Source organism: Cynocephalus volans, chromosome 12, assembly GCF_027409185.1.
Source record: "Cynocephalus volans isolate mCynVol1 chromosome 12, mCynVol1.pri, whole genome shotgun sequence".
In the NCBI taxonomy this organism is placed as follows: domain Eukaryota; kingdom Metazoa; phylum Chordata; class Mammalia; order Dermoptera; family Cynocephalidae; genus Cynocephalus; species Cynocephalus volans.
In genome coordinates, this window is record NC_084471.1 from 69740930 (window position 1) to 69801518 (window position 60589).

Sequence of the window (60589 nt, forward strand, 5' to 3'; positions counted from 1 at the left end):
CCTGGAGACGAAAACTCCCCCAGATGGGTTGAACCCGGGGTCAGGAGCTCCTCTCCTGGTCAAGGGTATCCCAGGATTGGGTTCTCACCCCAGGAGCTAAACCTGGGCCAGGAACCCCCCCAGGGAGGTGGTTACATCTGGGGAGGGGCCCAGCCTGTGTCCTCACATGCGGGTGTCTCCAGTTCTCACATAAGCGCAGGCTGTGTGTATGTTTGGGGTGGGGTGGGGGTGGGGGTGACGGGCTCCCCGAGATGGGTGTATGGGGGGGCGCGGTTCCCTACGACAGAGAGCTGTCCCCGCCCCGGACGTACCCCCCCCACCCAGTCCAGCTTCTCTTCGCAGTCAGATCCCCTGCTCGGCCCCCGCCCCCCTCCCCAGCCACCGAGCCGCCCCAGCAGCTGGGGAAAGCCAGAGGGGAGGAGAGTCCCGGCTTTGGGCGCTGGGGAGCCCCGCGGCCAAAGGCGGGGGGGATAGGAAACCCACCTGAGGGGGCTTCAGGAAGCCGGCAGCGGGCGGCGGGTCCTGGGGCGCGGGGCCGGTCGCGGGCTCAGCGCCGAGCCGCGGAGGGGCTCATGGCCCGGAGCCGGAGCCGGCGGCCGCCGCGGCACGCCGCGCAGAGCCCTGCAGGGAGCGGCCCGCCCGGCCCGGCTCGGCTCAGAGCTGTCCGCCCGCCCGCGCGCGCTCGCTCGCTGGCTCGCTCGCCTCGGCTCGGTCCGCCCGGGCTCGGCGCGGTGCGCGGTGCTCTCAGCCCCGGGATCTGCAGGGATCCATCGTCCGGCCGGGAGGCGGCGGGAGGGGCGGGGGAGGGGAGAGGGTGCGCGTGCGCGCCTACGAGTGTCTGCGAGGGTGTCTCTGGGCCGGTGTGCGCGCGGGGCCCCCGGACCGGGGAGCGGGACCCGGGCTCCCCCCGCTGGCTCGCCCCCTCCTCCCGGCCGCGCTCGGTCCCGGGCCGCGTGCTGTGTCTCTGCCTGTGAGGCCCTAGGGCTTGTGTGTGTGACTGTGTGTGGTGTGTGAGTGTGCGCGCGTGTGTGTGCGCGCAGGAGGGAGGGTGTCTGCCCTCAGCGTCCCCCTCCCCGCGCTGTCTCCTTCGGATCGATGCTCCTGCCTCTTGCTGCTGCTTCCTCTGGTGGCACACACGCGCGTATACACACACATACAAGCTCCGAGTCGCACTTGACTGATTCAAGCACTTGCCCGTGTGGAGACACGGGCACACATACAGCCAGAGTCACACCACGCCACTCACAGCCACAGACCACCCCCCCCCCCCGCAACACATACACAGGTGCCCGCACATCCCAGAGGCCTGACCCACATGGCAAGCACTCATGGGCTTACCCGTGTACAATCACCTGTTCTTATCCCCGCTCCCCACTTACATGTGGCACATACACACATGAACATATGTAAACAAACACACAGCCTTGGTCACCCAGACTCCATCCTTGTAGTCTTGGGCTTGCTGGGGGCGGGGGGCAAAATTCTTGCTGCCAAGTCTCTAGAAAAGGAGCAGAGAGAAGGAAGGAGAAATAGCCAGAGGTCAAGAGAATTTGGACAGAAGTAAGAAAGGGGAGAAAGGGAGGAATGGGGCAGGATGAGGAAGGGTTGGAAGGCGGAGCTGTGCTCAGGGATGGAGCAGAAGTCCGGGCACTGAACCCAGGCATGTGGGCTGCTCCTGTGGCTCTCCCCTCTCTCCTTCCCTCCCTCCCTCCTCCTCTCTGAGAGGCCTTGGGGGGCCCTCCCTATCCAATTAACAGAGAAGGAGCAATCAAGGGGAAGTTGTTAATTTGCTGATGCTCATTAGGGGCTCTTAGCAAGGAGGCTGTTGAGGTCTGATGGTGTCAGATGATGAGAAGGGGGGTGCGGGGGACCAGAATTCTATGTCTAGCAGCTCTTTCACTCCACTTGCAGGCGGGTGCAGCTCTGGGAGAAGAAAGGTAAGAGGTGTGTTCCCAGGACATGGTGCCAGGCTTTAGGTTAGAAAAAAGAACCTGGGATGAGAAGGGGATGGCACAGAGATAAGAAGTTGGATAAGTTGTGAGTGGCTGGGAATAGGGGCCACATGGGAAGCCAGCGAAGGGATCTGGAGATCCCTAGATTTAGTGTGAGCTTAGGACGGTGGAGGAGGGAGGTTGGGATCCATTTACTAGAGGCCTGGGTATGGAGTTGCCGAAAGGGAGAATCTTCCATTCGGGTCTTGGGTAGGGGAGCTGTCCAGCAGCACCAGATGGTGCGGAGGGGTTGCCATGTCCCTGGGCAGCCACTGAGTGGCAGCACTGTCCCAGATTCTTAGAATCAACTCAAGGGGGCATTTGGGGGTGGGAATTAGCCTGAGAGGGTCCCAAACAGGGACCTGAAGCAGCAGTGGGCAGAGTCTGGCTCCTGAGCCCCAAATGTCCTCTGGGGGAGAGAAGGGCCATCTGTAATGCCCCCACCTCCCCACCCCTGAAGACTGAGTGACACACGGAGCCTCTTCAAATGGCTGCAGATTGCTTCAGTCACCTGGGATGTTACTGAGTGAGCAGCGGGGGTGGAGGGAAGGTGATGAGGTGAGGCGGAGGCAGGCAAGGACTGATCGAGGCCAATGAGAAGCCTCAGGAGGAGTCTGGGGGAAGATAGGAGGCGTGAATCAGGAGATCTCCGTTCCAGACCTAGCCCTGCCATTCATTAGGATGGGTAAGTCCCTTGACCTCAGTGAGCCTCAGTTTCCTCATTTGTAAGAGGGGGTAATACTTATTTCACAGGATTTTTTGAGGATCACATGAGCTAATGCATGAAAAGTGCTTAGTACATTGGCACATACTTAGTAAATCCATAATAAGTAAATTATTATTATTAGCATTAGCGTTTGGATCCAGTGGTAAAACCACCAGCACAGCCAAATCAGGACAGACTGTAAGACAGTGGTTCTCAACCCAGGCTGCACATTTGAATTACCTGGGGAGCTCTGAAAAATGCTGATGCTATGGCCTCACCTAGGACCAATTAAATCAGAATGTCTGGGGGTGGGGCCTAGATCTCTCAACTTTTTAAGACCTCTAATAGGCAGCAAATCTTGAGAAACCTTGTTCTTCAGAATCTATGGGTCTGAATTTGATTTGGCTTTATGGTATCACAGGCCCCAGCCTCAGGAAGTTTTTCTTATACAAAACCTAAATCCCCTACGCTTCCACCATCTTGCTACGTGAGACCACTGGGTCACTGTTGCCACGACCAGATGGACTTTGGACTTCCCAGCCTCAGAAACTGAGTTCCAGCATGCACGCAAATCTTCAAGATGACCTCTACAATGATCCTCCTGAGGTGACGATAATGAACACCACCACCATCTTGAACCTACTGACGAGGTGCAAGGACAAAAGCCCTAACTGACCAGGTGCCCATAACGCAATCAGGAAGAACCAAATGGACCACCTCCAGTGATGCTGGCCTGCACCCCTTAACCCCTTTCCCTCTAAAGGACCCTGAACAGCTCACCTTGGGGGCTAGCTTTCCTGTAGATACCCTCCTTACACACAAATCTATCTCCTCCTTTAATAAAATGTTGCTTGCTTTAAAAAAAACAAAAACAAAAACCTAAATCCCTCCTGCTATTGTTTCTTCATCTGGGAAGAAGAAACAACATCCCTCATCCCTACCCTGTACATCACAGCAAACTTCTACTGAGGCTTTTCCTGTGTCAAGCCTCAAGACTGGCTCTGGGGACATGGTGAGGGGTGGCGTAGTCCCTGTCCTCAAAATCTCCTAGTATCAAAAGAGAGATAAACATGTTGACAGTGACTCTAGTGCCCAGACCAAGAGTGAAATAGAGGGATGGGCCAGGGCTGCCAGCATAGAGTGGCAGAGGGGCAGTCATTCTGAGAGGGGTTTATGGGGCAGGGTTGAAGAAGAAAGGAAGTTGGTGTTATCAGGGCCTCGGTAAGATGACACTTGAGGGATCCAAGGACTGTGATTAGTGTCCCACTGCTCCTTTCTGCTTTTCTGGGCCCACCCACCTCTTGTCCAAACCCTGACAGATCCTGGCTCCCTCAGCATTCTCTGAGCTTCCTGCTCACACTTCATATTTCTGGCCCCTCAGTACCCTTTCTCCCCTAAGGACTGACAGGGAAATAGGCCTGGAGATATTCCTCCCTTCAGCTGGTAACAGGCATCTAGCCAGGACCCACCCGGTACTTTGGTATTGAACCTGGATTCAAATCCCAGCTCTATCACACCAGTGCTGTGTGGTCTTGTGCAAGTAACTTAGCCTATCTGAGTCACACTTTTCTCCACAAACCATAAAATCCAGCTAATATTCATGCTGGTGACACAATGTGTGCCTAGCAAACAGTAAGTGTTCCATCAACAGTGGTGTGGCGAGCATTATGATCATCCCTGAAAGGCTGATGAGGGCAAATTCCCCATGGATGCTTCCCTTGCAGATGGCCCTATCTGTTTTAGATGCAAAAGAGTCCTCCAGCCTCTCAGAGATGGGTGGGGGGAAGGCCAAAGGGGGGACAAGGCCCCCTGGGACTCTCAGGCAGCTCTTCCCTGCTCCCCCGTGCGTAAAATCGCGGGCGCCCAATCTGTCTGCATCTACTTCATCTGCCAGCTCAGCAAATGCAGAGACAATTAAGGAGTTAATTAGCAGGCAATTGGGAAGGGGTTGGGGACTGAAGGCTGATGGGACCCATCAACGCACCCCTCCACCACCCCTCCACGCTCCACATTGCCCCTCGCCCATGTTCCCCACGCACCACCCCTGCTTTCTCTCTCTTTCTGGTCCAAATGCTCCTCTTACTCCCCTCCCACACGTCTCTGCTAACCCATGCCCTTTCTCGCCCTACCCTGTACTGTCCTCTGTCCTTTCTTCCCCATTCCTCTCCCAATCTCTCTCCTCCTCCACTCAGCTTTCCCACACTTTCCCCCCCAAGTCACTGCCTTCTCCATCCTCCAGGGGCTCCCCACTTCCTGCTCACGTCCTAGCCCTCCTCACCTTCCCCCTTCTCTCTCCCCTCATCACACTTCCCTCTCTGACATGAATTTGTCTCAGTAAATGTGCCTTGTTCATGAGTGTGGGGCTCCGTTTCTGCCACAGGAGTCCAAGGGTTCAAGGTTGCCTACCAGCCTGGGTAGTGGCCTCTGCATTACTGAAGGAGTTTCCTCTGGTCCTAAAGGGCTCCCAGCGCCTCCCACTGCTGGCTTTCTGGGTGTCTCGGGGTCCTTTCTTGTGCCAGTGCATCTCTGGGGGTTCTCTCCCCATACTGCTGCCTCTGTCTTGGTCTCGGCAGTTTGCCTGCACATCCAAGACCTTGCTGGACCCTTCTTTTTCCTTCTCCCATGGTGCCAGCAGATGGCCACCTTTCTTCTATCACACATCCTGATTTGTGTCTAAACATGTCATTTGGGAGGTCATGGCTTCGGAAGGGAGAGATCATTAAAGAGACAACATATAGAGACAGAGACAGAGAGAGGTGGAGAAATCGGGGCCAAGGTAGAGATTAAAAGGGCAGATGGATGCACAATACAGAGGGAGGGAGGAAAGGAGATATAGAGAGACTGAGACAGAGAGAGAAGGGGTAAGTAAGGAGAGATGGAGAAATAGAGGCATCGAGGTAGGGAAGAGACAGCAAAGGTCTTTCCCTGCTTTAAAATTTTGGGTCTTTGAGAAGGAGCCAAACAAAAGGCTCACAGAGTGCCTGGGGCTTTCCTCTTCCAGGAAAATCCCTAGGCTAATCCCCCTACCTTAGCACTGATCCCCAGTTCCCTCCTCCACCACCTGCCTTGGTTTCTCTGTTCTGTGGGCTCTGGCTATCCTGGAAGCTGGTCTGTCCTTTGCCGTCCTCTTCTGGTGTGCTCCCCCAGAGTGAACAGAGGCTGTCTTGACTCCCAGAGGAGGGGAAGAGGGAAGGATTGTGGCCTCGCAAGTGGACTGTGCTCAGGCCCACACGCAGCGCCCTGCATCCAGTAGGTGCATTGTATAGAGGGCACCCTCGGGCAGGAACTGGATCTCTGGCTCTAGGATGCCAAGACCTGGTCTGAGCCTGGCAATTGCAGCTGCCCAATAGTGATTAATGAGTTTCATAAACGAGGAGCAACCCTTTGGGGCTAGGGCTGGGGCTCTCCCAGGCCTGGGGACACCTTTCTTCCCCCACCTCAGTTGGCCATGTGGGGCAATTGCGTCTTTGAGCTATTCCCAGCTAAGCATGGTCCTCCACTCCCCCCACAACAGGAGGACCCCTCTACAGCCTGCTGCCCTTCCCCATGGACCCTCTCCCATCCTACCAGGCCCCTCTGGAAGGCTCAATCTCAGCGCCTAGGGCAGCCACCAAGCGGGAGGAGGCAGTGCCGGTGAATAATTCATTGGGCTGGGAGGCCCTTATCTCCCCGGCCGGCCCCACCCGGGGCCCCTGTGCTCGGCCGCCGTCCCGCAGCTCCTTGCTTTATCTCAACGCCCAGCTTGTAATGCAGCCCGCCATATCACAGGCAGAAGGGGAGATTAATTTTCTGGTTTTGCATGGGCGGGAAGAGGAGGGGGCGTGGGGAGGTGCTGGGGAGCAGAAGCTGGGATCTTTCCGATTTCAGACTCCAGCGGCTTAATCCTCTCGCAGGCCTGCAGGAAGGGGAGGAAGAGGGTGCTGCAAGCCAAATTTCATCACCAGCGGCAGCCCCAACAGAGGGAGGAGGAGGTGCCGGGCAGACAGACGGGAGAGGCAGGGCGCTGGCGCAGAAAGGGGAGTTGTTTAGAATCAGGGTAAAAGGCTGTCCTCTCAGCCTGGCTCCCAGACTCTGAGCTTGTCAGGAGCTGGAACTCCGGCCAGGCCATGTGAGGCGCACATGTGTGCACATGTATGTGCACACAAAGGAGCTCCAGGCACATGGGCATGTCTCCTCGGGAACTGACATTGGCTTGGTCTCTTCTGCACCTCACACAGCGCCTGGCACAGAAGAGTCTAAAAAAATGTTGACCGGCTGAGGGGCTGAATGTCTGGGGGAATGTTGAGTTGAGAAGACACAGCTCCACATGCTCCTGGAATCTGGCTCTGCCATCTTCTTGCTGTCTGCCCAGTGGGCCCTGGCATGTGCAGACTGCTGGCTTCCTTGGTTTCTTGTGCCCCGGTGGTCTACTTAAGTCAGGGAGGGTGATCTGGGGAACCCGCAGGTCCCTGCTGCTTCTGCTTAGATGACACGCCTATCCAGAGCTAGAGGACTCCACCAGCTGTTAGCTGAGCACCTACTACACACCAGACCCCGGGCAGGGCAGCCCTATGTTTCACAAGAGCAATCAGAAGTGGGTCCTGCCTTCAAGGAGCTTATTGCCCAACAGGGATGACCAGACATGTAGGTAATTGAGTCTGATGCAAGAAAGAATGTGATGCTTGCCAAGAAAGAGGTACTAATAAAGTGCCCAAAGGAGGGAGAGAGTTGGGGATGACCAGGAAAGCGTCTTGGAGGATGTGGCCTTTGAGATGGGTTTTGAAGATGGGTAGGAGTTTGACTTGGCCATAATGGCATGGTAGGGAGGCAAGGCATTTCAGAGGGAGGAACGGTATAAAAAAATTGATGATGGGGAAATAGGATGAAGCAAGAGATAGTAATTTCATCTGTCTAGTGGGTGAGGGGATTAGTGAGGGCCTAGGCTGGGAATCAGGCAGAGATGAAGAAGTGAAGATTCTTGACATCATGTGGAGGAGCTTGGATTTGTCCTGGGGTCACTGGGGAGCATTTGAAGGGTTTTGGGCAGTAGGTTGCATGATCATAGTGGTATTGGGGGAAGATAAAGACAGCCAGCATTTATCAAACACTTTTGTGCCGTGCATTGTACTAAGTGCTATGGAAGGAATTATCTATCTCAGTATATCCTCACAACCACCCTCTTAGATAATAATATCATCCCATTGCATGAATGAGGAAATAGAATCACAGAGGTGTGTGCATTAGAATGAGAACCAACTGAAGACAGAGAAATCAGAGATGGGAAGTTCAGGATGATAAATTCTTTAACATCTCAGGAACTGCTGGGTATACAGAGGTATACTCATTATTTTTTGTACTTTGATGTCCAATTTATTAATCTTTATTCAGTTATTAACATTCCTCTAAATATTCTCATAATGCTTATATGACCAATAAATCCAAACTTATGAATTTAGCAAATTATATTTCCCCAAATATTTAAACACTGATTGCAAATGAAATCAAACTCTTCATAAATTTATCAATTTTTATTAAAAGCTTTATTTAAAAGCAGACTATGCACATGATCTTATAATGATTACAAAAAACACCCACCCATTACAAAATCAATATCATGAATTAAAATTTCTTTGTTCAATATTTCTAATATTATTTTCTTTATTCTTCTTTTTTCTTCCCAGGGCTAGGATTTTCCTGACTTAAACTAGAGAGTGGAGGTTTTCCTTCTCCAGCAGGCTGAGGCTGCAGATTGGGTTGACTAGAGAGGATTGGGACTGGCACGCACACAAATCCTGGTGGGGTGGGGCTTCCGAGGAGCTTCTCCTGGAGTTCATTATGCAGCCCTTCACCTATTCCATCAGCAATTGTCCTCCTTACACTCAGACCAATCATAGGTTCTAATTCTCTATGTGTGACCCTAATCTTTTCCTTTGAATTACTCTAGTCCTGAGTGCCTTATCTTTACAGTACAGCCCACCATATAACCACTGTTCTGAGTGGGACCTGGTCTGGTTCAGTTAAGTCCAAAGCCCTTGGTCAATTGGTTAACTGGAACTATGTCCTTTCCTTCTCATCAACCGCTAAGACCTACAATATTGTCAGCTAGGGCACTGACGCAAGGGTCTAAGACGAGGCATTAAGGGCTTGAATTAGGACAGTGGCAATGGAAATAAGAAGGAAATGACAGTTTTCAGAGACTCCGTGAAGGCAAAATTGACTTCTATTAAATGGGGGATGATAGCTTACTTCATAAAATCAAATGAAAGCACATGTGAAGTCTTTTGTACTTTATAAGAACCATTAAATCCTAGGTGTTTTTGCTTTTGTTATTGTTACCATTATGAGAAGGCCAAGTACAAAACCTTAGAGGGTTCACCCAAATTTAAAGGGTGAACAGAAGGAAAGGAGGCAGGTATGGAGGCTGAAAGACAAAGGGAACTCAGAAAGATTGGCTAAAGAGATGGGAGAAGAACCAGGAGGGAGAGATGTCACATAGACCAAGGCGGTAGGAGGCAAGAGAACAGTTAGGTATGTGTTAAAGGGGCCCAGGAGAGAAGTGGTGAAGGTCTGAACTAACTGGGGACAGTACAAGTGTGTCAGGAGACAGAAAAAAAAAAAAAAAAAAAGAGGCAAGTGACATTTCGGAGAGAATTGGCAGATGATGACTGACTGGGTGTTCTGATGAGAGGCCAGAGGGGAGGCTGGTGATTCTAAGGTCCTGCACCTGAGACCTGGGCAGATGCAGGAAAGGAAGTTTGGGGTGGCCCCGGGTTCCTACAATGCACAGAATGAAAGCTCCCCACTGTGATCAGGTTTGACTCTTCCTTTCCAAACAGAAACTATTATCTCAGCCATATGGTCCTCAGCCTTCTAGAGTAGCTATCACCTCCCCCTCAACCTCCACCCTTCCCATGGGAAGCAGAATCACAGAAGTTTAGAACTGGCAGGATCTTTAGAGATCATCTAATCCATCGTCCACCTTCACCATTTAATAGATGAACATACTGAGGCGAGACAGCAGACGTGGCATGATTAGTGAATGACAAAGCTGGGGTTAAAATCCTGGTCTCCTGACTTGTAATCTAATATCTTTTACCCCTGTCAAGCAACCTGGTGCTCCTATTGCAAGAAGACTTGGTCCCCATGGCACCCAATACCACCGGGCTGCCTGAAGAGACTTTCCCACAGAATTAGGCTTTGTTTTGGCTTCCCAGGCTTAAAAGCCCTGGCATTGTGGTAGGATTAGGGGGCCTGGAGGTGGTCACTGCAGGGTTGAGCCTTGAGAAAAGATAAACCCTTTCTGTGTGTATCAAAGAACAGGGGTGATGTTGGGAGAATGTCAAGAAATAGGAGGTAGTCAGAAGTGGGGAGAGATTAGAGGCAGGAGACAGAGGCAGAGGGATTCTAGAGAGGATGAGCTCCCTTGGGTTCTGGCAAACTCTGACCTAAAGCCTATGCAAAGAATGAGAGAGGGAAGATAGCGTGATGGGGAGGGGGTGCTGTGTCTACAGGGGTGTGGCAGCTCATGTCCTGGAGACCCAGGACATGAGGATTCAGCACAGGGTCGGGTAGATGGCTTTATTTAACTTGAGAGAACGACAGCCCAGCCCCCAAACTGGCAGGACCTGTCTGTCTCCCCTGTGCCTCTGACCACTCTCTCATCCTCCTCCCTTTGACTGCTAGTGGTAATTTCTCTCCATTTGGTGGTTACTTAGCTAATTAACTGCCTAAAGGAGAGCAGCAGCCCAGGGTGGGGTGATTGGCAGGGAAAGTAATGAGTAGAAGGACTCTAGGGAAGTGGATATGGACCCGGACCTGAAGGCCGACCAGTTAGCTCAGTTGATTAGAGCACAGCCTTACAACACCAAGGTCATGGGTTTGGATACTCTTACCAGCCAGTGACCAAAAAAAAAAGTTTGGACCTGGAATGGGGCTGAGTGTGGTGGGGGAGGGTGGGTCTTATAGAACTGGCTCCAGCCAACTGGATTCCTTTGCCCAGATCCAGTATGGAGAAACCACTTTTCAACTCTGATGTGGACACCAATACTTCCACTCTCAAATACCTACACCATCCCTGATCTCACTACTACCATTCTCCAACTTTCCTCCTTCGCCATTGTGGTTGGCAGCCTCTCAGGTGGCTCCCAGTCACCCTCTGTCCTGGTATTCATGACCCTGTATAATCCTATCCCTCTGAGTGTGGGTTGTATTTAATGACTCACTTCTAGTGAACAGAATTTTGCAGAGGTAATGGAATGCTACTTCAAGAATAGACTACGAAAAGGCTGTGGCTTCCATGTTGGGTACTCTCTCACTTGCACTGAGGAAGTATTTTGTCAGCTACCCCATGAAGAAGCCCACATAGCAAGGAACTGAGGGAGGGCTCAGGCCAACACCAAGCAAAGGATTGATGAATCCCACCAACAATCATTTGAATGAACTCGGAAGCAGATTGTCCTTCAGTCAAGATAACAGATGAGTCTACAGCCCCTGCTGACACCTTGGTGGCAGCCTTGTCATAGACCTTGAGCCAGAGGCATCCAGCTAAGCCATGCCCAGATTTCTGACCCACAGAAACCATAAGATGATAAGTGTGTGTTGTTTTGAGCCACTAAGTTTTGGAGAATAATTTGTCATGCAGCAAAAGAGAACTAATTCTTGTACAGTCACCGTCACCACTACCACCATCACCATCATGACCACCATCATTGCCACCATCTTCAGACTTATGTCATCATATCACCATCACCACTACCAATATCACCGTGCTCTCAAGCTCATCACCATAACTGCCATCACAGCCATCACCACTGTCACCATCATCAGCACTAGTTTAAACTCAGATATGGATTCTATCATGAGCACCATCACCACCAGCTGCAAAAATCTTTCTAGTACCTAATATGTGCCAGACCCTATGCAGGCCCCAGGATTATAAAAAGGTAAAAGACATAGTCCACACCTGCAGAGAATCAGCTGGGGACTCTAGCTGAGGAATTCAGGGCACATTCATAAAAAGTAAACAGTAAGTCATGGAAGTCTATGCTTATTTGCACTGTGGGTCAGGGTGGTAGGAAAGCCTTCATGGAAGAGAGGTTCCCAATCTAGGGCTTGAAGGATCAGTGAGATCTGGATAGGCATGGGGGTAAGGAGAAGACATGAATCAGCTTGATGCTTCAGGCAGAAAACGAAGTGAGGAGATCTAGCCAGTGGGGAAGGCCATCCAGAGCAGTGGGAAGTGAGGTTGGAACCAGAAAAGAAGGAACAGATGAAATGACTATGGTTTAGAGGGATTTAAAGATCTGCCCAGTTTTCCAGCTCAGTTATCTAGAGATACGCCTGGGACTGAGGCCTCAAACCTCCACTCCAGTGGGAGGCACTGTGGAGTGATGGGATCTAGCCAACATTCCAGCTGGTAAAAATGGGCATGTTATCTAACCTCCGTGTCAATTATACCTACCTCTCAGGCTGTTGTATAGACCAGATACCATGTGAAGAATGCTGCATGGTGCTTGGCACATGGCAGCCTAGTAAAAAATGTTAATTCTGTCCCCTAGCCTCCCTCCACAATCTCCTCCCCAGCACATTGTCCGTTCACTGGAGGCTGGGCAGAAGGTGTCTCGCTCTGTAACCAGGCATGCTTGCCACACTGCACAACTCCAGGGGGCACCATTCACATGTGGATGTGAATGTGGAAGGAGTTAGGAAGGAGACACTATTGACCAGCTGCTTCCAGAATCTTCCCCTCCAGAATGTCTTTCAGGATCGGTCCCAGAAGATTTGGCAGCTACTCCTCTCAATGCAAGACTGTTTGACCAAGAAAACCCCTTATCCCCTTTCCCAGAGAGACTATGTCTTCCCCCAACTCTAGGAGGGCAGGGTCCAGAACCAGGATCCTAGGACTGGAAGGAACCCTCTGGAGCCTTGTGAGGCCTGGGACCAGCCTTCAGCCAGGGAACATGCAACGAATCCCATAGTCTGTCACAAGATAGGCTATCCTCATAATTGTTTACAACTTTCATATCCATGGCTTTGTTGATACTCATGGATGCATAAACGGAAGCTCAGGGAGGTTAAGTGATGTTACCTAAGATCACTGCAGTGGTGAGTGGCTGAGCTGACCCTAGTTCTCAGATTGCCAAATGCCATATTCTCTCTGCTGCCTACACTACCCTAAGGCTTAGAGAGACTCAATGACTTGCATGAAGTCCGTGGGCTTGGAAGCAGTAGTGGGGTTAGAACCCAGGCCTCCTCTCCAGCCCCTAGAGCAGTGTTCTTTTTGCTCCATCACCCTGCATTGGGTAGAAAAATGGCTGCGGGGAAACAAGTTTGGCAGTGGAGAGGGAGAAATGATGGGAGGGGAAGAGGAGCCTGAACCCCACTGGTGACTGTGGAGGATGGGGTCGATATGGAGATGGGAGGGTTGGGACAACCGGGTCCCCAGTTGGCTGAGCTGGGACCAGCCCTCCCTGCTCCATCAGGCCTGGGGCTGCAGGCTGCCAGTGCTCCTCCATCAAGACCCCTGGAGAGCCCGAAATCAAATATTCCTCCTTCCCTGCTCAGGCAGCCTTATTGCCATTGACAGCAAATGTATTGCTCTAATCTTCTCTCGTTTTGCCAGGATGGGCTCCATTCTGACCTCCCTCCCAGCGTTGAAGCTTCACGGAGGAGGGAGGGAGGTACGGGGGGTGGAGCAGAAGGAACGAGGTAGGAGGGATGTGCAGGGCTTGGGCTGTAAATGGGGCAGCCGCAGTGATCCCGCATTTGATATGGCCTTGTCTCCGGAAGCTGAAAGATGCTGAGAATTTGGAGGTCCCTGGGGGAAGTCAGCCCCTCTACAGTCCCATGACTGAGGGTTCCCCCATGAAAGCAGATGGGAGAGGCTTTGTAGGCAGTAAGGAAGCAGTCCCTGGAGTCCCAGGAGAACAGGCCTCTGGAGATAGACAGGCCTGATGTGTGTGCGTGTGTGTGCGCTCGCACATGCATGTTAGAGCCAAAATTCCAAGCTTGGGAGATCATCCTATTGAGAAGGGGGAAGGCAGGGTGTGTGTGCCCTTGCCAGAGTGGCTGTCCTGCCCACCTCTCTTGTTGTTCTCTGCTGTCCAGAGAGGCATCACCAATATGAGTGTGCCTGCTCCTTTGAATGTCTCTCCTTCTGGTCTTCTCTGCTAAGGAGCAGTCACTTGGCAAACCTCAGAGAAGCATTGTGGAATGGCCAGAGGTGTGGGAGGGTGGAACAGGCTTGAATGGCATTTAGTCTGGGGGACAGGGATGATGCCCAGAGCCCAGGCAAAGGGAAGAGGGGCAGGATAGGGCAGAGTGATTGTAGGAAGGAATTTGCAGCTTAGGGCCAGCTGGGGCCCATGAGAAAGGACAAGCAGGTGAGTGGGGCTTGGCCAGGGAGTGGAAGGGGGGCACATCTAGAGCAGGAGTGAGGCAGGCCAAGTCCAGTGCTCTGGCCTGAGAAGCTGGGGGCTGCAGGCCCTGGGCCATTCTTCATTTGTTCTGCTAAAATCAACCCTGAGCTTGCATGTGTGTGTGTTTGTGCCTATCTGTCCCGGGATAGGGTAGAGTACCTGTGTCCCATCTGTCTTTCTGGGTATACCTTTGGGTTGGGTTGGGTTGGGCTGGAAAGTTTTTTTTTTTTCGTGGCTTCAATTTTTTAATTTTTAATTTTGTTTTGTTTTGTCATTACACAATGTAAACATTTTGGGGGAGCCCTTTACCAATTTCTCCCTAACCCTCTTCTCTGGAAAGTTTTCTGAATCCTGACAGTTTATGAGTGGGAGAGGGCCTCAGCCTGTGTGTGTGTGTGTGTGTGTGTGTGGAGGGGCTGAGCTGGGTCAGAGCTCAGAGGGGGGAAGGGATTGGAAGGAGGGTGCTGGCCTCTCCTGTCCTCCCCTCTGGCCCTGAGCTGCTGCCTCCTATTACTGGGCAAGATGGGCCCCACCTGTTAGCAAAGGTGTCCTCATAATTATTCCCTCTTTAGACGGATCCTCCTGCCTGGCGTGACCTTCCTTCTCCTCTCTGATTGTCCCTAACTCCACCTTCAGAAGCGCTTCTCTGACTCAATAGGCCTCCAGCCATTCCCTGCACTCCTGAGGTTCAAGTGAAGGCCGCTCTCTTGGAATGGCCATTTCTGCCTGGTTACCTTTTCTTCTCTCAGTCCCTTCTTGTCTGAGGATAGCTGAGGTGAAATTTGTGAAACTCTCTGTTTCTATGTTTTCAAGGTCTAACCAGAATTAACCCTCACTACCATGAGTGCCCCCATGCAGGTGTATGCACATCGCTCAGTGACTGGGAACAGGTCACTGTCCCTTCTGGGCCCCTTACCTCCCCCAGCTCTGGAGATACATCTCCCCTACAGAGCCTCATGTGTAACAGGTCTCACTTGTGGTCTATAGACCCCGGACTGGAACCCTGACCCCACCCCCTCTCTCAGTTTAGAGCAGCTTTCTCTCACATGGGCCTCAGTTTCCAGCATTGTACAAGGGCTGCAGAGCCCCCTGGTGGCCTAAAGCTACTTCTCCCGTGTGTCTGCGTAGGATGGCAGCTGAAAAGGGGCCTTTAGAGGGTATTTAGACCATAAGTTTTTAACCATTTTAATTCCAAAAAATTTTCCCTGACCCTGACATGGTAAGTAGTTGTATTTTTGTTATCTCTCAGTTGAGAAAATACATAATGACTGAGTTCTGCATCACATCATTAAAACATTTGTATTTCATTCCCCAGCAATCACAGTTACACAATCATTTACACATAAGTGGGTTACTCACTATCTTTGTGGAGGCCATGGGCTGAGTCTCTTGTGATTACTCCAAGGCCATTATAATTTGGGAACCACAGATCTAAACTACTCCTCATGTCACAAGAGACCTAGAGAGGGGAAGAGACCTGTTTAAATTACTAAAGAATTTAGCAAAAGAAGGGGTTGCACCAGAATTTGTGTTCAGGATAGATATCTGTCAAAGGGACTGTCAGTACAAATCCTCCAGGGACCTAAATAGGGAGGAATTTGCAGGCAGAGGGCTGGGAGGAGGGTGCAGCAGAACACGGCCATCTCCAAGGGGTGCAGGGAGCCCCCACCCTGTCTTCTTGCCACTCAGATTCAGGTAAAATATGCCTGTGGAAGGGACTTATGGGGAGGAGAAGTCAAAAGAACAAAGAGAGGATGAGTGGAGAGGCGTAGCCAGCTCTGCTTTGAGCCCCTTCTCCTGTATACCTGTACTGCACAGACTCTAGGCAAGTCATTTAACGTCTCTGAGACTCAGATTTCTCATCTGTAAAATGGGAAGGAACTATAATGTCTTTCTTACCCCTCAGAACTGCTCGGAGGATCCAGGTAAATGTGTGCGGAAGTTTTAGTAAATAGCAAAGTGATTGGGAAGGGGAACTTTACATCCATAATCTTTTTAATTCTCAAATGAGCCCGGTGAAGTGGGTTACATTATTTTCATCTAACACTGGAGGTAATAAGCCCAGGGAAGTTGAATAGAGAGGGAGGGAGCTGAGATTTGACTCCAGATCTGACTGGGGAGAACTGTCTCTTTGCTTGTCTTTTGGACTTAACAGTTAGTAGAAGGGGTACTTGTTACAATTTACATAAATCTCTGGTCTTTTTTTAGAACTCGCTACTTTCCTCTCCTCCTTCTCAGCCTTTTCCCTTCAGTTGCAGCCACAATTGAACCCACAGCAGCAGGTTGTCCCCTGAGCAAAGTGCAGGCAGGCAGTGGCCTTTGCTGGGGCAGAGAGAGCTGAGGTGGGCAGAGGAGTTGAGGAACACAAGTGTGTGTGTGTGACAGTAGAAGGCCGGTGGGACCCAAACCTATTTGCACATCAGAATCACCTGTGAAGTTTTTGGAAAACCCCAGAGCCCCATGCCTCACAATTCTAGGCTTTGGATCCATATTTTAGATGCTGATGACCAGCTGGCCTTGGGAAGAGGATTGTGAGGGGCTAGTTCACCTTCTTGGATATAGCCATCCGACATGTTATTATAGAGCAGTCATTCTTAAAATGTGGTTGCCACATCAGTAGCATCAGCATCACCAGGAATGTGTTAGAAATACAAATTCTCAGGCCCCACTGGAGACCTACTGAATCAAAAACTATGGTAGGACCCAGCAATCTGTATTTTAACAAGTCCTCCAGGGGATTCTTGATGCATACTAAGGTTTGGGAATCCCTGGTATGGAGCAGAGACCTACTGAGGGTCAGGCACATTGCTGGGAGGGGGACATGGTGGGGTTGAATGAGTGGTCTGTTTTTAAAGAGGCTGGAATCTAGAGAAGATAATTCGGTACATCAATAAGTACTCCCCCTCCGCCAAGCAAGGCTCCTTGGAGCCTGGGCACCAGGGACAGGCACAGGTTTGTTTCTGAAGGGCACTTGGTTCTATTAGAGTCTGATTCAGTTTTATATTTTATTGAGTGTGAGAGCGTGAGTCCTCAGCATGGGACAGGGAAACCACAAATTTGGAAAGATTTGTTTTTGTTTTTTGATGAAACAAAAGGGAGAAGGATCATCAGAAGAAAGAGAGGAAAGAAACAGAAAGGAAGACAGGGAGATACAAAATAATAATCACTAATAGTCATAGAGCACTTATTATGTGCCAGGCACTGTGCTAAGAGTTTTGCAAACACTGTCTCATTTTATCCTCCCAACAGCACTTTACACTATTCTTATCATCTCCATTTAATACGTAGGAAAATGTAGGCACAGAGAAGTCAAGTTACCTATCACACAGGTCATAAGTGGTGGAAATAGACCTTGGACCAGGGCCAGCACAACTCTAGAGCCCATGTATTTAACCACTTTACTGCTTCTTTTAGAGAAATAGGAAGAAAGCCTTCAATGGCTCACTAGTGCCTCAGGAATTACATTTGCTTTATTTAGCTTGGTATTCAAGGTCCTTCAAACACTGCTTTCAAAATTCCTTCTAGCTTTAACCTGCCTCCCCCGCCTTTTTTTTTTTTTTTTTTTTTTGGTGGCTGACTGGTACGGATATCGAAGCCTGGACCTTGGTGTTATCAGCACCACACTCTGATCAACTGAGCCAACCGGCCAGCCGCCATTTCTCTCAACACTTCCTGCCTACTTCATTTCACAATTCTTTCCCCATTGGGGTCCTATCCATCCTTCAAAGCTCAGCTCAGATGCCTCTTTCGGGTAGACTTTCCTGATTTCCAGCCAGAAGTGGACTCTCTCCCTGCACCCCCAGGGCACAGTCCCTGTCTTAGTCCGTTTTGTGTTGCTGTAACAGAATACCTGAGACTGGGTAATTTATAAAGAAGAGAGGTTTATTTGGCTTACGATTCTGGGACAGCTGCATCTGGCGTGGGCCTCAGACTGCTTCTACTCATGGCAGAAAGTGGCAGGCAGCTGGCGGGTACAAGTAGATCACATGATGAGAGGAAGCAAGAGAGAGGAAGGAAGAGAGAGAAGGTGCCAGGGTCTTTTTAAGCAACGAGCTCTCACGGGAACTTATAGAGCAAGAACTCACTCATTAATCCTCCCACCCCCAGAGAGAGCATTAATCCATTCATGAGGGATCTGCCCCCATGACTCAATCAGTTTCCAACACTGCCACATTGGGGATCAAATTTCCACATGAGTTTTGGAGGGGACAGCACATCCAAACTCCATCATTCTGCCCCTGGACCCCCAAAACTCATGTTCCTCTCACATACAAAATACAATCATTCTATCCCAACAGTCCCAAAAGTCTTAGCTTGTTCCAGCACCAACTTAAAAGTCCAAAGTCTCCTCTGAGAACAAAAGCAAAAGTCCTTCCAGCTATGAACCTGTAAAAATCAAAACCAAATTTATCTACTGCCAAGATACAATGGTGGAACAGACATTGGGTACACATTCCCATTCCAAAAGGGAGGAATAAGCCAGAAGAAAGGAAAAACAGGCCCCAAACAAGTCCGAAACCAGCAGGGCAGACATTATGTCTTAAAGTTCCAAAATAATGTTCTTTGACTCCAAATCCTGCATCCTGGGCACAATTGAGCATCTGGGCCCCCAAAGCATCAGGCAACCTTGTTCTCACAGCTCTGCCAGGCACAGCCCAGTGGGCCACACTGGTGCTTGTGGCTTTTCCAGGCCTACATTGCACGTTACCAGTGGCCCCAGAGTTCTGGGGTCCTGGCGGCAGCCCTGCTGCCCTGGCTCTCCTAGACATTTCCCTGGTGGGGGCTCTCTGTGCGGGCTCCAACCCCACTTTTCCGCTCGGCATTGCTCTAGCAAATGACCTCTGTGGTGGCTCCGCCCCTGGGGCAGGTCTCTGCTTGGGCTTCCAGGCTTCTCCATACATCCTCTGGAACCTGGGTGGAGGCTGCCATGACTCCACTGCTCTCACATCCTGCCGGCCTACAGACTTAACACAACTTGGATGCCACCGAGGTTTCGGGCCTCTACTCTCCAGGGCTGCTGCATGAACCACACTTGGGGCCGCTCTAGCTGGAGCAGTTGGCATGGAGGGAGCAAATTCCTGAGGGCAGCTGTGCCCCAGATCTGTCCTCTGGGACAACTCAGTCTTTCTAGGCCTCAAGGCCTGTGATGGGTGGGGCACCCTTCCAGACTTCTCATATGCCTTTAGGACATTTTTTCCATTGTCCTGGTTCTTAGCATCTGGCTGCCTCACTGCCAAGATAATGTCTTTAGCAACCAGTTTATCTGCTTCACCCTTGTGTTTTTCTCCTGCTCTCCACTTCTCTACCACATGGCCAGGCTACAAATATTCCAAAACTTTACTCTCTGCATCCCTTTTAATTTCTGGCTTTACATCATGCCTTTTCCACCATAACTCAGAGTAGGCTGTTAGAAGTAGCCATGCAACGTCCTTAATGCTTTGCTGCTTAGAAATTACTTCTGCCAGATACTCTGGTTCACAGCTCCTAAGTCCCACCTTCCACAAAGTCCACAGGCATGGACACAATGCAGCCAGATTCCTTGCTATGGTGTAGCAAGGGTTATCTTTTGTCCAATTCCCAATAAGCCCCTTATTTCTATCTGAGACCTCATCATCCTCATGGCCTTTACTGTCCACATTTCTATCAGCATTCTGCTCACCACCACATAAGTCTCTAAGACATTCCAAACTTTCCTTTGTCTTTTTCTCTTCTTCTGAGTCCTCCAAACTCCTCCAACCTTTGCCCATTACCCAGTTCCAAAGCTGCATCCATATTTTCAAGTATCTGTTTAGCAACACCCCACTCCTGGTACCAGTTTTCTGTATTAGTCCGTTTTGTGTTGCTGTAACAGAATACCTGAGACTGGGTAATTTGTAAAGAAGAGAAGTTTATTTGGCTTATGATTCTGGGACAGCTGCATCTGGCACAGGCCTCAGGCTGCTTCTACTCATGGCAGAAAGTGGCAGGGAGCCAGCAGGTACAAGCAGATCACATGGTGAGAGGAAGCAAGAGAGAGAGAGAGAGAGGAGGTGCCAGGGTCCTATATACAACAAGCTCTTGTGGGAACTAATAGAGCCAGAACTCACTCATTACTCCCCCCTCCCCCAAGGAGAGCATTAGTCCATTCATGAGGGATCTGCCTCCATGACTCAATCAGTTTCCAACACTGCCACATTGGGGATCAAATTTCCACATGAGTTTTGGAGGGGACAACACATCCGAACTCCATCAGTCCCCCATCACAGTGGCATTCTGCACTGTGTACTGGCCTTTGTACCTCCATGCATCCCACCTCTGCCCTGTACTTTAGCACACTGCCTGGAAGGCAGAAGCGCTCAGGACGTCTTGGTTTAGGCTGGCGGGCTAGCTCAGTTAGTTAGTGTGGTGCTGATGACGCCAAGGTCCAGGGTTCCACTCTGTATCTGCCACCTGTACTGGCTGTACAGCTGTACCTGAACCACCCCTCTGTCCCCCCCCAGTCCCCCAAACACACACACACACATACACCCTGCCCCCACCCCCAAAGAACATCTCAGTTTAATTGACAGAGGGAACAATAATCCTAGAATGGAGGTGAGGAGTGAGACCTCCAGACGGAGAGCAAATGAGAAGGAACTGGAAGGCAGAAACCGAGCGTGGGGGGACAAAATGAAGACACTGGGGCTAGACGGACACCAGCCAGGGACCGAGCCCGCCCAGCCCGCGCCAGGCCTCCCTCACTGCCCAAGGACCTACGGTGGCAGTTCCTCTGTTGCGACCTCTGGCTGGGTGGCCGCGGGGCTCGGGCGTGCTCGGGCGGTCACCCGCGTCCTCCCATTAGCATAAATCCCATTAGCGGCCGGAGGCGCGAAGCAGCGGCGCCGGTGGGTGCGGGGAGCACGGTCCGAGGGGCGCCTGCTTCGGCTCCCCCGCCGCGCCCGCCTCCCGCGCGCGACCGTAAACCGCGACCTCCGACGGCGCGTTCCAGTAGACAGAAGCCCTCTCACAGCCATTACCTCCCTGGCACCTCAGAACCACCCAGCGAGTGGGACGCGGGAGATTAAATAACCAGGCCCAAAGAGCTCGCCTCTCCTCGTGGCGGAGCCGGAAATCGAACCCAGGCTTTCTAGCACCACCTCCAATGCTTTTCCCATTACAGGTGCAGCCTCAGGACGGCTCCCTACCCAGAGAACTGTACTGTGGGAGGAAGGAGTTAGGAGCCCCTTTACACACACACAAACACACACACACGCACACGCACACGCGCACACGCACACGCACGCACACACTCTCCTTTGCTTTCTTCTCACCGGCTGGTGCAGGAGGGAAGGGGGTTGAATAGAACAGGAGTGTGTTGTTGCTTTGGGTACAGGGAGGAGTGGGAGAGGCAGTGTCTCCAACCCGATCACGATCGTTTGGAACACACGGATTGTGTGTGTGTGTGTGGAGGGGGGGTGGAATGCTACCACCATCCCATTGAATTCAACTCACCTCCGCTTGAATGGCTAGTTACTGGAGCTGCAAAAGCAAGAGAATACAGCAGTGAATAAAAGGAGCGCCATTTCTTGTTCTCTGGAAATTTATAGTCTAGTAGGGAAAATAAAGAATATTTACTGAGTGCCTACTGTGTGCCAGGAACGGTGCGAAGTGTTTTCCAAGGGTATCTCATTTTTTCCTTTCAGTAACCCTATGCAATAGGTATTATTATTATTATTTCCATTTCTAGATCAGTGAGCCAAGGCACAGCTGACTTGGGGAAGGCATAACTGGAAGAAGCAGGATGACAAAACAAATGGAGTGACATGTATGAAAGGGGGAGGATGAAGTGCTGAGAAGTTTATAGCAAAAGCATTAGAGCCAGGCATCAGAGACATCCCTAAGGAGATAAAAGTTTAAGCTGTAAAAATTTAAGCTGCCTAGAAGGGTGAGTAGAATTTAGCCAGGTGAAGAGGCAGTGGGGGTTGGAAAGAGTGTTGGGGCAGATGGAACAGCAAGGATGAGGGCTCCGAGTGGGAACAGTATCTTGGTGCACTTGAGGAACAGCAAAACTCAGAAGGTCAGAAAGTGTAGCTAGAGGGCAAGCAAGGGCAGGTTAGGAGACCCTTTTTAAGGATTATGTTCTTTTTAAAGGAGGCAAGCTGAAGGCATTAATGGCTTTAAGCAAGACAGAGGCATGATTAGAATTACATTTAAAAAATTTTTTTTTCAAATTTGCTTATTTAAATCGACAGAAATTACATGTATTTATCATGTACAACATGATGTTTTGAAGTGTACAAAAGCATTTTTAAAAGTTCATCTAAATATTGAATTAAAAGATAATAGAGAGCTGGCACCTTAGCTCAGTTGGTTAGAGCATGGTACAGATAACATTCGGTTCAAGGTCCAGGTTTCGATCCTTGTACCGGCCACTCCCCCCCACCAAAAAAAAGCATAGTAGGAATCCTTCCATGAACTTTCTGAAGACCCTTGTATATATATCATGGAAAAACTAAATCTAGTTAATTAACGTATGCATTACCACACATAGTTATCATTTCTGTGGTAGAATTGCATTTTTAAAAGATTACTCCATGTGTAAGGAGTGTGAGGGGGGAGGTAGACAGTTTCATTAGTGGTTGGACTACTGAATTGGACTAGGGTAGTGACAGTGGGAAGGACAGAAGTGGACATGTACAAGAGATACTTAGGAATTGCACTCAGTAATTGGGGTGTGAGGGGGAAAAGGAAAGCTGAGAATTCTACACTCCTTTCTCTTCCTCACCCCCTAGGTCCAATCATTTAATAAGTCCATTGCATTTCATCTATTGATTTAATGAATATCTTTCCCACCTGTCCCCTTCTTGTCATCCCTACTGCCACTGGCCTAAACTGAGTCTCTCCACCTTCAGATTTCTCTCCTTCCAGACTATCCTCCATGCCATCTTAGCATATGTTCTATCCAAAATACAAATTAAAACAAAAAACCCAAACCAAAACAACAACCCCCCCAAAACACAGAAAAAAGAAAAAAATTTTAAAAATTAAAACAAAAAACAAAAAACCCAAACCAGTCAAGTTAGTCCAAACCCCATTGTCTCGTTATTGAATCTATTACAGGATAAATTCCAATCTCTTCCTAGTCTGGACCCAATCTGATTTGCCAGTTTTTTCCTTCTCCTTCTCAGGTCAAAGGTGCCCAGGAAGCATCATATCCACTGAACACCAAACATCACCTGAAAGTTGAGGTAAATGTTCCTTCACAGCCCTAAAGCTTCATAAACTGTTTGCTTGTGTATTTACTAAATATGCTTGTCTCATTCCTTAGAGGTCACATGATCTTCCTGTTGCCAAGAATTTGCCACCGCCCTCTCTCTGGTAAATCCCTATTCACACTTCAAGTCCCAGCTCAGATATCAAGTCCTCATAGTTTTCTAACACACCCACTCCCTAGATGGGGTTAATTGCTTCTTCATCTGTGCTCCTAAAGTACTTTACAGATATCTCTGTTCTAGTACTTATTTCATTGTATTATAGGTATCTAAGGAGGCACAAGCTAATGCAATCAGTGTATGTTCCTGACCTTGAAAGGTTGTTGGGAGGATTAAACAGGATATTATATGTAGAGTTGATATTTCCTTTCTTCATTCCTTCCCTAATAATACTAATAACAATCTGTATTACAGCTTACAAAGTATAAACTAAGATAGTCTACCATAAACCACCTGGATTGATCTGGGAGTAAACCTGTTTAATAGTTGGAGGAAGTGAAGTATAGAAGACTTAAAAAGTGATACTGCAGGTGGTTCAGTGGTATGCCTGTTCACAAAAGTGCTCCATTGCTGTTTGTTTAAATGGAGCCAAATTTTTTGGTTATAAAATTTGTGATTTTTAAATTGACAAATAAAAATTGTATATACTTACAGTGTACACATGATGTTCTGATATATGTATATATTGTGGAATGACTAAATCAAGTTAATTAACATATCCATTACCTCGCATACTTATTTTTTTGTGGTGAGAATATTTAAGATCTACCCTCTTAGCAATTTTCAAGTATACAATACATTAGTATTGACGTTAGTCACCATGTTGTACAATAGATTTCCCGAATTCTCTAACTGAAATTTCCTTTGGCCAAATCTCCCGAATAACCCCCCCTTTCCAAAATTTGTGATCTTTCTACTAAACCACACTGCTTTTCGTATGCTCTAGCCAATAGTTTTCAAACTGCTGGTAGCCACTCATCATTGAGTAGTAAATTCAATGAAATAGGGACATCAACATGTGGGGGGTGGGTGGAGTGGGAAGAGAATAGAAAAGTTCAGAATACATTACATGTAGTAAGGATGAGCAGAGTTCTCTAATATTTGGCTCTACTGTAAAATGTAGTTCTCACTGTGGGTCTAGAGGGTCCAACTTTTTTATTTTATTTTATTTATTTTTTGTCCTTTTTGTGACCGGTAAGGGGATCGCAACCCTTGACTGGACGTCGTCCGCACTGCGCTCAGCCAGTGAGCGCACCGGCACCAGAGCCGCACTCTCCCGAGTGAGCCATGGGGTCGGCCCCAGCTTTTTTAAAAACGTGAAAGCCCCTGTGCTAGCACAATGCCAAATTCTAAATAATGTTTATTAAACTGAATTATAGCACTTTCATTTTTTATTTATTTTTGTTTCCTCGAGCTGTCTCCTCCATTTGTAGCTATTGGAAAGCAGAGACCATATCATCTTTATTTTTCTGACTTCCGGCAGAGTGCTTGTTAAGAAGTTGGCGCACTTAATATGTCAAATGAAAGCCTGAATGAATGTATCAATGAATGGGGGGATAAATACGGTTGAAAATGACTGCTGTTCTATCTCCTTCTAGAATTCGTCCTATTCTACAGGGAAACCCGACACTGTTCAGTTAATAGTTTCCAAGAGCCCTAGTTCCCTGCCTGGGGGAAGACAGCGAGGCCAGGAGCACTCAAGAAGTACCACTTGCCCTTAGTCAACATGGATCCTGAATGACTTCAGAAAAGGGCGCCAGAAAAAAAAACTGTTGACTTTAGTGAAAATGGCCACCTTTGGCTTCAGTCTTTTAGAATGCGCTTGCTCAGACCGGTTCCTGCCCCACCCCGAGTCCCTGACGCGTGCGTCCTAAGCGTGGGGGTGGGTGGAAGGAATAAGTTTCTCTGTGATTGGCTGGTGCGGGATTTCAAACCGGAGCTGGCGGCGCGGTGCTGTTTTGCCGTTGGGTGAGGCTCTGAGGGAAGTGGAAGGCGGCCCAGGTGGGGCCAGGGGGACCCGGCGAAGTGAGTGCTGGGGACTTCGAGACCAGGTGCGTCTGGCATTGGATTGTGGTAGGAAGGGAGAGCGTCCGACGTGGTAAGCCGTGACCGCCGCGGCGGCTGGGGAGAAGGCGGGCAGCTACCACCCCTCCACTCAGGCTTCTGGGGCGGGGGCGGGAAGCAGGCCGAATAGGAGGGGGCCGCGAGGGTCGGGGGCTTCTCTCCGGGCGCCGGGTTTTGTGGAAAACCCAGGGCGTACTTTTCAGGTGGTGGCTTGAGCAGGGCAGGAGCTACCCCAAATAAGTGGCTCTTACTTAAGTACAGAGTTTGGGAGTGGGTGAGGTAACACCCTCATCCTTTTCGGAGGGAAAAGCCCTGGTGTTTGAGAGGCCGGGGCGGCCTGAAGTGGAGCCCGTCTCTCTTGTGGTCTGTGTCTGTCTAGGTAGGCTGGCCGAGGCAATGACATTTTGTTCCTCCCATCCTAATTCTTAGCCTCGGTAACAACAGGCCTTAGTTTACACTTTCACTTATCTCTTTCTTCACAGGATTTTATTTGTAGGCAGAGGGTGTGTGCAGGAAAATGGGGGATGGGGAGGGGAATATAAGCCAAAAAAAGAAAAAAGAAATGGCATTATCTTTCTCTTTAATGTGTGGGGTAAAATAAGCTTTTTGAGTTATTGAAGTTGTTTAGAGAAGGCGTCTTTACTATAGCTTAATTATTCAACAGGTATTTCTTAAGTGCAAAGTGTAAGTAGAAGACCATCTTATTTGGGTTATGTCACCCCAAATAACAACTCCACCCCCCTTTTTTTTTTCCTGACCGGTAAGGGGATCGCAACCCTCCGCACGGTGTGGTCTGCACCACGCTCAGCCAGTGAGCGCACCGGCCATCCCTATATAGGATTTGAACCCTCCGCACGGTGTGGTCTGCACCACGCTCAGCCAGTGAGCGCACCGGCCATCCCTATATAGGATTTGAACCCGCGGCCTCGGCACTATCAGTGCTGCACTCTCCCGAGTGAGCCACGGGGCCGCCCCTCAAATAACAACTCCTTAAAGCAGTGTACAGTTTCTTTGGGGTAACAGAACTCAAAAAGATAACTGGTGAATCTGGTAGACTTATACACTGTTGAGTGTACTGTATATTAGTGCAGCTCTTTTCGAAAATATTTGGGCAATATTTATCAAGAGCCATTAAAAGGTTTTTACACTTTGATATAGTAATACTTGTAAATCTAAGGAAAACAGTCGACTGGAGAAAAGTACTGTTCATATGGATGTTCAGTTCATTCAACGAATATTTATTAATCATTTACCAAATGTCAGGCACTATTCTAGGCACCAGGGGCTCAGCAATGAACAAAAGAGACAAAAAATTCTCCCTCCTTGAAATTAAACTATTGAAGAAACCGAAAAACAAAATAAATAAGTAAATATATGTTAGATGGCAATAAGTGCTTTGGAGCAAAGTAAAGCAGGGAAGTGTTGGGGAAAAGGTTGTAATTTAAAATAGGGTGGAGGAAAGACCTCCCTGGGAAAGTGACATTTGAATTAACACTCGGAAGAGATGTGGGAGTGATCATGCAAGAGATTCCAGGCAGAGGTAACTGAAAAACTGAAAATTACTCTTCCCTTTCTTTATTTTAGTCTTTATTCATGTTGGACTGAGAACATTCTGTTTACTCTTTCTGCAATTGATTTGCTCATAAGAATATTTGGTTTCAAGATATTCCTTCTGCCTGCCAGTTGTGTAGAGGCTTTTGATATGGTGAAGCAGAAGCTGGACATTTGGGGAAAAGAATTGTTCTGAAATGTGTTCATATGAAAGAATCATAGTATTGAGATTGTCTTTGGGAATGGTTTTTGTTGGCAGCAGGGATCCTATATTGTTGATTCTTGGCTATCTCCAGATTTAGCAATGTTTGTGAAAATGTTTTTCATTAAAATACTTTCCTGAAAAATTCAAGCAACCTTTCATTGCTTTGTCTCACAATATTTAACACCCTTGATGCATCTAAAACATCCATATAAGGTCTCTTAACAATGTTGTTTGTAGGGGGAGGAAGAAGGGGATAGAGACTTTTCCCAGGATACCCTGCAGTAAGATCTGTAGTAGTCTGTTATTCTGAAGGACGATGTCTGTCTCTTGGCTGGGTGATTGAAATTAAATTGGGGGCTCAAAGCAATCACATCAAGCTGAGACTCTTACATGGTATTGCCAAATTGCTCCCTTAGGGATACTCACAGATTGGGAATCTGTAACATAGTGACTTCTCCACCTCTGGGGCTCCCCATCAATAACAGCTGAGATTCTCTAGTACCTTTCTGTTTAAGTGCTCCACAAACTGATTTCCTTGCTACACACAGGGATCGTTTTAGCTTTCCTGAAAGGCAGCAGCGTCTGTTGTGGAAAGTGACAGCTGTTTTACAGCTGCAAAGCAGTGTACTGCGATATGACTTTGGTTTTGTTTCTTTTTACATTAGCGTATTTCCTAGCTATGGAGCTAAATAATAAAGGGGGAGAAATAAACAAGTAATTATGAAGGTGAAAATGTGACCCAGCAGGAAAATTAAGACTATTTTCAATTGATGTTGAATAGGATGAGTAAACTTTAGCTTTTCTAATTACAGTTTGGCTGAGATATCAGAGTTAGTACTGATGCAGAAAGCCATTTCTGTCATCTGTAAATAATTCCTGAGAGTCACTTCTGTAGAATGTTAGTAAAAATATATGGTCCCCCAACATATAAAGAGAAGAGGATTGTATTTTGCTAGTGCTGTTTTTGGATTACCCTAAATAAGTCTATGTTAGAGGAAAAACTAACTTCAGAAGCAGCAAGCCTCATCTAGAACAGTTTAAGAGCCTAGACTTGGTCAAATTTTGCTATTTCCTTGATTCTTCTTTGTCTGGGTTCTAGCTATGATCTGAGTTTTATAGCCATTGCTCTTTTTATGACATGTTGTGATTTAGGGGAAGTGTCTGAGAATATCTGCAGTATATATGATCTGTTTAAGTTTTTATAACATATCTTCTCTTCAGTGTGTTGGGGTAGAAAGAACGTAGATTTTGGACTCAGACCTAGGTTTTAATGTGAGCTCATCAACTGTTATTTAAGGTCTCTGAGCCTTAGTTGTCTACTGTCTGTAAAATGGAGATAATTAAGTTAGTTAAATCCCTTAAAGAAAAATATATGTGAAATGTCTAATTTAGTCCTTGAATCACTTCAAAGGTACCTAGTAAAAACTGCTTTCTTTCTACCTATATAGCACTTAAAAGAAAGAATGATCTGAAATTCTGAATTTAGTGATATCCTTATGTGGAGACAGCCTAGGGAAAAAAAAACTAGATTTGGGAATTACTGTTATAGGGTGTAAATAACAGATATCAGACCAAAAACAAAAGAAAAAAAAACCCCTCACTTCATATGCACTATATTATACCTTATATTTTGATAGTAAGCTTCAATTTTTACATTATAAAATTTTTACCTACAGTAACTTATAATATTCTGTGAGGTAGGTAGGGCAAATATTATTGTTTCCACATTATAGGTGAGTCTCATAATTTAAGTGATTTGCTGAAGGTTATACTACTGGTAGCTAGAAGAGCTAGAGTTTTATGTCAGGACTTCTGGCTACCCCCCCCCCCCTTTTTTAACTGTTCTTTTTGTTTTAATCTATATTACACATTGATGTTGAGGTAGAATGGAAATTCTTTTAACAATAGCATCATGGGGGTGTGTATGTGTGTGTGAGTGTGTGTGTTCTCTGACTTCCATTTATCAAATATTTATTTTGTATATAAGCATATGTTACAGCATGTTTGAGAAATGTAAGATTTCTTCTCTCAAATTTACAGTCTACCTAGGACACAGGGCAGAAACATGGTAAAGTTAAATTAGAGTTCAAGGTGTGTGTGTCTGAGTGGCAACTGAATAAAGCAGTGGGGAAAGACTGAAGTCAGGGAGGTCAATTGAAGGAGTGATGACAATCTGCAAGTGATGAGGGGATGGGTATAACACCCATGTGAGAGAAGAGTCCATGAGGTTTGGTGATTATGCTTGTAGGAAAGAGAAGAACCAGGGATGGCCTATTAGCTCAGTTGGAAAGGGAGGAACCGAAGGTGATTTTGAAGTTTGGAACTGAGTGACTGGAGAATGATAAAAGTAGGGAAATAAAAATTGGGAATTAGGGCCAGCTGGTTAGTTCAGTCAGTTAGAGTGCGGCCTTGTAACACCGAGGTCAAGGGTTTGGTTCCCTGCACAGGCCAGTCACCAAAAAAAAAAGGTGGTGGCTTGGAGTCAGTAGGGTAGGTTAGCAGGTAGGGTAGTTGATGTATATTCCTGTGAGGAGGAAGAGAATAACAATGTTTCAAAATCAAGTTCAACATCTAGGGCAGCCCAAGCAAATTGAAAGCTACAGGATAGCTAGGAGTTAGAGAGGCTAGGTCTGGAGAGAGAAATTGGTGAGTTGTCTGTAGAGATGTATGTAATGGCTAGAACAGAATAGTTTGATAAGTTCTTTGAGACTTTGGAAGATTGAACTTCAGGGAAAGTCTGGTGTCAAGAGGGAAGAATATAGAAAAAAGTCAGTAATCAAACTATTTGTAAAATTCTTCTTTTTGGCAGCTGGCTGGTGTGGGGTTCTGAACCCTTGACCTTGGTGTTATGTTTGTAAAACTCTAAATCTGTAGATTATGAAAGCCTGACAGAGTTAAGGATTATCTCTTTGTTGTTTTATAATAGAGCATTGGGAGTTTAAACAGCTATCTCCCAAGTACTAGGCATCATTAGAGGAGAACAATAGATTGCCCTAGTCGTATGTATACCAGTTACTAGTGAGGAGGTGTCCCCATGTAGGTTCTCTGTTTCCTGTAGTGTTTTCAGGAGTCAGGTTTGTGTTTTCAAGAAAGTACTTACCCCCAGCCCTCACTCTAGGGAGTGGTGTGCACAAAGTACATAGGGAAGGAGAGTAGTGGACTAGAGGAATTTGAGAAAATGTGAGGATTTTTTTCAAAGGGGACTGTCTAAGTCCATGCCTGCTGCTATTAACAAAATACCTTAGATTGGATGGTTTATAAATAATAGAAATTTATTTCTCACAGTTCTGGGAAGTCCAAGATCAAGGCACCAGCAGATTTGTGTCTGGTAAAGGCTCGCTTGCCGCATCCAAGATGGCGCCATCTTACTGTATCCTCACTTGGTAGAAGGGCAAAAAGAACTAAACAGACTCCCTCAAGTCCTTTGTAAAGGCACTAATTCCATTCATGAGGGCTGAGCACTCATGACCTAATCACCTAAAGGTTCCACCTCATAATACTATTGCGTTGGGGATTAAGTTTCAACATGAATTTTGGAGGTATACAACATTCAAACCATAGAAGGGACAAAGGATCAAGTAGTCATTTAAGACATAAAAACCCTCCGAAAAAATTTTTTTTCAACATCCAGTTTTCAGTATTCTAGTTGCACCATGAAATTTTCCTTTTCTGCATTCTTGGACAGACAGAAGTTTTCCTATGTTACTGAACTCACTGTCTTATAGTCTCAGAATATATGGATAACTGCTGAGATGATAGAAATCAATATTCCATATTAAAACTACTGATTAGTGTCTTCCATTTTTACTGGGAGCCAAAGGAAATCATCTGAATCGAATACAGAATGTTGTGCCCCTGCTTTTATCCTGTAGCAATTAGGTGTGTTTGACTATTTTGTTATATTGTTAAATCCATGGGCATCTCCATGACTTCCAGATCTTTTCCTGCCAGTTTTAATGCTACTCTTAGTTTTGTTCTTGTTTAGAGAAAAATCTTTGTAATAAATTTGTTGGTCTGGTTGCTTAGTAGCTTGCTGTGATTATGTAGCTTGCAGCAGATACATTGCCTTTTGAAAATCTTGGTTTCCCGCCTTGATTCAGGTATATATTGCTTCCAAGCTTGTAATCGAAAGGTTTTTTTGCTATTAAAGCAATTATCATATGAGTACAAGTACATAATTCTGTAGTATTTAATAAAAAATATCTTTATGTTCATATGTTTCTCTGTACTTTGTGGGGTTTTTTTCTTTTTTCTTTTTTCCCCTCTTTCTTGCCCTCATAGCTCATGGTATAATTTTATAAACATTGCAGAATCACTAAACTTTTATAAAAGAGTTCTTAAAATTTTATTTAGATGCAAGAAATAAGGATCTGGACTAGAATGTTAAAGGGGTGGTTAGGAGAAACATAAGAATCCTTTAATGGTATTTCTGAGGACATTCAATTTTCAAATGAAATTTGACTTTTTATTTTATTTCCTTGATAATTTTCATAACATCCAGTATATGTCTTTCTTTCTTGACTGTTAAATGAAGGTCTTACTTCCTCAAAGTGTTCCCACTTAAAGGCTATTCAGAACAGAACTGTCTGTAAGGACACCGTTTTTAATTTAATACCAGCAGGTCTTTGGGGAGAAATAACGAAGCCTGAAATTCACTATACAGTACACAGTAGCAAATGATTTTTCCTTTGCCCTTCTGACCGTGAAGGTGGTGTATTGTCTCTCTGATGCCAGAATGTGGTACAACATAATCCTTTGCCCATACTTAGTATAAATTTATTAGACATATCCCTGCACACAGCCCAGCAGAGAGCCCTGCATTACAGAAATAATTCTTGTGCTGCTGAGCTGGCGATTTCTCCACTTAATCACTGGTGTGACGTCATCTGTGCCATTGGTAGGAAATGTGCTGACCATGTCCTGCGTTTTAAAATGCAGTTGCAATAGGAGCATTAGTTGAAAAATGAAATTAAAAATAAATCTTTTAAGTTACATTGTGAGTCTTCAAAGTCCAGAAGGATTAAAGTGGCAAAAGTATTATATTAATCAATAGGCTTGACTTGAAGAACTACATTTTGTAGTTTGTCATCTAGTAATCAACTCACATGCTCATTCCTAATTGCTTTCTTTTCAGCTCCAGAGTGATTGCATGGGGTGCGGGGAGAGGGGGGTGGGGGTGGAGAAGTTGGCAGGAAGGGGTGTTATATTCAGAGATCTGAAATGGTTTTCTAACTTTCAAATTAGTCTTAAACATTCCAACTTTGTTTTTATAATAAGGATCTCACAAAACATTGTTGGCTTGAGATTTTTATAATGGTACCTACAAATAGAAGAATCCAGATGTTGGCCACTGATGTACTGGATTGCTGTTGAATCTTTCATTGGGTGATGTGGGGGGCAACAGCAGGACACCTAATGTATGTCTGGTTTCTTTGCAGAAAGATGGATGCTATGATGCTAAATTTGCGGAATATGTTTGAGCATCTTGTGCGCCGGATGGAGATTCTCAGTGAAGGAAATGAACTCCGTAAGTCATCCTGAGTGGGCCTGTGCAAAAAGAAAAAACAGACTTCAGATTTGAGTGTTCCACGAAGCTGAAATGTGTTCCAATCTAAAAGTTGTTTTTCATTTGGATTACCTAAAAAAGAAAGTGATGGTCATTTATCCATGGTTAAAACTTAATGGGCACTCATTTTAAATGATCACTAAAATTTTTTCTGTAGTTGCTTTTAAATTGTTTCTACCCAGATTTTTTTCATTATCAAGGTTCTCTTTTGAGTAAATATTTGGCATTACCTGCCAGTTTCACTTTGTATTGGAAAAAAGGGTAAAACTGGGAAAAATCTGGATTTCCAAGGATGTTGCTTTTTTCTTTAGGGTAGTAGTTGTCTATATTTTTTATCCTGGGCTTTCTCTGTGTTGTATAAAACATTTTCAATTGAAGAGGAAAAAATGTTATAATTCTTTTCAAAGGAGGAAGGAGGCATCTGCTTTCACTTAGTTCATATATTTGATGCTCAGTAACAAATGATTGAGACAGGGTGGAGAGCTAGGGAGAAAAAGGAGGTGCTGGTAGAGGGAACTGTCTGCGAAGTAAATTAGCAAGAAAGGAAAGTGGTGCTAAAACTGATGTGTGTAATCTAAGGGAATTATTTTACACCAGCTTCTCTTTGTGTTGCCATCTTCTTGTAATTCAGATTTTCATTAATACCTAATTTAGTAAATGTTGCTCTCAAGTCAGCCTCACTGGTATAAAAGCAATGCAAGAACCGTGTCTTGAACTTTTATCTCCATAGTGCTTAGTACGGCATCTTGCTTATGCCATTTAGTATTTTCTTTAAATTCACTGATGTTTTAAATAGCTTTTATCCACTTATAGGCCTTCAAAACAATATTGTATTTTTCTCTCTCTAATACCTGCTGTGTGACCCTGTCATCTGGTACCAGCTCAGTACGATAGTGGCATATTAATTAGGCTTCTCTTTGAGGTCAGATCATTTCAAAAGACAGATTACTTTGGAATCTAGTGGAGAAGAGTACAGAATAAGAGATTTTAAAACTCAAGTTCCTTCAGCAGAGATTTTGTGAGAACCTATCAAAGCTTTTAGCACATGTTGAGTTGAGGGAAAGGGATGACTAAATGGCTTCATGGAGGAAAGTAGGGTTTGAATTGAGCCTTAGATGTAAGGTAAGATCCCAATGGGCAGAGGTGAAAAAGGGGGAGTGCTGTGAGGATTTGGAGATAAATTGAGATACTAGTTATGAAAATTCTTTTCAAAGTGATTATGCCCCCCCCAAAAAAACCCAAAAAACCAAGATATTTGTTTTTGAAGATATTTTTATTTCATAAGCAAATTTTTAATCTTCCCATTGATATCTTTTATAAAATAGAGGTATATTTCACCCCCATCTCCGAATCTCTGACTTGGAACATTGGCTTTTGAGGAACTAAAGTGGCTCAGTGTTTTCTAGACTCTAGAATCTCCTTTGTACAACCACCCATAGCACCTGTCCTCTTCTTAGATCCTAAGAGTTCCTCCCATGCCTAAGTATCCCCTGATTCCTTATTCTTGCCTTTAATCATAACTTCATTCTTCTTTCTCTTTTTTGTATGGTTTTGTTGAAAGCTAAGTCCAAGGTTACTAAAAATTTAGAATGAAATTTAGTACAGTCATGCACTGCATAATGGCATTTTGGTCAGCTACAGACCACATACACAATGGTAGTTCCATAAGATTACAATACTGTATTTTTACTGTACCCTTTCTATGTTTAGATATGTTTAGGTATGCAAATACTTACCACTGTGTTACAGTTGCCTAGAGTATTCGGTACAGTAATATGCTGTACAGGTTTATAGCCTAGGATCAGTAGGCTATACCATATAGCCTAAGTGAATAGTAGGCTGTACCATCTAGGTTTCTGAAAGTACATTCTGTGATGTTCATACAATGATGAAATTGAAATCGCTTAACTATACATTTCTGAGAACGGATCCTAGTTGTTTAGTGAAGCATGACTGTATTCAAATCAAATGACTTTAATAGCCTAAGCATTTTATCTTTGTTTTCTACAGTCTACATGGTTTTTGTCTTCTATTTATATTTTGCTATAAGCTGCTTGGACTTTTTGATATCATTGGTATATAAATTAGGAATAAGTATAACTTAATATTTATCAGCTACCTATTATGGGTCGGTGACATATAGCGTTTGTGCTACACTGTACAATAGGACATACTAAAGTATATATTACATGGTGCCTGTCTTCAAGAAGATTATGATGTTTTAATTTTAGAGAGGATTTTTCTCATGAAACAGAAGATAGTACAAGTATCAAAATATATTGGGGCCGGCCGGTGGCTCACTCGGGAGATTGTGGTGCTGATAACACCAAGGCCATGGGTTCAGATCCCATATAGGGATGGCCGGTTAGCTCACTGCGTGAGCATGGTCCTGACAACACCAAGTCAAGGGTTAAGATCCCCTTACTGGTCATCTTTAAAAAAAATGTATGTGTATATATATGTATGCTTTTGGGAAGTCTAGGAAGATTTAATGTGGAGCAAACTGATGAAGAAAGGATTCATAGAGCAGATGGGACTTGAAAAATGGGTATATTAGGAGCAGATAGGGCATTCCATTTGGAATGCGTAGCTTAGTCGCAAGTGAGAAGGCAGAAATGAATAAGGGTCCATGCTGGGGGCAAGGACGGACTGGTTTAGCTAGAGAGGGTATTTATTGTACAGGGTGGGAGTTAAGTGATTTTTTCTTTTTGGTCGTTGGCTAGTAAGTGATTAAACCCTGGACAGAGATTAAGTTTGATTAGACTGGTAAGGTGGGCTTACATGCCTGGAGTTTAAATTTGATCTGAACAGCAGTTCTTTATTTGTTCATTCAACAAATATTCAAGTGCCTACTATGTGTTAGTCAAGGTGCAAGGCCAAAAGAACAAAAGAGACACAGAGTCTTTACCCTTAAGAAGTTTAGAGGTTAGTGGCGAAGAGAAAGGGAAGAGGCTGTCCAAAGGCCCAAGGGAAAGGGGAACTGAGAAAAAGATCAGGATTTATGGAACTGCTTAAATGTGTTTGTGGAACCATGAGTCAAATCCTGATTTTTTTTTTTTTTTTAATGAATCAAAGTTTATCCTCAATTTGTTTTAAGGAAATTTCCCTTCTCCTTTTTCCTTTTTTATAAATGCACTTCATAGTTTAGTAAAGCAGGACTTTTTAAAGGAAGTGATTTAAATTTAATAAATCTTTTGAATGTGTACTTCCTGATGGGCTGATACCAAGCTGAATCGTGATACACAAACTGACAAATAAAACCCCAAAATGCAATGTTTTTTGATCTCCAACATCAAAATTTTTCCTGGTCTGTGGTTCAAAGTGTCTTTTGACCCAATCCTAGCAAACTTCGTTCATAGCAGAATTGTACATAAAAGTGTTACCTTAATCAGATATGTAAATGTCCCAGTTTGGGTCTAACTTAAATTAAGCTGAACCAGTAATTTAATAATTTATACTATTAAAATAAGAACTTCTTCCCTGAAATGAACTGATATTTTGTTTTATTTTATCCAGTTCAGTCAGACCTGCAATGTATGCCAATTAACAATGAATAAGAACTAAAGCCCAAATTTAATAAGACTTATAAAGAAGGAATATCCTAAAGAACAAACAAACCAGCAAAATTAGGTCAGATGGAAATCTTTTTATTTTCAAAATTGTTTTTCAGTTCAGTAAATATTTGTGTATATGCAACACTATTTTAGAAATACCATAATTGACTACAGTGTGGACCTAGATAGGTTTTAGACTGTGTAGTTGAAAAGTATGTTTCTTGTTCTATGATTTTTGAAATTGAAGTACTACATACATCACAGAAGTGCACAGATTGTAAGTACGCACTGCTTGATGAATTGTCAAAGTGGACATGACCAAATAACCAGCTCTTGTTTTTAATTTTTTTCCTTATGAATCCATAATGTTGGAATAGTTAAACTTGCAAGAGGATAGATTGTTTTCTTTTTCTTTAAATTAAAAAAAAAAAAATAATAATATATTCCAGACTGTAACTACACAAGAATATTGTTTAAAACTACTTGAATTGTAGTACTTTATTTTTTCTTTTGATCTTGATATTTTCATTGTCTTAGGTAACTAGGTTATAATATCCTATTTTGCTAAAATTTGTTGTTTGCTAAAAAGTAAAGTTTACTTATGACTTGGTTTCTCTAGATTATTCTAGAGAAATAATCTATCTTAATTTGTAGGTTTGAAATTTAGTCAAATTATTTTTAATTATTTTCTTTAAAAGAACACTATATTGTTTCTATACTGTTAGGTTAAATTCAAATAGGAAGAGTGCCCTTACTACCTAAGAATCTGCTAGCTTTGTGTGAATTTGGCCTAATTTCAGCTGTAAACTGGGCTAGTTTGACCAGCAGCAGATGTACACCTTGGAACTTTCTGTCGTGATGCTGGTGGAGAGTGATGTTTAAAGATAGATTGAGGTTAACTAGAAAATCATTAGATACTTTTGTAAATACGTTGTAGAAGAGCAGTCTTTGCCAATAGCAGGTGATAAGAATGAATGCCATCAGAGTTATCTTTGCTTTGAGGGGCTGCCTTGGAAGCCATGCTTTCTTTGCAGACATTTGAAGAGAGTCCACATTCTGCTATCAGTGACTGTCCCAAAGCTAGTATGATCTCTTCCTGTTTTTTCAACTGGAATGTTTTTTTTTTTTTTTTTTTTTTTTTTTAAATTTTATTTTTATTTTATTTATTTTGTTTGTCGATTTTTCGTGACCGGCACTCAGCCAGCGAGTGAGTGCCTGGTCATTCTTATATAGGATCCGAACCCGCGGCGGGAGCGTCGCCGCGCTCCCAGCGCAGCACTCTACCGAGTGCGCCACGGGCTCGGCCCATGGAATGTTTACATACCCTTTAGGGCAGTGTTAAACAGCAAAAGCAAATTGGCTCTTTACTTTCAAATCAATATTTGTATAATTATATAGCTGAATGGAATTGCAGGCCTAGACATCTATAATATTAATCTACATCTACTGGAGCATATTACAGCCGTTACATTTGAATTTGCTGTTTATCATGTCTCTGGCGCAGCAATGTGTGACTATAAAGGAGGCTGTTTTTGTTTTATAGCTGTAACTGTCCTGGTGTGTGACAGCTGCCCCAGAGGTATCCCCCTTTGATTGCCTTCTGTTCAGGAGGTTTCAGTGTTAGTGTTACATCTGGAGCCAGGTGACTAATGAGTTACATATTCCATAGCAGATGCTACTGGCTAAGCCAAAAGTAAGTGGCCTATTGAAACAGGAATTGCTCCCCACAAAGCTCTCATCTAGAGTCACAGACATATCGAGGATCCGCTCCTGGTTATTTTCAGCTGGATTTATCCATAGTTCAGCTGGTTCCTTAATTATGTATTTGGAGTAAAGCTAACCGTACGACTCATTTATTTGAGCAGTTATATCCTGTTAGGTGCTTGAATTATTAAAGTTTCCCCCTTTCCTCAGAATTCATCCAGTTGGCGAAGGACTTTGAGGATTTCCGTAGAAAGTGGCAGAGAACAGACCATGAGCTGGGGAAATACAAGGATCTTTTGATGAAAGTGGAGACTGAGCGTAGTGCTCTGGATGTTAAGCTGAAGCATGCACGTAATCAGGTGGATGTAGAGATCAAACGGAGACAACGAGCTGAGGCTGACTGTGAAAAGCTGGTGTGTATTGTTTTCTATGCTAAACCGGTGGTGGGGAAGGGGAAAACATCATTTGATAATGTTCCCACATGCCAGATATACCTAGTTTCTTTCACATTAAAGAACCAAAAGCAACCTGTCCTTTGACAACTTACCCATGATTGGAGTTAAAATTGTAGCCTAGGAATCCTGTTCTTCATAGTTTGAAATTTAAGTTTTTTTCACCTTCAGACTTGAAATTTAATAGACAGAGTTCAAATGAGAATTTAAAGAATTACAATTAGGGGGAAAGGCAGAGAAATCCTAGTGTATTTGATCTGTCATGAGGTATTGGCCATCCCTCATTGCTTATTATAAGTGCTATCCAGAATATCTTTGTTATTTTATGAATAGCTGGTACTTTGTCATTGATATAGGCAAGACAACCCTAACCCTTCCCTTCATCCCTGCTCTCTATTTCAGGGTAAAGGGCTAGAGTATTCAACCAGTTGAGCAATGTGACTGACAAAGAACACTATCATTTTGATGTGCCAGAGAGGGTCATGGTGCAAAGGAAAGCCTTTGCTAGGAAGGAATAAACCATCTTGGTACAGTGTTAGATGCCTCAGTAAGCTTAAATTGTCTGGTTCCAGCACATTACAGCTTTGTATCCATTTTAATGCATTTTGCTCCACCATTTAGAAAGGTGGGTGGCTGCTTTGATCCATAGAAGAAGCCAATAATTGTCCTGATAAAATGACACTAAAGTGTTTTTGCTATGTGAAATCTATTTTGGGACTTTCATCTTACATCACTCTCTTCTTAGATTAGCAGTTTGATCTGAAAGTCTTGTAGCAGAAACCCCACTATTCTAGATGGAGTTCATTTTACCAGTCAGAAATCAGAGACACAATCTGGGCTTGATGTGAATTAATATGCTGTTGGTGTAGCAGCCTTCCTGAAGGTCCATTTGCATAATGCTGTATTTTAATGTCTTCTGGTCTGCCCATCCCACAAATTTGAGGTAAAGCTAGTTATGTTTTACTCTGCGTTGGTCTGTAGGAACGACAGATTCAGCTGATTCGAGAGATGCTCATGTGTGACACATCTGGCAGCATTCAACTAAGTGAGGAGCAAAAATCAGCTCTGGCTTTTCTCAACAGAGGCCAACCATCCAGCGGCAATGCTGGGAACAAAAGGTGGGGGAACTGCATCTGTTGTTATCTGATCACAAGCAACACAGCTGTTAGAAGTTCTTGTTATCTGAACTTTTAAATAAACTGCTTCTAGAATGTGTGCTTGAATAAAGCAGAAAAAGACTTTGGGGGAATGGTGGATGGTGAACAAAGGCACAGGGAGCCTCCTATTTTTTTTCTTTTCTTTTTTTATCTTTCCTTAGGATGTTGTTTCAACATAGGTAAAATTTTGATGTTGGTGCTAAACTGCACATCAGTAACTAATCCTGCACATTGCTAAAAAACCTAAAGGTGAAAGTGGCAGTTCAGCAGTACTTTCAGTGTTTACTCTCCAGAGAGCTCCAGTAGCAATTCTGGTTTAGAAAGGCTTCTGTGAGCCAAGACCAGGCAATGATTTTGGTTATACTACACTATTTAAAATAGTCTCAACCAGGCTTTGAATTTAACACCCCCAATAAGTGGAGAAAGGTCAGCACTCTTAGAGATATTTGTTTTGTTGCCTGGTTGTTTTATGGGGAATCTTTATAACTAAGAAGATATATGGGCTTAATTTCTTTAAAAGCCAATGCTGGGTAATACTCTTTCTTGTAGAAAGCAGCCACAATTGGGATAAAATTAAATTTCACTCTTCTGCCTTATGAATTTTTAGTAGCCGGTAGTATAGACTCAGCAGAGAATAGCACCCATAGCCCTAACTGTAACTTTCAATTGCTATTATGAGACCTTTGCTGAAAAAGCACCTGTGCTACACCTGTACTCATGCATGTAAAGAGCAATTCACCACAGCTGGGGCTTGAGCTTGTAGTTGTCTCCGTAGAGAATATATTGCTATGAAATTGCTGGTGTTACTTGACCAGTGGGACTTGTTCTGAATGTTGGTGAGTTTTATATTCTCCATCCAGTCTTCTGTGTCTAACACTGTATTGTTTCTCTCATCTAGACTGTCAACCATTGATGAATCTGGTTCCATTTTATCAGATATCAGCTTTGACAAGACTGATGAATCACTGGTAATAAACATTCCATCTCTGAGAATTATTTACTTTTCTTACTCTTGCTCCCTCAGGAACATCTCTCCTGTCCTCTCTTCTGGACATCCTTTATTGCTGTTTTATTAGTTGATGTGTTATAGATTCTGAACTAGCAATTTAAAATATAAATCCATACAGCTATAGACTGGCTGATATATTCGTTTACTTTCTGGAAGTGAGAATATAGAATTCAGGATTTGGCACAAGGTTGTTTATTTAACAGATCTCTCTGAGCTGCACATACTAATTGATTATATCTTGACACATTAAAAACCCAGCTAGCAATAAAAAATTAACAAGACTATATGGCGGGTTTATTTACTGTTCTTGGGGTGAATAGACTTGTGCCTTATTTCTGAATTAGTTTGGTTCTTGAGGAAACCTTAGCTGTACTTCACAATTAGAAGGAAACCAAGGTCCTGGGACTTCAGCCAGAAGACTGTGATGAGTTTCTTGGCACTGTATTATGCTTTGATTGACAGTGGTTAACAAGGTCTAAACTCTTTGCTACCTGCTTTTGTGGGACAGCATCCTTCTCTTAACTTATGGTGGTGTTTCTGCATAAAAAGTCATCTCCTGATATTTCAGTCTTTGATGTTCAGGAGACTGGTAGTTCATTGATTTGTGTATCTTTTCTGTTGCTGACTGAGAGCTAGTAGACAACACAATAAATAGAGGAAGTTATTGGTGGTTGGATTTCTGATACAGCTGAACAAGTGATAACTGCTTGTTACATGGTTAGGAGTTTTCTGTCCAAATACAGTGTTTGATTAGGGAGAAAATGGCCAGTTTATAGATATAAATATTAGGCATCACCTTTTTGAAATAAGGAATGATATAGAATAGGTCTAGTATATATAATAAAACTAGAACATATTATCAGCTGATTTTAGAGCTAGACCTATGGTATGATATCTGTTGTAACTGAAACTGAATCAAACGAGCAGAAGCCAAGTTACTTGACCATGAATAGTGGAAGTTAAATTTATTTAGCTAAGCTGCTATTTGCTAGATAACTGTGTATTCAGAGCAATGGTCAGGAGTAAGGAAATCACAGGCAGCTACTAAAATGAATACAAATGGTTAAAATAAGTAAATTAAAACCATACCACAGTAAAAGATAAATAATTCTTCAGTGGTGAACATCTTTTTTAGGGCCCAAGGAAGAGGGGTGATTGAGAAACATAAAACCTGAACTAGAACTTTTTAAGTGGCAGTATTGTACAGAACACCTGATTAGACAATAGCAATCCCTTAAGAGCAAGAATCACGTCTAACATATCAGTATAGTGACTAACATTCTGTAAGTTCTAAAACTAATTACAAAAACAATCAGAAATAAAGGTCCAGGCATCAGAAATAATCAGGACAGAAGCTGATTCTTTAACCTTTTCTTGCCTCTGTGGTATTGATTCCTGATTCTATTATAATAGCTTCAATTTTTGGAAGAAAGCATGTTAACTTACTATAGCTCTAAAGCTATAACACTTGAGACCTTCCCTTCCTCTTCTTCCCAAATTATAAGTTAGGTGGTCTGACTCAAGAAGTCTTTAAACTTCTCTATGAGTATGTTTGCCCAGGGTTTGGAAGAGGCTTAACCAAAGAAAGAATTAATACATTGTATTTGTTAACAGGATTGGGATTCTTCTTTGGTGAAGACTTTCAAACTGAAAAAGAGAGAAAAGAGGGTATGTATGATTTGTTTAGCTTTTTTTACAACGTAACAAAAGAGTTTTCTTTGGAGATTATGCCATGATACTGCATTCCTAACACATGCTGTAGCCATTGCTAAACACATGTAACAAATAAATTCATGCCGTGTAGACGGTATTGACATTCCTTGAGGCAGTAACTCGGGACAGGATCCTGTCCTATTTCACCAGTCTGGGCTGCATCTCCATTCATTCATATAGTGGAAAAGGATATATCTCAGTTTGTTTTGAATTGTCATATGAATTTTTACACAGGAGTTTTGTGCTCTAATATAAGCTTCAGATGAAATGTGTGTATAATGGGATATATAGAGATCTGTGTGTTCTTATTTAGGGCACTTAATGTGTTTCCAAAGACTTCCTGTACTTAGATAGGATTACAGCTCTACTTCTTCTGGTCCTGTCATCTAAATTTCTTCAAACCTTGCTCATTTTTCCTAGAGCACTGAGGGCATTTTTGTGTTGGTACAACTTATATTCTTCATGTGGAAATGGGCAGTAAGAGAGAGCACTTTGTTTGCTGTAGCCCTGGTTGCTAGGACTTGTATCCATGTTGTCTGATGGAATAATTTTATCTTCTGTGCTTCAGGTCTATCTGGCACTAATGTTATTGGTCTTGCCCTCTCTCTAGCGCTCTAATAGCCGACAGTTCGTTGATGGTCCCCCTGGACCAGTAAAGAAAACTCGTTCCATTGGCTCCACGGTAGACCAGGTAAGAATAGTCAGGCCAAGAGAAATGTGGTCTTGAACACACCAGCAATTAGTAGCCCCGAGCATTAAAACTCCTCCAAGTCAACATTGCAGTGTTATTTTGAGAGAGATGTTTGGTGAGAGTTTTTCTTTGTAGTAAGGTCCTTATCATCCATATGAAAAGAATTACTCTGATTAAGTAACACTGTCAGCTTTGTGTTTGATTCTTAGTTGCTTGCCTTATACCCTTGTGATCTATATTTATATGCTAAAGTATGAGATTTCAACTCAAGAATGTTTTGGGCTGGGGCCTAAATCTTGACCAAGACTCAGGAATTTTTTAGCCACTCTAAAATACCCTATTGTGGAAGTAAAGTTAGATTCTTTATGTTCATCCCTCCCTCATTACTACATTTGTTGCAGGGGAATGAATCCATAGTTGCAAAAACTACAGTGACCGTTCCCAATGATGGCGGTCCCATTGAAGCTGTGTCCACTATTGAGACTGTGCCATATTGGACCAGGAGCCGAAGGAAAACAGGTCCGTTGAGTTTGTGACTAAATTGCCCGTGTAAAACAACTTGTACAATTTGGGAGAGTTGGTTTCTTAGAACGCTCTTGAGGTAGGGATTGGATGTATTAAGTAGTTTCTTACTACTGCTTACTGAGGACCAGAGGTGTCTTGCTTTACCTTTGAATTGCTAGCCTGGCCTGTGCCACTAGTGCATAGCTTCAGTGTTTCTTGAAACTGTTTTTTTGTAGCACTGTTGGCATTAACTTCTGGTTATTGTCCCAGATTACTGTTTATCTATAAATTATATTAAAATTGGGGCTAAAGGGCCGGCCCGTGGCTCACTCGGGAGAGTGTGGTGCTGAAAATTGGGGCTAAAATTCAGAATGAATAAAATACTTAAGACACAAAGCTTAAAGTTGCTTGGTTTCTAGGTACTTTACAACCTTGGAATAGTGACTCCACCCTGAGCAGCAGGCAGCTGGAGCCAAAAACTGAGACAGACAATTCAGGGACGCCACAGAGTAACGGAGGGATGCGCCTGCATGACTTTGCCTCTAAGACGGTAAATCTGTGATTGCTCCTTTTTCTTTGGGCACATTTAATTTTTTAATGGTAAAAGTAATTTATACCAGGAACAAACTTGAATACTTTAATGTTATAAAGTTAAACATTGAATTTCCTCCCTCTTTCCAATCTCATTTTCCAGGGGTAACTACTGGTTGTAGAAAGTTTCCATTCTGTGAATGATATTAAATTTAAAAAAGCAACTTTTCAGAAGCAGTTGTTTTTACTGTTTAGTGATACATGTTTACATTTTATACTTGAATATACCATCTTAGATTTTCAAAATGTTTTAACTTCATACCATTTGATTTCCTTATAAAAACCCAAGCAAATTAACTGAGGCTCAGAGGAGTTAATTGACTTGTTTGAGCCACATGATAGTGTCAGATTTAATATCCGGGTTCTCCAACACCTTGTCACCGAGTGCTTTCTACTGCTGTACACTGCTACCTTCAGCTAGATGACCTTATGCAAGTTACTTCTTTTTGCTTCTGTTTCCTTACCTTAAAATGAAGAAAATAAAACGTACCTTATAGGATTATTGTGAGAATTACACAAGTAAGTACGTGTTGCTTGTTGATAATAATTTTCTAATTCCAGTTCATGTTCCTTCTGCCCTGTTTTATCCTCAGGTTATTAAACCTGAATCCTGTGTTCCTTGTGGAAAGCGGATAAAATTTGGCAAGCTGTCTTTGAAGTGTCGAGACTGCCGTGTGGTCTCTCATCCAGAGTGTCGGGACCGTTGTCCCCTTCCCTGCATCCCAACCCTTATAGGAACACCTGTCAAGATCGGAGAGGTATGACTTGTGCGAGTCATCATTATGTTATGGCTTCTTTAGCCTTTCAAAGTTTTAATGTCAGTTTTTATTTTAAAATTAATGATGCCAAATATATTTCCTTACACAAATAATGAATAGAAGTAGTAAAATGTTAACTTGTAGCAGAGTTCTGTCTAGGTTTGTCTGTCTGTTTAATAAACTTTCTAAACCAAACTCCTATTCTCTCCTCTCACTTCTCTTTCCTTCCCTCCCCTTTCTCTTTTCTTCCTCTTTCCCTTTCCTTCCTTTATTTTCCCTACACTCCCCATCCTATCCTATTTCGGAAAATTCCAGACACATACAAAAGTAGAGAGATTATTATAATTAATCCATGGTTCCTATAACTTAACTTCCATGATTACATATCCTCCTTCTGACCCTGTCCAGTAAATTATTTTGAACAAATCTGTAGCCATCATATAATTTCACCTGTGAATATTCTTTTTCTTATGTTACTCATATTTCATACTAGTCTATCAAGATTAGATTGCTGTATTTCTAAAAATCAATTAAATCAGGGGCTGGCTGGTTCGCTTGGTTAGAGTGCAGCCTTCTAACAACAAGGCCCTGAGTTCAGCACCACATATCAGCCAGCCACCCAAAAAAAAAGAAAGAAAAGAAAAAACAAAAATGATTAAATCCATTAAGAAGACTATGCTGCTACCAACCCTCCAGCAAATTGTTATTTGACCCTAATCTTAAGAGTTCTTATCTGTGAATATAAATTTTTTTAATACATTTTCTGTACTCTAGTATAGAACCATGGAGTTCTCCCCTACAGGTAGGTTTGTGTTGTGAACAACTGTGAAGTGTGTTGAATAATTATTTTTACTGAGAGTTAAAGTATAAAAAAGATTTTCTTTTTAGAGTAATAAATTAGTTTATATTAAAGGCCATGTCTGTAATCTAATTACTGCTTGCTTTCTACTGCCCTTGAATAGAAGAGAGGAGGTAGTTATAGCTGATGGTCTTATTACTTGTTAATGCAAGAGTGTGGTATACATGACCATAAATCAGTCCTTCCTGGTGTAGAGGTAGGAGAAATAATTGAGCATCTCTGATTTAATATATGTTCTGGGAATAGGATTTAAGAGTAGAAATGATGTCCTCGCTAAGTATTAGTCCAGAAGTGTTCTTTACATGTGGTTTTCATCTCTTGTTCTAAATAGTGTAAGTAATAATTTAAAACTTTTTTTTTTCAGGGAATGTTGGCAGATTTTGTGTCCCAGACTTCTCCAATGATCCCCTCCATTGTTGTCCACTGTGTAAATGAGATTGAGCAGAGAGGGCTGACTGAGGTAAGAGTCAACCCCGGGAGAAGGTGAATTTGTTATTTGTGTTAATAATTAGGAGGTTCTTAAATAAAAGAGTGTCATCTTGATAACAGACAGGCCTGTATAGGATCTCAGGCTGTGACCGGACAGTAAAAGAGCTGAAAGAGAAATTCCTCAGAGTGAAAACTGTACCCCTCCTCAGCAAAGTGGATGATATCCATGCCATCTGTAGCCTTTTAAAAGACTTCCTTCGAAACCTCAAAGAACCCCTTCTGACCTTTCGGCTAAACAAAGCCTTTATGGAAGCAGCAGGTAAGGGTAGTTTTTTGGGGTTTTTTAATTTTTTAAAAATTTTTATTTATTTATTTATTTATTTTAAATTTTATTTTGTCGATATACAATGTGGTTGATTATTGTGGCCCATTACCGAAACCTCCCTCCCTCCTCCCTCTCCCCCCTCCCACCGAACAATGTCCTTTCTATATGCTTGTCATGTCAACTTCAAAGAATTGTAATTGTTATGTCTTCTTCTCCCCCCTGGTTTTTTTTTTTTTTGTGTGTGTGTGTGTGTGAATTTATTTATTTATTTTTATCTCCCACCAATAAGTGAGAACATGTGGTATTTCTCTTTCTGTGCCTGACTTGTTTCACTTAATATAATTCTCTCAAGGTCCATCCATGTTTTGCAAATGGCAGTATGTCATTCTTTTTTATAGCTGAGTAGTATTCCATTGTGTAGATATACCACATTTTCTGTATCCACTCATCCGATGATGGACATTTGGGCTGGTTCCAACTCTTGGCTATTGTAAAGAGTGCTGCGATGAACATTGGGGAACAGGTATACCTTCGACTTGATGATTTCCATTCCTCTGGGTATATTCCCAGCAGTGGGATAGCTGGGTTGTATGGTAGATCTATCTGCAATTGTTTGAGGAACCTCCATACCATTTTCCATAGAGGCTGCACCATTTTGCAGTCCCACCAACAATGTATGAGACTTCCTTTTTCTCTGCAACCTCGCCAGCATTTATCATTCAGAGTCTTTTGGATTTTAGCCATTGTAACTGGGGTGAGATGGTATCTCAGCGTAGTTTTGATTTGCATTTCCCGGATGCTGAGTGATGTTGAGCATTTTTTCATATGTCTGTTGGCCATTTGTATATCTTCCTTAGAGAAATGCCTACTTAGCTCTTTTGCCCATTTTTTAATTGGGTTGCTTGTTTTTTTCTTGTAAAGTTGTTTGAGTTCCTTGTATATTCTGGATATTAATCCTTTGTCAGGTGTATATTTTGCAAATATTTTCTCCCACTCTGTTGGTTGTCTTTTAACTCTGTTAATTGTTTCCTTTGCTGTGCAGAAGCTCTTTAGTTTGATATAATCCCATTTGTTTATTTTTCCTTTGGTTGCCTGTGCTTTTGGGGTCGTGTTCACGAAGTCTGTGTCCAGTCCTGTTTCCTGAAGTGTTTCTCCTATGTTTTCTTTAAGAAGTTTTATTGTTTCAGGGTGTATATTAAATTCTTTAATCCATTTTGAGTTGAGTTTAGTGTATGGTGAAAGGTATGGGTCTAGTTTCATTCTCCTGCATATGGATATCCAGTTCTCCCAGCACCATTTGCTGAAGAGGCAATCTCTTCCCCAGTGTATAGGCTTGGTGCCTTTGTCAAAGATCAGATGGCTGTAGGTGTGTGGGTTGATTTCTGGATTCTCTATTCTATTCCATTGATCCGTGTGTCTGTTTTTATGCCAGTACCATACTGTTTTGGTTATTATAGCTTTTTGTGTTTGTTTGTTTGTTTGTTTGTTTGTCTTTTTGTGACTGGCCGCACCGCGCTCAGCCAGTGAGTGCACCGGCCATCCTTATATAGGAGGATCCGAACCCGCGGCGGGAGCACTGCAGCGCTCCCAGCGCTGCACTCTCCCGAGTGTGCCATGGGGTCGGCCCTATAGCTTTGTAATATAGTTTAAAGTCAGGTAGTATTATGCCTCCAGCTTTTTTTTTTTCTTTTTTTTTCTCTCTCAGCGTTGCTTTGGCTATGCGTGGTCTTTTGTTATTCCATATAAATGTCTGGATAGTTCTTTCCATTTCTGAGAAAAATGTCCCTGGAATTTTGATGGGGATTGCATTGAATTTGTATATCACTTTGGGTAGTATGGACATTTTCACTATGTTGATTCTTCCAATCCAAGAGCATGGGATATCTTTCCATCTTCTTGTATCCTCTCTAATTTCTCTCAGCAGTGGTTTGTAGTTCTCATTATAGAGATTTTTCACATCCTTGGTTAACTCAATTCCTAAATATTTTATTTTTTTGGTGGCTATTGTAAATGGGCAGGCTTTCTTGATTTCTCTTTCTGCATGTTCACTATGGAGAATAGAAATGCTACTGATTTTTGTGTGTTGATTTTGTATCCTGCTACTGTGCTGAAATCATTTATCAAGTCCAAGAGTTTTTTTGTAGAGGTTTTAGGCTGTTTGATATATAGGATCATGTCATCTGCAAACAGGGACAGTTTGACTTCATCTTTTCCAATCTGGATGCCCTTTATTTCCTTCTCTTCTCTGATTGCTCTGGCTAGTACTTCCAACACTATGTTGAATAGGAGTGGTGAGAGTGGGCATCCTTGTCTAGTTCCTGTTCTTAAAGGAAAAGCTTTCAGCTTTTCCCCATTCAGGATGAGATTGGCAGTGGGTTGATCATATATGGCTTTAATTCTGTTGAGATACTTTCCATCTATATCTAACTTATAGAGGGTCTTTGTCATGAATGAATGTTGAATTTTATCAAATGCTTTCTCAGCATCTATAGAGATGATCATATGGTCCTTGTGTTTGATTTTATTAATATGGTGTATCACATTTATTGATTTATGTATGTTGAACCAACCTTGCATCCCTGGGATGAATCCCACTTGATCGTGGTGAATAATTTTATGTATGTGTTGCTGCATTCCGTTTCCTAGTATTTTAGTGAGGGTTTTTGCATCTATATTCATCAAGGATATCGGCCTGTAGTTTTCTTTTTTGGTTATATCTTTACCTGGTTTTGGTATCAGGATGATGTTTGCTTCATAGAATGAGTTTGGGAGATTTGCGTCTGTTTCAATCTTTTGGAATAGGTTGTAAAGAATCGGTGTCAATTCCTCTTTGAATGTTTGGTAAAATTCTGCTGTGAATCCATCTGGTCCTGGGCTTTTCTTTGTTGGGAGCCTTCTGATAACAGCTTCAATCTCCTTTATTGTTTTTCTATGTCTTCATGGCTCAGTTTTGGGAGCTTGTGTGTGTCCAGAAATTTATCCATTTCCTCCAGATTTTCAAATTTGTTGGCGTATAGTTGTTTATAGTAGTCTCGAATGATTCCTTGTATTTCAGGTGAATCAGTTGTAATATCACCTTTTTCATTTCTAATTTTTGTTATTTGAATCTTCTCTCTTCTTTTTTTTTTTGTTAGCCATGCTAATGGTTTGTCGATTTTATTTATCTTTTCAAAAAACCAACTTTTTGATTCATTGATCTTTTATATTGTTTTTTGGGTTTCAATTTCATTCAGTTCTGCTCTGATCTTAATGATTTCTTTCCATCTGCTAACTTTAGGTTTGGATTGTTCTTGTTTTTCTAGTTCTTTAAGGTGAAGTGTTAGGTTGTTCACTTGCCATGTTTCCATTCTTCTGAGGTGAGCATTTAATGCAATAAATTTCCCTCTTAATACTGCTTTTGCAGTATCCCACAGGTTTTGGTATGATGTATCATTGTTTTCATTAGTTTCAATAAATTTTTTGATTTCCTGCTTGATTTCTTCTTGGACCCATATGTCATTAAGTAGAATGCTGTTTAATTTCCATGTGTTTGTATAGTTTCCAGAATTTCGTTTGTTATTGATTTCTAATTTTAATCCATTGTGGGCTGAGAAAATACATGGGATAATTCCAATTTTTTTGAATTTGTTGAGACTTGATTTGTGACCTAATATGTGATCTATCCTGGAGAATGATCCATGTGTGCCGATGAGAAGAATGAACATTCTGAGGTTGTTGGATGGAATGTTCTGTAGATATCTGCCAAGTCCAGTTGGTCTGGAGTATTGTTTAGATCTTTGTTTCTCTGCTGATTCTTTGCCTAGATGATCTGTCCAATATTGACCGTGGGGTGTTCAGGTCCCCTGCTATTATGGTATTACTGTCTATTTCCTTCTTTAGGTCTAATAGAGTTTGTTTTATAAATCTGGCTGCTCCAACATTGGGTGCGTATATATTTATGATTGTTATGTGTTCCTGTTGGATCAATCCTTTTATCATTATGTAGTGTCCCTCATTGTCTCTTTTTATGGTTTTTAGTTTAAAGTCTATTTTATCAGATATGAGAATAGCTACTCCAGCTCGTTTTTCTTTTCTGTTTACATGGTAAATCTTTTTCTATCCTTTCACTCTTAGTCTATGTGAGTCTTTATGGGTGAGGTGGGTCTCTTGAAGGCAGCATATAGTTGGGTCCTCCTTTTTAATCCAGTCAGCCAGTCTGTGTCTTTTGATTGGGGAATTTAAGCCTTTTACATTAACAGTTGTTATTGAAAAGTGTTGATTTATTCCTAGCAATTTATTGATTATTGTTTGGTTGTCTTAGGTGTCTTTTGTTCCTTGCTTTCTGATTTACTGTTTGTTTTCTGTATTTGTTGGTTCCTTGTGTTGTAGTTAGCCTTTTTGTTTGTTTTCTCTTCATGAATGCCATTTTTATTATACTAGTGGGTTTAGATTTTTCTTGGGTTTTTATGGCAGTGGTAGTTATTTTTCAGGAACCAAACCCAGTACTCCCTTGAGAATTTCTTGTAAGGGTGGTCGTGTGGTGGTGAACTCCCACAGGTTTTGTTTGTCTAAGAAATATACTATTTGCCCTTCATTTCGGAAGGATAGCCTTGCAGGGTAGAGTATTTTTGGCTGGCAGTCTCTGTGTTTTATTATTTTGAATATATCATCCCATTCCTTTCTGGCTTTTAGGGTTTGTCTTTTTTTTTTTTTTTTTTTTTAAAGATGACCGGTAAGGGGATCTTAACCCTTGACTTGGTGTTGTCAGCACCATGCTCACCCAGTGAGCCAACAGGCCATCCCTATATGGGATCCGAACCCATGGCCTTGGTGTCATCAGTACCGCACTCTCCCGAGTGAGCCATAGGCCGGCCCCGCTTTTAGGGTTTGTGATGAAAAGTCTGATGTTAGTCTGATTGGGCTTCCCTTATAGGTGATTTGACACTTCTCTCTTGCAGCTTTTAAGATTCTCTCTTTGTCTTTGAGTTTTGTCAATTTGACTATAACATGTCTTGGAGAAGACCTTTTAGGGTTGAATATGTTTAGAGATCATTGAGCATCCTGGATCTGAAGATCTGTTATTTTTCCTATACCTGGGAAGTTTTCTGCCACTATTTTGTTGAATATGTTTTCAGTGCAACCTCCTTTTTCCTCCCCTTTTGGAATACCCATGACTCGGATATTTGAGCACTTAAGGTTGTCTGATATCTCTCAGATTTTCTTCAATGCCTTTGATTCTTTTTTCTTTTTTTTGTCTGTGTTATTTCAAACCACCCATCTTCAAGTTCAGAGGTTCTGTCTTCAACTTCCGCAAGCCTGCTGGTTAAACTCTCCATTGTGTTTTTTATTTCGCTGAATAAATTCTTCAGTTCGGCAAGTTCTGCTACATTTTTTTCAGGGCATTGATTTCCTTGTACATTTCTTCTTTCAGGTCCTGTATACTTTTCCTCGTTTCATCATGATGTCTAGCTGAGTTTTCTTGTATCTCATTCAGTTTCCTTAGAATTATCACTCGAAATTCCTTGTCAGTCATTTCTAGGGCTTCTTGTTCTATAGGATCTAGAGCTTGAGAGTTATTATCCTTTGGTTGTGTACTTTCTTGATTTTTCGTATTTCTGGTATCTTTTCTTTGATGTTTATTCATTGTGGCAGGGGGTTTCACAGTCCAAAGGTTTGACACTGTTGACTGACTAAGATGTTGCTGTGGTTGCCAGTTTGGTATGGCTACCTCAGTGACTGCTCAGTTGGCCACCAGTGCCTTGCGTGTGTGGTTGCCTTGGGTCTTGGGCCTCTCCAGGGAGCCACCTCTCTGGTCAGCTTGGACTTGGCCGGGCTGCTGGGTCACAGGGCGGTACCGCAGGGTATGTCGTCTCTGCTGAGCTTCCACCTCCCGTGCTGGACTTCTCCCTGTTCTGTGCGCTCTGGGCCGGCTTTCTGGGATGCGCAGAGGCACCGCAGAGCGTGTGGTCCCTGTGGATTTGCCCCTTCCCCTGCTGGATGTCTCCCTGCTCCGTGTGCGCTAGGCCGGGCTTGGGATGGAGCTGGGTGGCAGCGGTGAAGCCTACCTGCCGGTGGATCGTGCAGCGGTGGCTCCCCCACAGGGTGTGTGGACTCTACGAGCTTCTGTCTCCCCTGCTGGACGTCTCTGTGCTCCGTACGCGTTGGGCTGGGCTGCTGGATCGCATGGCAGCAGTGAGGTCCCCGTGGAGTTTCCGCCTCCCCTGCCGGACGTATCCCTGCTCCGTGCACACTGGGCTGGGCTGATAATGAGCCGGGTTCCTGTGGTGAAGCCTACCTGCTGGATCATGCAGTGGCGGCGCCACAGGGTGTTTGGTTTCTGCGGAGCCTCCACCTCCCCTGCCAGACGTCTCCCCACCCTGTGTGCACTGGGCCGGGCTGGGAATGGAGCTGGGTGGTGGCGGTGAAGCCTATCTGCCGGATTGTGCGACGGCGGCCCCGCAGGGCATGTGGTCTCCGCAGAGCTTCTGCCTCCTCTGCTGGACATCTCCCTGTTCCGTATGCACTTGATGTTATGTTTTTATAGTTTAAATCGGTTAAATTGCTAGGGACTGTCTATTCCGGCCATCTTGACCGGAAGTCCTGGGGTTTTTTTTAGAGAAGATCTTAATACTTGAATTTGAGTTCCACCAGTGCAGGAGTTTTTCATTCTTTTTACTTCCTTATTCCCTGCCTAGTACAGTGCTTGAAAAATGTAGGTGCTCAAATAGTTTGATGGATGAGTAACTATATACATGTCTCCCATGCCTGTCCTCTCCCTTTCTAAACGAAGGATATTAACAGCTTTTTTGTTGCTCTTATTTTTTGATCAAGTTTTAGGTTGTCCTTTTGAAAACCTACTAACCAATTGTCTTGTTAGTAGTTTGTTTCTAATGTTACCCTTTATAGTATGATCTTCATACAGGAGCTAGAGTGGTCTTTCTACAATTTAAATTAGATGTTGTCCCTTCTGTCATCAGTATCCACCAATGGCTTCTCATCACTTTCAGAATAAAGTCCGCAGTCTTTAACATGGCTCAAAAGACCCTACATGATTTGGGGCCTCGTTACGTGTCCAGCATCATCTTGCTCAACACCCTTCCCTTTTTTCCTTCCTCTCTAGTTACACTGGAATTCTTTCAATCTTAGAACATACCAAGCTTACTCCCCACCTTGAGGCCTTCACATTTGTTGTCTCAGCCTGGAATGTTCTTATCCTAGATATCTGCATGGCTTATTCCTTTATTTCTTTCAGGTTTCTCTTCAGATTTTTTTTTCCTCAGAAACACCTTTCCTGACCAACCACCTTGTTTAAAGTAACACCTCCCATTAATTTCTTACTTCTTGCCTGCCTTATTTTCTTTATTATATGTATCACTACCTGATACGTATTTGCTTTTTGACTGACTCCTCCAATAGAATGTACATTCCATGAAGTAAGGACTTTATTTCTACTTTATCCTCAGCACTTAGAACAGTACCTGGTACACAGTAGGCTCTTAAATAGGTTTTATACCTTCCTGATAATTGTAGTCACTACAGTTGTATGTCTGTCTTCCTAGCACACCGGTTGCCAGCTGCTTTCTCTACCTGCAAGGGCAGATTTTTGAAAAGTTCTGACTCCTAATATTGAGCTGTTGGCCAGTATCGTGCTTATTAATGAAACTAGAGTCTGACACTGTCATGAACTTAATCAGAGGTTTCAGAAGCTTACTGCGTAGATGAGACTTCGTGGTCGATAACTTGGAAGCTCGCTGTCAAGGGAAAGAAGTCTAAGCCTCTCGGTGCTTTCTATTCATTTACAGAAATCACAGATGAGGACAACAGCGTAGCTGCCATGTACCAGGCTGTTGGTCAACTACCACAGGCCAACAGGGACACATTAGCTTTCCTCATGATTCACTTGCAGAGGTGAGTACAGCAGAAACTTGTTCTGGGAAATAGGGAATATTCCAAGGGGAAGATAATGTGGGTTGGGTATTAGAGAGTGTGAGGGGTGAATTTTTTTTTATAGAATTTATATTTTGGTCTGCATTTAAGGGGAGGATTGAGTCTTCTAATTTATTACTCTCTTGCTTAGAGTGGCTCAGAGTCCAAACACTAAAATGGATGTTGCCAATCTGGCTAAAGTCTTTGGTCCTACAATAGTTGCCCATGCTGTGCCCAACCCAGACCCAGTGACAATGTTACAGGATATCAAGCGTCAACCCAAGGTAGGCAAGCGTGTGTGTGTGTGTGTGTGTGTGTATGAACTTGTGTAACATGGTAACATGAGAGAATGGTGAGAGGTAAGCCCTGAACTTTGGAAGTTTGCTAACATATTTGGTGGCTTTTAGGTGGTAGAGTGCCTGCTTTCACTGCCTCTGGAATATTGGAGTCAGTTCATGATGGTGGAGCAAGAGAACATTGACCCCCTGCATGTCATTGAAAATTCAAATGCCTTTTCAACACCACAGACACCAGATATTAAAGGTAAGGCCTAAGTGGTGCTTCTTCAGGGATTTGACTCCTTATTTAGTTTTGGTCATTTGTTCTCTCCCTGCTTTGCTAGAGATGTTTGAAATTCATATTCATCAATAAAAATTAAATTTATTTTGAAAATTCTAATATTAAAGGAAAATTTGTGCAATTGTACCATTCTAATAGTTTTGGGGTTTTTTTTTTTGGTGTTTTTTTTTTTTGTACTTTTCCATGTTTTCTTTTGTTTTTTGTTTTTTGTTTTTGGCAACTGGCTGATATGGGGATCCCAAGCCTTCACCTTGGTGTTATAACACTGATAACCAACTGAGCCAACTGGAAAGCCCCCATATTCTCCTTTCTTTACCCATATGGATATATACATTTTTTTTATATAGATATAGTAGTAGTTTAGATATAATTTGTTCTTATTACACTTAGCATATTGTGATAACTTTTTCTGTTACTACATAATCTTTTTTATCATTTTTATGGCTGTAAACTATAATTTACTTAAATGTTCTATTAGGTATTGATATTTTTCAATTTTTTTTTTTTTTTTTTTTTTGGTGGCTGGCTGGTACAGGGTGATTTTTCTTATTACAAATAATGCTTTAGTCAACATTATATGTATATATCCTCTTTTTTTCCTTAATGATAAATTCTCAAGAGTGGGAATCATTGAATTAAAGGGCCTGAACATTTTATATTTCTTGATGTTTTACCAACTTGATTTCTTAAAGGCTTTTGCCAGTTTATATTGCCACCAACAATTGTACATGAACAGACTGGTTTCATTCCAACTTCACTGGTACAGGAGACCTGTTCCTCTATTTTCAGAAGTTCCTTTTTAAGGGGACATATTGTTTCTTCTAGTAAAGGTAAAAATCAAATGTTCAGATATTAGATTTCTGGAGTTTGAGAACAGCCTAAATTAGGAAGTGAATGTCAAGTTATTCATTGAATAGCTGCTTGCACAGTTCAAAAGATATACCAGTGTGTTATAAAATGATGAAAAAAATGGTCCCTGGGACTTTGCTGGATGTCTAACCTTAGTGCTTTTTTTTTATTCTAAACTTTATTTTGAAAGTTTTTTGGGAGTTTGCAGAAAGACAGAGGATGAATTGCAGAGGCATAAAGATGTCAGAAAGCATGAAGTTATGGGGAACTCCAAGTCCTTGAATGTGAATGGACTGTAAAGTTTATTTGAAGGAGGGGCACTTGGAGATGAGGCAGATAATGAAGTTCTTTAAGTCATGTTCCTAACTTAGGCTTTTTCTTATTATTAAAGGGAGACCATGAAGGGTTTTTCATTTGGTGCAATTAGAAGATGCATTGGAATGGGGAAAGACTGGAGAAGTTCGGATCAGTGAGGAGGCTATTTATACAAGCCAATTAGGATGAGGACCTTATCTACACAGCAGTGGCAGTAGGAATGGACTGGAGAAGCTAGATTTTGAAAGATATTAAGGAAAACGAATCCAAAGTGATTGGATGGGATTTGGGGAAAGAATCAAGGTCATTCCAGATTTTATCTTGGTTAATTAGATAGAGGGTAGTACAAATGACTTAAAATAGGGAACATAGGTTGTAGGGAGTAGCTAATGAGTTAGGTTTTACATGTTGAATTTGAGATGCTAGTGATTAGTGATTCAAGTTTGGTGGTTGGATATATGAGCCTGAGCTCAAGTAGAATTTAAGTGAAAGATTTGGGACTCTATAGTTTTTAATTTTAAAAAATGTAAAAAAAGGGGCCAACCCTGTGGCTCACTCGGGAGAGTGCGGCGCTGGGGCGGCACTCCCGCCGCGGGTTCGGATCCTATATAGGGATGGCCGGTGTGCTCACTGGCTGAGCGCGGTGCGGGCGACACCAAGCCAAGGGTTGCAATCCCCTTACCGGTCACACACACAAAAAAAAATGTAAAAAAGATTATTTCAAAATAGTGTACAGAGTGAAGTACATCTCAGTGAAAAACTTCATAGAACATAAAAATTTTAAGGAGCAGGTAAACAAAGAGGGTTGAAAAAGGAAGTGAGAAATTATGGCTAGGCAGACAGGAGGAAAATCAGGCAGGAATGAAGCCTAGTCAGATGAATAGATTGCATCAAGAATCAGGGATGTCTAATTCACCACAGAGGGCTGGGACATTATGATTGCAAAGTGTTCATTGGATTTGTTATTTAAGAGGCCATTGGTGATTTTGGGGAGCAACATTGGAAATGTAGGAGTTAGAAGCCATATGGTAATAGGAGGTAGAAGCCATATGGCAAGAGGATTATGAATAAATGGGAGGTAAGGACTTGAGGAGAATTAGAGTTTAGATCTTCGGTATTAGAATGATTTCTAGAGTAGCAGAATAGGCTGGGGACTTCTTAGAGATGCAGAACCTTGGGTCCCACTCCAGACTACTCTAACCTTAGATCTTAAGGCTTCAGAGGGTAGTTAGTTTAAAACTGGCCATCTATAAGGTGCTTTCTCTTTTTTCCTCCTCTTTTTAAAATGTCTGAACTTCGATTGAAGTGAGTTTACTGGGGCCTGTGACCACTCCTGAGCATCAGCTTCTCAAGACTCCTTCATCTAGCTCCCTGTCGCAGAGAGTCCGCTCCACCCTCACCAAGAACACTCCCAGGTATGCAGAGTTGGCCTTCGTAGGAAAAAAATGACTGTTTCCTTAGACTTCTTTTCCATCATAATGAAGCTTATTGAAAGAAAAATTGAATTAGATCTTAGCTAGCAAGTAGACTCTAAAAGAAAACTTGGAGACATATGGATCTCTTCTTTTAAAAGGGTCTAAAGGGTCTAAAGGCCTTTACTTGTTTTTGTCTGTCATTTCAGGGGACTAAGAGTACCTTACAAAATAGTTGTCTAGGGTTTTCTACTTTTAGTTGACTGTGTTATATTAAGTAATATTATAGTTGTCTATTCACTATTTTTTACAGAATATTTTTTCAGTTTACTCTTTTTTTTTTTTTTTTTTTTTGTAGATTTGGGAGTAAAAGCAAGTCTGCCACCAACCTAGGACGACAAGGCAACTTTTTTGCTTCTCCAATGCTCAAATGAGGCCACATCTGCCTGTTACTTGCCAGAATTTACCGACTGAAAGAAAGGGCACACCTGTACTCTCTGCTCCACAGCCTCTTGTATTCAATACTACTTTTAGCATTCTCCAGGCTTTTAATCAAGTTTAATTGTGCATGAGGGTTTTATTAAAACTATATATATCTCCCTCTCCTTCTTCTCAAGTAACACAATATCAGCACCTTATGCTGGTTGTTGGAAGCTTTTAAATAGGAGATCTTTACTTGGGTAGAAGGGTAGTTTGGAATTCATTGTGGTTCTTTTGGGGATGGGGAGTGGGCGTCCTTTTGGCTCAAAGCTAAATGCTGCTCATGAAATGATCTTTCTCTGGTGTCATTTAGAACTAATTTCCATGAAACAATGACAGAAGCCCTACCTTTTGGTGAGACTGACTTGTCTGAGGGTGGGAAGTTGGAGGGCAGGGTAAGGAAAGGGCTGGACAGAGGATTTAAGATGGCACCTTCTGAGAACTTGGAAGTGCCCCTTCTCCCGTTATGAATTGAGCTATAACTTGGAGCCTTTATAAAAATGGGATAGGTTGAAGATGGAACTAGCGATGGGAGTATGCTTAGCTTTAATTTGGATTGATTAAGTCTTATTAGTGTTAAGTGGCACAATCTTGTGAATGTGATAGTACAACTTGTATTTATCTCTGGCTGGCTGGACTTTGGGTTTGATTGGGGTCAAAGCCAGTTTTTCTAAAGTTGAATTCATTCTGATGCTTGACATCCCCAGCCCCACCTTGTCCAGTGGAGCCCTACTTCTGAAGGTCAGTATGTCATCTATTTGGCATCCCAACTAACAATTAAGAGTAGGCTGTAAGGGAAAATGGTCAATATTTCATGTGGCAAGAAAAGCCACAGTCATTTTGTCTTTGCACTTTGGATCCTGAAATTTTCCCATGGAACATAGCAACATCTAGATAAATGTGAGCTTTTTCTTCTGTTAGAATTATTCCCAATGTCTCTAAAAATGGTTTCCTTCTACAGAATGTTTCTGACCCAGACTGAACCTTATCTATAAAACACATATTTGGAATAACATTTGGAAAAAAGTAAATAGCTTTTTCAAAACGAACGTGAGGTTGGTTTTCTTGTCTTGGAAAGTAAACTTCAGTGCCTTTTAGAAAATATTTTCCCTCAAAGTGTTTTGAGTCTGTTGTTCATTTCTCACTCTCTGGACCCACCCCAACCTTACCACCAACAGGTGTTGGTTTCTTTATTTCTCATTCACTCTCTTTCTTTATCCAAACTGGAGTCCTAGATTTATCTTAGGACTGTTATCCTCTCGTTTGAAGAAACTACTTTAAACCAAAAACAAACTTTTAAACAAGTCTTTAGTGACCAGAATGGTGCAGATTAAAAAAAAGAAAAATGCTGCTGGCTGACTGCCTGGACCATCCTGCACTGCTGGAAGTGACTCTGGAGTGAGCTGGGATGATTAACGGAGGACACCTGCACTTGGAGCTCTGAAGCTGGTGAACAGAATGTATTTGAGATTGAACGTAAACAGTTGCAGGCTTAATATGTAACCGTGGAGAAAGGAGGCAACCTACTGGCTTTATTCCCAGGAGGGGGCAGCTTCACAGCAGGGTCCATCTTCTTCAGCAAATTGACAGAGGATGGGTCCCATCTTCCCTTACCCGCCTTTCTCACACACACCTGCTAGGACCTTAGTTTTTCCAACTTTGTGCTAAATGCTACCTCTTTTCTTATGTCTTTGTAAGCGTAGTGTTGGCCTGGCTCCATATTTGCTGTTCTGTAGTATCTCCCCAAGGTGCATTTTAAGTCACTAATGTAGAGGAAGTAAATGGATTGTATAATGTTACTGAGGGCAAGACTACCCTATGCAGGAACTGATGGCCCATTAGCGAAAAAGAAAATGGTCCTGTGTGTCAAATGTTGGCAGCCAGTTGCTCAATTTTGGGGCTAGGCCAAGAGACCTCAGCCATGAAAATAATTCTGATATTAGCAAAAGGGAAATATGTACACATCTTCAACTTCTTTAACAGTACTTCATGTGGAATAACATCTTGACTTCTGAGCACTTTCTTAATTCAATTGTGCTTCCTTGATGTGAGATCGGTGGAAAGGGATCTAGTGCTTTGGAGTGGCCATCATCCTCATCTCTTGCTTCTAAACCTTTCTGACACTGCCTCTTATTCTGCCTTTAATGCAAGTTCACTTTACTATCCCACTTGCTGATAGCTAGAGTCTTTATTTTATTTGAAATTTACTTTTTAATTGACATGCATTAATCGTACATATTTATGGGGTACATAGTTATATTTCAGTACTTGTATCCAATGTATGATAAACCGGAATTTTTAAATTGTGGCTTTTACCTTCATTCTCCTCAATCTGTGTAAGACTCCTGAGTTTGATGTTTATTTAACTGGGCAAGCAGTGCACGGTTTGATTTAACAGCAGCAGCTTTCATTTATTACTGGGTGTTTAGCGATTTCTCCTTCCTTAAGAAAGTGAATTCATTCCTTGCAGAGATAGAAGGCAAGAAGGCATCTGAGTTTCAATCAGAGGACTTTAGGGTGTGCAGTTGATTTACTAGGGAAAAAATAGTCATCTTTGGCTATGAACTGAACCTGTGGCATTGAAAGGAGTATTT

The 60589-nt window shown here is 43.2% G+C and overlaps 1 protein-coding gene across 2 annotated transcripts; it reads left to right on the forward strand.

The window, feature by feature from the left end:
- Nucleotides 1–25309: 25309 nt before the first annotated feature.
- Nucleotides 25310–58124, forward strand: RACGAP1 (Rac GTPase activating protein 1). Of its 2 annotated transcripts, none has more exons than XM_063075911.1 (17): nt 25310–25374; nt 32582–32670; nt 38178–38380; nt 39401–39537; nt 40475–40544; nt 42200–42253; nt 42909–42989; nt 43391–43508; nt 43913–44043; nt 44678–44842; nt 46066–46161; nt 46251–46449; nt 54237–54342; nt 54512–54644; nt 54768–54903; nt 57410–57518; nt 57874–58124. In XM_063075911.1, exons 2-17 carry the CDS (start codon nt 32586–32588, stop codon nt 57947–57949), a joined length of 1899 nt encoding a protein of 632 aa, XP_062931981.1. In that variant the 5' UTR covers nt 25310–25374; nt 32582–32585; the 3' UTR covers nt 57950–58124. The 2 variants fall into 2 exon arrangements, with proteins under 2 accessions (XP_062931981.1, XP_062931980.1); XM_063075910.1 differs by lacking the exon at nt 25310–25374 and adding an exon at nt 30988–31022.
- Nucleotides 58125–60589: the final 2465 nt, after the last annotated feature.

Excerpts from the sequence above, each read along its gene's own strand:
- RACGAP1 (XM_063075910.1), top strand. The coding sequence starts at position 30,988 with ATGTTGTGCCCCTGCTTTTATCCTGTAGCAATTAG. Across the intron at positions 46,450-54,236 it reads AGCCTTTATGGAAGCAGCAG|AAATCACAGATGAGGACAAC; the intron begins GTAAGGGTAGTT and ends ATTCATTTACAG. Across the intron at positions 57,519-57,873 it reads CTCACCAAGAACACTCCCAG|ATTTGGGAGTAAAAGCAAGT; the intron begins GTATGCAGAGTT and ends TTTTTTTTGTAG.